Source organism: Neophocaena asiaeorientalis, unplaced genomic scaffold, assembly GCF_003031525.2.
Source record: "Neophocaena asiaeorientalis asiaeorientalis breed wild unplaced genomic scaffold, Neophocaena_asiaeorientalis_V1.1 scaffold169, whole genome shotgun sequence".
Classification (NCBI taxonomy): Eukaryota; Metazoa; Chordata; class Mammalia; order Artiodactyla; family Phocoenidae; genus Neophocaena; species Neophocaena asiaeorientalis.
The window spans coordinates 475127-547215 of record NW_020172187.1 but is presented as its reverse complement, the minus strand read 5'-3'; the positions used below and the strand labels follow the sequence as shown (position 1 = coordinate 547215).

At 34.5% G+C, this 72089-nt stretch overlaps 1 pseudogene; it reads right to left on the bottom strand.

The window, feature by feature from the left end:
* Positions 1 to 395: 395 nt before the first annotated feature.
* On the bottom strand, positions 396 to 1041 carry LOC112410808 (ras-related C3 botulinum toxin substrate 1 pseudogene; annotated as a pseudogene).
* Positions 1042 to 72089: the final 71048 nt, after the last annotated feature.

Genomic DNA, 72089 nt, shown 5'->3' with positions numbered 1-72089 from the left:
TGTCATGTTTGGTGTAATTTTTTTTTTCTTTCAATTTTGATTTCATTTGAGCCCTTTTTTTTCCCTTGGTGAGTCTCACTAAAGGTTTTTCCAATTTTGTTTGTCTTTCCAATGAACAAATTCTTAGACTCACTGATCTTTTCTATTGTTTTTCTTCAGTCTCTATCTCATTTATTTCTATTTTGATCTTTATTATTTCCTTCCTTCTACTAACTTTGGGCTTTATTTTTTGTTTGTTTGTTTTTTCTAATTCCTTTAGGTATAATGTTAGATTGCTTATTTGAGATTTGTCTTATTTCTTGAGGTAGGGCTGTACTACTATAAGCTTTCCTCTTAGAACTGCTTTTATTACATGCCATAGATTTTGGAATGTTTTGTTTCTATTTTCATTTGTCTCAAGGTATTTTACAACAGCAGGTTCTCTTTCTCTTCTTGATGGAAGGTGGGCACCAGACTGCTGGAAAAGCTTTATCTCACACTCTCTTGAGGACTCATTGTGTGAGGGCAGAGCACCCCAGATTTTACAAAAATGATCACCTGGCTATGGCTAAACCTGGGGGTCATCAAGGAAATCAGCTTCTTCTCCTTAGTTTCTCCATTGCATCTTTATCATCCCTAAGATCAAGCCCTGGATGATAGGAGTGTTGGTATCCTGGGGTTGCACTTCAGGATACCACTTTGCACAAATATCTGTAAATGATGCCAAACTCATAAGACAAAAGCAACTAAAAATACATTTGTTTACAGATAGGATAGGGGACATAATCTGTCATCATATTCTTGCCCAGCTAAATCCATAAACCCAGATTCACCAGTTTTCCATCTGCTATAACTTTTCCAGAATCATTGTCAAAAAGAGTGGGGATGTATTCTCCAGGAAATGCACTGGTTGTGTAACTGATCAGTATGCAAGTCTTACCTGCAGCTCCAGCCTCCGACCTCCACACACTTCACGGCCTCTCTCAGGGCTGTGGTGGCTGCTGCAGTGCTTGAATGCTGAGATGAGAAGCGGCAAGCCCTGATGCCAGGACCACTGTCCATGCCACCTCCTTCTCCAGCTAACATCAGAAAGCCTAATCTCAGTAGCCACCACCAGTCAAATATGGGTAGAACTGTTCTTTAACTGTGAACAGATAGGTTTCTTATTCAACTAAATAATGAGACTAGCTGTGATCATGGGAGTCACTTAACCTCCCTGACCCTATCTTTCTTCTTATTTAAATTCATGTATTTTGCTCTATCATTTTTATATTCTAAGATAAAAGCCATATGGTTAAGCAACAGAAGTAAATATAAAGTTCATAGGTTATTGTTCATTTAAATTCCTTATCTTTATGTAGTTTATGGATCTAATTATGACTTTCTAATCTACACTCTCAGAATATTTAGTCTTATTTTTGAAGCAAGGTTGTCTAGGAACTGTGTCTTTTCATTTTCTTAAAAATGGCAAATCTTGACTAGGTTATATATTATTCTGAATAACCACAGTAGACTAAAACACATCTTTTCACAATTCACCCAAACACCATATTCTTTGTACTGAGGATTGCTGGAGTGGCTTTTCCAAAGGTTTTAGAATTTTCCAGTCATTTCCATGACAGTATATTCAGTGAAGACAAACCACAGCCCAAAGATCAAATCCATTCAGCCATTAGTTTTTGTGAATTAAGTTTTATTGGAACTTACCCATGCCCATTAATTTGGGTAATGCCTATGGTTGCCCTACAGTGGCAGAGTTGACTAGTTAAGATGGAATCTATCTGATATGCCAAGACCAAAATATATGTAGCCTTCTACAGAAAAATTTTGCTAATACTGGAATTATCAATGTTCTCATAAACTGATCTGTCAAAAGGTAGTCAGGATTCTCAATCAAATTCTATTACAGTTAATAGTGCATTAAACTAAATAAAAATCAGGTACTTAAGAAAGGTGTCTGCAAAATGCAATATTTATGATACAATGTGTGAATACTCAGCATCATGTGATCTTCTTGGAACCTACTTAAAAAAGTAAATGTAATTTTATATGTTGAAATACCTAAATAATTAAAAAATGTAATTATCTTTGCTTATTCTTAAATGTTTTTGATTTTTAATTAGGATCCTTATTAAAAGATGTTGACTGATAATTTCAATGACAAAGTAAATAAGTTGAAAATTTTTAATTATTTGAAAAGTTAAGTGATTTTTATTGGTACTGGAGACATAAAAAGATCAAAATAGTTTCTCCTTTACAATAGTATTTAAATTTTTGAACATTTTATTAAATTTAACATGTATATAGAAAAGTGGATGAATCAATAAGGTGAATGAATTTTTACAAACTGAACACACCAATGTAACTAACATCCAGATTAAAAACAATTTTTTTTTGTTTCCCAGTGTATATAAAGTTATGTTTACTTTATACTATAGTGTATTAAGTGTGCAATAACATTGTGTCTAAAAAAATCCAATGTACATACCTTAACAAATTCTTTATTGCTAAGAAATAACCATCATCTGAGCATTCAGCAAGTTGTAATGATTTTGCTGGTGTAGCGTCTTGACTCCATGCCGAGGGTTGTTGATTGATTAGGGTGGTGATTGCTTCAGGTTGAGGTGGCTGTAGCAATTTGTTAAAATAAGACAACAAAGAAGTTTCCTGCATCAATTGACTCTTCACTTGAACACTTAGAGGCCATTGCAGAGTTATTAATTGGCCTGATTTCAATATTGCTCTGTCTCAAGGAATAGGAAGGCCTGAGGATAGAGAGAGAGATGGGGAACCACCAGTTGGTGGAGTAGTCAGAACACACAACATTTATCAATTTAAGTTCACCATTTTATATACGTGTGATTCATGACATTCCCAAACAATTGCAATAATCACATCAAGATCACTGAATCGCAGATCATCATAACAAATATAATAATAATGAAAAGTTTGTAATATTATGAGAATCACCAAAAGGTGACAGGGAGACAAGAAGTGAGCGAATCCTTTTGGATAAATGACCCTGATAGACTTGTTCAATGCAGAACTGCCATAAATCTTTAATTTTAGAAAAACACAATTCTGCAAAGAGTGACAAGGTACAAATTGCAAGATTTCACATTTATGTGAATGTTCACCCCAACCATTAGTCGACCATATAATCAATGTTTCCATCATGCATATGCAGTGATCTTTATTTTTCCACATAGGACAGAAATAAAAACTAAATTCCCACCAACACTGTAGGAGGGTTGCCTTTTCTCCACATCTTCTCCAGCACTTATTATTTATAGACTTTTTGATGATGAGCATTCTGACTGGTTGAGGTGATACCTCATTGTAGTTTTGATTTTCATTTCTCTAATAATTAGCAATGTGGAGCACCTTTTTTATGTGTCTGTTGGTCATCTGTATGTCTTATTTGGAGAAATGTCTATTTAAGTCCTCTGCCCCTTTTTATTGATTCGGTTGTTTGTTTTTTTTGATATTGAGCTGTATGAGCTGTTTGTATACTTTGGAGATTAATCTCTTGTTGCTCACATTGTTTGCAGGTATTTTCTCCCATTCTGTAGGTTGTCTTTTCATTTTGTTTATGGTTCTTTGCTGTGCAAAAGCTCTTAAGTTTAATTAGGTTGCATCAAATGGGAAGTTTTTTAAGAGTACCATTTCAGCATTTCTGAAATGATTGTAGGGAAGTAAACTAGATCTTTATAGTTACTAAAAGAAAGTTTAAATTTTTAAATGTTGCAGAATATTGACTTCCCCATTGCCATCTAATTTCTGGATAATTTGTAAACATTTCAAAACACTCAATCAATAGCATTCCAACTATTCACAGATTAAACATTTGAAAAATCAATATCCTCTGTTATGGTTTTTCAGTGACCATAATTAAATTGCTAGTTATGTACAAAAGGATGACAAAAGATTAGAAAAAACAAGAAATAAATATGACAATAGATTTTATGAAACATATAATGTAAAGCATATTTAAACTCAAACATATAAACAATAATCTCTTCATTTTTTGAAATTTTAGGTCATATTGATTCCCTAAAATCAGGGAAAGCACAACAATTGTGTTAAGTGAGATGGAGGAATAAACCCTTCTGGAGGCAACAATTCCCAATACTGGTTGAGTTTTTGTCTTGAGCTGAAGTCATCTTTCTACCTGCCATTCTCTTCAGAGTTCCATGAATTTCTGCTCATAGAAAGACCTGAAAAGGTCACTTTAAACAAGAAATAAAGTCAGACCCAGGGTGAATTTTCAAACTATATAAGAGCTTAATGTTTTTCCTGATAAAGATATTTTGAAACAATCAAAATCTTATTTAAGTATTTTTGAGGTTAAATATTAATTTCCATGGGTTTACTCAGCTATGGTAATTGAAAATATCAAAGCTTTTTAAATTAAGAGGTCCATGACCAAGAAAACTATATCTAGAAATTGTTTAAACAAGATAATATGAGATAACTAATAGATCTTGCAATCACTTTTATGAACTCAACTTGCAAAAATTGAACTAAAGAAGCACAAATTTAAAGAAACTGGAGAGGGGAGAAGACAAGAGTATTGCTTTATAAGAACTAAGGAGAAAACAAAGAAGCTGGCTGTTCACTACTCATTCAGATTCTCAAAGGATATTGCTGTCATCTGAGACAAAAGAGATAATTCACACCACACATACTTTTAGAGAACTTTCAACAAAATTCTGCATTGGAGTTACTATCTGGGTCACAGGAACAGGAAATAAATTGAAAGTTCAGAATATTAAGCTGAATGGAATAAAAAGGTTATCACAAATACATACTGAAAACAATGATGTCTCAACCTAGAAACTTTATTAAGAAAAAAATAACTACAGAAAATGTCTCCAGATAACTCTTTCCCTGTTTGTTAGCTTGGATCTCTGTGGTGTTACCCTGCCAGGAACTCTGTATTTGTGTGTGTGTGTGTGTGTGTGTGTGTGTGTGCATGTACATACACATGCGTGCATACACGTGTACCTGGGCACAGTACTAACTTATTACATTCATGTGCTAATGCAATTTCATATTATAGAAAATAATGTCTGCCTAAACAAGATCTTTCACACATTTCACTTTATATTTATTATTCTGATTTTTTTTCTTAAATATCTCAGGCCACCCCTTCCCACCCTCTGTGTGGTGAGTTCTTTACATTTTTCAGTATAACTGCTCTTCTGGTGCTGACACTTACTAAAGTACCTTAAAGAGACTAGTGAAAGAGACTAAAGTGACCCATAAAATGGGAATCTTTGATAGATTTAGCTCAAATCAACTTTGGCCTTTGAAATGTACCTTAGGATATGTCTGCTTATATGAATCTTATCTACAGCCAGCAGCTGAATGTCACCTCACTTGATCACACCAGACCAGAATAATCAGAGAGGGTCACATGGTTGCCATGTAAGGGTTCCTGACTTATCAAAATTTCTTTAGGCAGAAGTTCTCTCTTTTACCCCTCGATTTGTTGCAGGTAATATATGACAATATACCAAGTTCTCAAACAGCGCTTACAAACATCTGAAGTTGTATCAAGCCCTGAGTATACTAACACAATTTAAATCAACAAATTGTTTTGTTTTGGGAAAGAAAAAGTTTAATCTAATAATATATGAACCTCACTGGCTAGATGCAAATAAAAATCTCAACGTGTTTTTATGCACTGCTTCCTGCACATAACAAAAGCTAACATTAAATAATATTCTAAGATGAAAGTGCTTGGAAATATGTAAAACAATTAATTAATTGACAAGTAAAAACTATTTTTGAAGCTAAAAATGGTAACATAAACATCAGGTTAATTTGCTTAAATTTTCTATTTTAAGCATAATTTATTGTAATAGGGTGTCTGGTGTGTGATGCTGTTATATTATAATATTTGGTTCTGTACCATATTTTAGATTTTTTAATTAGTAGTCTTTATTTTTTAGAGAAGTTTTACATTTATGAAAAATTGAGCAGAGTACAGAAAGTTCCAATATAATTCCTGACCCTCACACACAGAGTTTCTCCTATTATTAACATTTTGTATTAGTGTAATATATCTGTTATAATTGGTGAGCTGATATTGATACAGTATTATTAACAAAAGTCCATAATTTGCATTAGCATTCACTCTTTGTGTTGTACATTCTACTAGTTATAACCAAAGTACAATCATATGTATTTATCATTACAGTATCATACAGAATAGTTTCACTGTCCTAAAAATACCCTGTATTCTGCCAATTCATCCCCACTTCCTTTTCCCCAAGCCCCTGGAAACTGCTGCCCTTTTTATTGTCTCTCTAGTTTTGCCTTTTCCAACATTCCATACAGTTGAATCAGGCAGCATGTATCCTTTGCAGATTGGCTTTTTTCCATTTAGCAATATGCATTTAAGTGTCCTTTGTGACTTTGTGTGGCTTGATACATGGCTCATTTCTTTCTGGTTGAATAATATTCCATTGTATGGATGTACATCAATTTGTCCACTCAACAATAAAGGACATCTCAGTTGCTTCCAAATTTTGGCAATTATAAATAAAACTGCTATAAACACTTGTGTACAGGTCTTTGTGTGGGCAGTTGCTTTCAATTCATTAAATACCTGAAGCACAGCTTCTGGATCATATAGGTTTAGTTTTTTAAGACTATGTAAGACTATTTTTAGTTTTGCAAGAAACTGCCAAAGTGCCTTACAAAGTGACCATCTCATTTTGCATTCCCAGCAGCAAAGAATGAGAGTTCCTATTGCTCCATATCCTTGTCAACATTTGGTATTGCTTATGTTTTGGATTTTAGCAACTGTAAAAAGTGTTATGGTATCTCCCTGTTTTAATTTACATTTCCTTAATGACATGTGATGTTGACCATCTTTTCATATGTGTCTCAACCATGTGTATATGTTCTTCGGTGAGATGTCTGTTGAGGTCTTGGCCCACTTTTTTTTGGTTGTTGTTGTACGCAGGACTCTCACAGCTGTGGCCTCTCCCGTTGCAGAGCACAGGCTCCGGACGCACAGGCTCGGCGGCTATGGCTCACAGGCCTAGCCGCTCTGCGCCATGTGGGATCTTCCCGGACTGGGGCACGAACCCGTGTCCCCTGCAGGCGGACTCTCAACAACTGCACCACCAGGGAAGCCCCCTTTGGCCCACTTTTAAATTCAGATGTTTGCTTTCTAATTGTTGAGTTTTAGGAGTTCTTTGTATATTTGGTTTCAGTCCTTTATCAGCTATGTATTTAGCAAATATTGTCTCAGTCTGTGGTCTCACCGTTTTGCATTCTTCTAACAGTGTTTTTACAGAGCAAAAGTTTTTAATTTTATTTAAGTCCAACTTACATTTTTTTTTTTTTCTTTCATGGGATGTACTTTTGGTGTTGTATCTAAGAAGACATTGCCAAACCCAAGGTCACCTAAATTTTCCACTATGTTATCTTCTAGGAGTTTTATAGTTTTGTGTTTTACATTTAGGTCTATGACACATTTTGAGTTGATTTTTGTGAAGGATGTAAGGTCTATGTTTAGATTCATTTTTACATGTGAATATCCACTTGTTCCAACACCGTTTGTTGAAAAGACTCTCCTTTCTTCATTGTGTTGCCTTTGTTCCTTGTCAAAGATCAGTTGACTATATTTATGTGGGTTGGTTTCTGGACTGCCTATTCTGTTCCATTGACTTGTAGCATATTTTAGTTGTTATTATTATTTTTTTAAATTTCTGGTTCATTGTATAACACTGTACTATGACAAGAAAAATTTTTATTTTAAAATTATTTAAAGAATATTATATGCATTCTTATATAATTAGTCAGAAATCAGGAACTTCATTTTATTCTTTTTTAATTAAAAACTAATGGGTTTCTTGGGAAAGTAATATTTGCTAAACACAAATTGGCTTTATACAAAATCTTGGAATTGTCTAATCCAAGGACATGTCTATAGATTAAGATATTTATTTGCAGGTACATAGACAGTACTATAAAATAATTCAGAATAATGAAAAAAGATTTTAATTAGTAGTAATAACAGTAAAGCTTTCAAAATATTATTAGGTAAACAAAATTTTTCTAAGATATTTCTTTTTTAATCCCTTAAGAATGATTTTTAGTCAATGGGTTTTCAACATTTAGAGTCACAGACATTTGATAATAAATTAAAAAAATCTCTCTTTATATGAAAACATTGAAATTCATTCAAATTCTCTATGAAATTTGAGGAGTTGATGTTTCTTTTGAAACACATCCATGGATCCTAGGATCAGAAAAAATCAGACCAAGCACTCATAAAATATATTCTCAGAATCCAACAAAATATTTGTAAGCATTAAGTGATTTTTCTGGTTTCTGTAGTCAAATTTTGAAAATTTCAAAATTAATAAAATTCAGCAAAGTTGAGGCTTTTCTAAGGTAGTACTTCTCAGATCCTTAAATATACTAAGGTATATCATGGCTATTCAAAGGGGACATAAAGTACATAGCACTTAAAATTAAATTGAAAATGGAATCATTTTTCTCCCTTTCTTTCTTTCCTCAGAGCATCTTGCAGGAATAGTGTCGCCGGGAATATTCTAGAAAGACTGAACTAGTCTAATGTTCTGTAACGTCTCTGACGAAAGCTTTGTGTAAAATTACATGATGTGCAACCATCCTATTTGTATTTCTTCTTCCTATAGTCCTTTAGCATTTCTAGAACTACTTTAAGTTCTAATGTATATTAGGGCAATGTGGCATTTGAATTTGATAACCAGTGTTCCAGTGTACAATGGAGCTGGTGATCCTGAGAGAGAAGATTCCAGTCCTAATGCAATACCACTGAGGTAGCCTAGAGTGTGCCCAATACCTCAAAACAATGACTTTTAGTATCCTTTCCTTACATTCTCAATTCTTACATATGAAAGATAAGCTATCTTATATATGAAATATTTTCCTGATTCCCAAACATGTACCTCTTCCAACAATCTTTGAATAATTGAGGGTGAATTCATTTTTTTCCTGTGCTCTATGGACTTCTGTCATTTCTCTCAAGTTGTCCCTTATGGCATATTTTTTCTGTTCTTCTCCATAATATCAATTTAGAGACAAAATTAAATTTTTATTCATTCAATTGTCCCTTGACCTTATTTCATTCAGCATCAGTGTTTCAGCTCTGAGATTTTGAGCTCCTAGTCAGAAAGTGTCATAACAATTTAGCTTGATTTTTAGAGCAGTCAATATTTCAACACACATATTTAAATAATTTATTATGCAAATTATTTTAAAAATCGATGATGCATGTCATGACATCCCCAAATATTACATGAGCTATTAAACTTATTTAGATATCTTTCAATCACTGTGGCTAGAAATTATGCTAAGATGATTTTTAAGTTCACAGCGTAGGCACTTGAGAAGTCTTATTTTAAGACCACTTTTTTGGGGGGGGTTACTTTTATATAGGAAATTATTTGGGAAGCTAAGAGGTGGGTCCAGCCTTTTACCTGGTGGTAAAATAAAGAGGTGGGAAGAAAAGTTTGTGAAAACAGTTTGAGAATATTAGGAGAAATAAAAACCCATTTATCCTTCCTACTCTGTATTACATCATCAGGAATACATCAATGTAGCTTAACATGTTTATCTTTTAAAATACACGTAATGCCTGAGAGAGAGAGATTTGTTTTTCATGTGTTTAATGTCTGTTCCTGTTGGTTTACCTGCTTATCTCATCCAATAATTGAACATTCCTTGATGTGTCTTTTGAATCTTTGACTATAAATAACTCAATGCATGCACTGAACACATGTTTCAGTGAATGAATGAATCCCTGCCAGCTAGTTGAAAGGAAAGTTATTTGAGGATATAAATATTGAGGAGTAGGATAATTTTGACTTGGTTGATATGTAGCAATGTGAAGTATGAAGGCACTGAAGCCCTCCCCTACCCCACAAAAAAAGCAAGCTATCGCCCTGTCACAGTGGCTTGGACTATTAGCCACTTTGTAAAGCTCAATAAATGTCTTTTAGACTCTGAGTAGACATGGAAATCTCAAGTTGCTCATATTAAGTTAATAAAGATAATTGCGGATAGAATAAAATGTAATAGATATGAGGGTCCAAAGGAAACAATGGAAAATTTGTGGGGAGAAAAATTTTAAAAACATAAATTGGTTTTGTTTTAAGAGCTTTTGGAGACTTCTGACAGACTATCATTATGTGAGGGGAGCAGGTGTTTTCGTTGTTTCTCTAGCTCTTGCCTTTAGTCATCTTTCAAACTTTAAAAGTGAATTACTTCACTTAAGGTGTGTAATAAAAACTCCCATTTGAATGACTAAATAATTAGAAAGAAATATATAATTGGGCAGATCTTGAAAGATACATTCTGAAATAGCTCTTAAATTGTACAAAATAATGTCTATAAATGATAAATGCTTTAAAAATGTCTTCAGTATATAAGCAAGTTTTTGGTGATTCCACTAAGGCATCTTGTCAGTCCTCTCAATTTGAACATATTCCAAAAAACAGTTGGGAAATTAAATCAGGTAGATGCAAAATCAGTATATGAACACAGATGTAAAGGAGTAAAGTGGTGTCTGTCCAAGAAGTTCATCACTCTAAAATTATTCCTTTGTTGAAATTACTCAGAACACTAAACCATGAGCTATTAAGTATATTCTTTGGGGTGCTATATAAAAGGCATTCTTATGGTAGGGATAATGCTACCCACAACATACCAGTCTATAAATTCCAACCAAGTTAGCAAACTATTATGTGGCTCGGGAAACATGAAGTCATGCTGCAATGAATGAGTTATCTCCTTTTTACACCCTTGCCTCGGAAAGAGTAAGTGTAATATTTGACCATAAGTAAGCAAGTTCAGGATGACGTCATTGAATGAGATGTGCCAGATTTTCTGAGGAATAGAAAGTAACAAGCCAATAAATTCCCTGTAGAGTTTTGTTACATTTTTGTTTTTATAATTTAAGGACAGTTATTTTAATTATTTAGACGTTTGTTGAACCTAGAGCTTTCATTGTGGTAATAATTTTTAAAGCATATAAAATAAGTTTATCGTACCTACATTCAAATGTACCTGGATATTTCTTATAAGCCCTTTTTCTCCTTGTAACATAAATTATAATGTTTTTCTGGTTTGACCACTGGTATTAAATTTAATTACATGGTAAAGATGTATAAAATGGATTCAGAATTAGCTGAGTAGACATGGAAAACATATCCTTGTCCCAGTGTTTAATTATTTCACAAATAATCGCTAGTATTTAGCCTTTTTTTGTACCTTTTTGAATAGACATTTTGTAAAGATTTTTTTCTTTTTAATTTTTCACTGAGCTACATTTTTGTTTTATTTCCTGATTTGGAAAAAAAAAATGTATTCTTGCAAAGCCTTAAAGCATGAGTTTCCAAAAAGAAAAGTCAATCAAAACCTTTGACCATAAGAATCATTAGTAAAAATGGTATAATTTTATATTTAACCCATTTGTAACCTGCTTTAAGCTTTAAAAAAGTAAAAAATAAAGACCCCCCCCCATTTTTTTCTTTTCTTGTTTGTATCTTCTGGCACACCATCTGCTCTTTCCAATATCCTAGCCACCGAAAATAGTCCGAGATTTTTTGTGTCACATATTCCACATCTATAACATCAGGCATATAGAAGAAATTTTTTTAACTGTAGTTGAAGGTCAAGAGAAGATTCATGTTCAGTACACCTATAATATAGTATCACTATACATATAAATGATGGTATCCAAAGGACAAAAGTTTGTCCTTCTCATTGTCACAAACCTGGGGCAATGTCCACTAATGTCAAGTATGCTGTGATGTCTCAAAATATCTAGAGACCTTCACCTATGGATTGGCTTCCACATCACATTAAAAACACAAGAAACAGAATCTTATCATTTTAAATATAATTTGTCTATAATATTATTATGTACTTTGACATCACCTCAATACAAGAATTACTTTTGAAAAATGTTTGCTTCGTGGCAAAAATTAAATCCAGCCCCAAAGAATGAAGTGTTTCTATCTAAAAGCAATTCAGATATATCTTAAACAAAAGCAGTATTAGTGTTTTAAGTAGCTACTTTGACTAATACCTTTTCTAATAAATAAATTCTAATTTGTTTAAAATAAGCCACCTTAAAGATCACTCTTAGAGATTATATTTTGGAATGTAAAATAAAACCAAAGAGAAAAAGACATAGGTTTGGGAAATAAAAAAGGAAGTCTCATAAATATGTGATCAAATAATTTACATAATTCTTTTGAAAAGTGATCTTTCATAAAGATCTTAGAAGCAACAGAGTCCAGTGGCTGGGAGAGCAGAGTGAGGCCAGGCTACCTGTGTTTAAATGTGGGCTCTGATAGTAACTCTATGACCTTGGACAAGTTACCCAAACTATGTGCCTCAGTTTCCTGATCTGTTGTACAATGGATGTACTGATAGAACTTATTTTGTTGTCAGAAAGATTAAATAAGTTAATAATTAAAGCATTTATATATACTCATATAAGAGCAATTCCTAGCATAAGAGTAGTTCTTCCTTTTTCTTTTCCATTATAGTTTATTATAAGATATTGAATATAGTTCCCTGTGCTATACAGCAAATTTTTGTTCTTTATATATTTTATATATAGTAGTGTGCATCTGTTAATCCCATACTCCCAATTTATCTCTCCCACCCACTTCTCCTTTGGTTACCATAAGTTTGTTTCCTATGTCTATGAGTCTGTTTCTGTTTTGTAAATAAGTTCTTTTGTACTATTTTTTAGATTCCATATATAACTTATATAATAATATTTGTCCTTCTCTGACTTACTTCACTTAGTATTATAATCTCTAGGTCCATCATAAGGGCAATTCTTAGCATGTATTAAGTACTTGATAAATAAACAAAATAGACTTGAACTCTTGCTCAGATGGTGATTCTCATAGCCAGATACATAATTTCTCCATCAGTTTGCATGCCTGTTATATGAGGAGATATAATTTGTTGAATCCTATTCCAATTAACCATCTTAAGATTCTTAAAATGTTCATTGAAATGAGATTAGAAAGCAAGGAGTCAGGACACAGAAAATAAGGACTGCTTTTTATATGCAAGAACTTCAGAAAGAGAATGAAGCCCATTATTCAAGGAAAAGATATTTCTTACTATGCCTGAGTAAATACAGGAGAACAACCCCTAAAAAGAGAAAATAGATTAGAGCTTTATTTTTTATTTTTTATTTTTTTACGGTACGCGGGCCTCTCACTGTTGTGGCCTCTCCGGTTGCGGAGCACAGGCTCCGGACGCACAGGCCCAGCGGCCACGGCTCACGGGCCCAGCCACTCCGCAGCACGCGGGATCCTCCCGGACCGGGGCACGAACCCGTGTCCCCTGCATCGGCAGACGGACTCTCAACCACTGCGCCACCAGGGAAGCCCCTAGAGCTTTATTTTTAAATTACCAAATGAGAACTATAGCAAGCTCATAGGAAGAAAACTGTATGAATTAACATGAGTTAATGTACACTACCATCCTTTCTGCTAAGCTACACATGTTGAATTTCTAGGTATAACTACATTCAGGAAAATGATCCTTAATATAAATACCTAAGTTACAGCACTGTGTATTTTTTTTTCCTATTAAGACCATTAGGAATTGAGGTAATGATGTCATTTATATTTCTTATTATAACTCTTTTATTTATTATTGGCAATAAACACTAGACACCTGATTTATTATCTCTTATATTAATCCACATATTTGGTTGCAAAATATAAAAGCTAACCCTGGTTAACATAAGCAGAAGAGAAATTCAAAGAATGTATGCTGAGTAACCCATCAAAGTGATGGGGAAGTGAGTAGAGAACAGCTTAGACAACCAGACACTGAAAAATCAGAGTAACAAAGGGTGGTGGAGAAGCAGAATCCTGGATACTCACTGCCCCTGCTACTCAGGTGTCACCATAGACCTTCAGACTCTGGATGGCAGTGCTTGCCACTGCCACAGAGGTAAACTCTGCCTTGCTTCTTGGGATATTTAGAGAAGGTTAGAAGCTGATGGGCCAAATCTAGGTCATGGACCCTGATCTTGTTGTCAAGGGTTATGGAGAACAAGTATCTGAACTTTCCAGCATCCACTGTGCAAGGCAGAACAATACTGTTATTGTATTCCAGAAACATATGTTTAAATGCAGGGTGACTAAAACCAGTAAATATCCACTACACCGGTCATGTTGAGTTGGACAAAAGAGCATGTATTCTGAAATAGACAGGCTGGGTTTGCATTCCAAATGGGAAATTGCTACCTGTGAGGTAGTCCACAGAGTACTAACATCTTAGGGCTGTTATTTTTGCCACATATAGACTCCCATGTAAACAATATCACACACCATATGAAAGTTTGTTGTGAGAATTAAATGAGATAATTTATCTAAAGGTGAAAGATTCAAAGAAATTATGTAATGTGTACTATTTAACACCCCCAATCCACTTCCTTTTGTTTTTACCAGAAAAAAAAAAAAAAGGTCTTGATATTGAGAACTCTACACCTGCAACTGTTGTGGAAACTTTCTGTTTTACATAAAGCACATCAAGCTTGTGTGGGTGGATATTCCTTCCTGTTGGATAGAGAACAAAACCTTCAACAGGAAGCAGCTGCAAACACTGGAGAGAGGAAAAGCAGAAAGTGTGGCAAGGCTTAATCATTTAAATCACAGATTAAGTCAACATAATAGCAGAGAAAATGCAGAGTTTTAAAATGTGTGACTACAGTGGCAAAAGCTCATGGGGTCTTTTCATCGGCATCAACAGAGGAAATGAACTAAATGAACACAATTTCATATCTCCTGAGAAAAAATAAAGAAAAGGATTCATAAGTAAGTGGTTTATTTTACACATAAATTTATTAAAATTTTCTTTATGTGCAAACCCTTATACAACAGAATACAAGCATTAACTGCATGAAAAACCAATAATAAGTAATAAAAGCTATTAACTACTAAACTTTCTTGAGATCTCACCATGTACACATCCAAATTAATCCAATTTATAAAAGACACTTTTCCCCCCATCATTGAAAAACTAAAGTAGAAAACAAAAGCTAAAAGCTTTAAGGAAGGTGATATTTTCCTCAAAGGATACAATAGTGGGCAAGAAAGCAAGGACCATCATACATCACTTTATATAACTGGGAAGTGGATTGAAGACAATCTTTTGAAACTGAGTTTTTCAAATGCCACCGATTCTGATGTACCAAAAATATAGTAAGTTTACTTCTCAGATGGTGCTACCACAGGCTAATACTACTTTAAAGTTTTCAAGTTAATGGTTCAAAGGATCACAAGCTCTCCATCTGTCAACATGAAGTCAAGCTGCATACGGTGATGAATATCTGATACCTTGCTGATATAAAAGTTTCATCTGAGACTCTTTCTCTCTGGTTAATTAATGTGGTAGGGAATGAAGAGGGCTCTGGAGAGAAACCTTCGCTGTGCATTACAGGAGGGGGTCATCTCTACTTCAAATGAATCAATCCCTCAGTATTTTTAAAATTTTATTTATGAATGTATGAATTTATGTATGCATTAATTCTTTATTTCCTCCTTTTTTCTAGGAATGATATACTACCCTTGCTTACAGGCAATGTAATTGAGGGTTTCAGGGAAGACAGTCCATTCTGCCACTGTGAAGATATTTTTAAGAGTGAATAGTTATCATTTTCATGCCTGCTATAAGCCAAGAGTAATGGAAGTTCCAAGTGATAGATCATTTTATTTTTCAACTTAAGACAAGGATAGAATGGAGGTTGTTTTTGTTTATGTTGTTTCACAGCTTCAACTTAGGCAAAACTTCAAAATGCTTAGGCTCCTAGAAGATCTGAATTTGTGGCATATTTGGAACACCAGGAGTAATCTTCCTGACAGCATCATCAACCCCACTATTTGGTTTGAATGGAGACATACAGTACATGTTAAAGGAGAAGTTAAGTGTGCAGTTTTGTCTGTGCCTCTTGGACTCCAAAGTTCTGAGCAGAATGCTCAATAAATAGTGCCCAGGACAGGTCTGTAGATTACTTTATCCTTGAACTAAAACCTCAAAACCAGAGACCTAATGACTCTCAATTTACATTCCAGACTTCATTTTCCTGTATCTGGAAGTCAATGACATGGTTCACCTGACTTTCTACTTCTTTTCTCGACTGCAGCCTCAGGCTGTCCAAATAGATTGGAAGAAGACAAACACATGCATCTTGGGCACAGTGTTGGATGTATTTATCACTTCTTAGATACTTAACATATTGAGCAGATATTAACTGAAAATTTATCAGCTAAAATCTTATGTATCTGGAGTGGATAAATCATGGAGTAATTTAAAAAAGGTAACATTTATTAACAACATTTTCTATAAACTTTCTATAAACTCTCGCCTTTATTGAAGTTAAACTTCAGAAGGAACAATACTTTCAGTATCATTTTATGAAGCACTATTAACATCAAAGACAAACATCGTAATAGCTGTACTCCAAAAATAATGCAAACAAATCTCACGTATGAAAATAACACATCGTGATCCAGATTTATTCTATGAAGCCACATGCAGTTGAATATTAAAAAAATCAATTATTGTAATGTATCATATTAATAGACCTGAGGAAAAAATTACACAATCATATCCAAAATTACTCAGAAACTTTTTGAAAAAAAATTATCAAAACCTTGATTCAAAATTAAATATACATTTATGGTTATTAAAATAACATGCAAGATATGTATATGTGCTTGTGTACTTAGTCCTAATTTCAGCATATTATATAAGAGAACTTTTTCCTTTCTTTTTTTATTTGCAGTACGTGGTCCTCTCACTGCTGTGGCCTCTCCCGTTGCGGAGCACAGGCTCCGGACACACAGACTCAGCGGCCATGGCTCACGGGCCTAGCCACTCCACGGCATGTGAGATCTTCCCGGACTGGGACACAAACCCATGTCCCCTGCATCAGCAGGTGGATTCTCAACCATTGCGCCACCAGGGAAGCCCTAAGATAACTTTTAAACTCATTTCCACCAATGCCAGGAAAAAGACAAGCTTGACCACTATAGCTAGCATTGTATTGGACATATCTGCAAATGTAATTAAATAAAGCAAATAGAATCATAAAAATTAGAAAAGAAGTAAGATTATTTCTAGGAAAAAAATGTAAGACAGACTTTAAAAATAACAATAAGATAATTTAAAAATAATAGGATATAAAATATTAATAGTTGTCATAAGAACAAATAATAACCAGCTAGATCATATCGTGGATAAAAAGATACCATCTAAATAACACAAAATATTAAAAAAATTCTAACACATAAACCTAAAAAGAAATGTAATTACTGAAAAACAACAACAAAAGGTAGATTTGAACAAATTGAAAGACATACCAACCTCATGGATAAAGCATAATTAAGCATCCAAAAGCTGCCAATGCTTTCTAAGTTAATTAGAAATTCAATACAATTGCTGTACAAACAAAAGTAAAGTCCTTTACTCAGTAAGTATAAAATGTTATTTAAAAGTTTCTATGGAATAAAAGAATAAAAAAACAAAAATATTCTCAATAAACATTGATCTAAGAAAAACAAAATGTGTGTGTGTGTTTGAGTGGGTGATAAGGAGGTGACAGTGGAGCTAGTGTGCCAGATATTTAAGCATATTAAGTCTCCATAATTAAATGAACATCGTATTGATACATGAATGTGTGCACTGAGCAATAAAACTGAATAGAAATTACAGAGATAAATCCATGTATATAATGAAATTCAGTATATGATGAAAATGACGTCTCAAAACTATAGAGGAAAGATACACTTGCTAACAAATTAGATACTTGAAGAAAAAAGATAAAATTAGATTTGTACTTATGGAATATATTCTATATATCCCAATGTAAAAATATTAGTACTCTAAATAGTAAATAAAAATAAGAAAATAAATAATCTATAAGAGCATTATAGGGCTTCCCTGGTGGTACAGTTGTTGAGAGTCCGCCTGCCCATGCAGGGAACACGGGTTCATGCCCTGGTCCGGGAAGATCCCACATGCCGTGGAGTGGCTGGGCCCGTGAGCCATGGCCACTGACCCTGAGCGTCCAGAGCCTGTGCTCTGCAACGGGAGAAGCCACAACAGTGACAGGCCCATGTACCAAAAAAAAAAAAAAAAAAAAGAATTACTCTAAATAGTAAAGAAAAGTAAGAAAATAAATAATCTATAAGAACATTATAGTGTTAATAAATAATAGAGGAAAGTTTGTTTAAAACCTGAGAGTAGGGAGAACATTCCTTTAATAGTTTTCAGTTTTGTAAGATTGCTGGAACAACCTTATCACAAACTGGGTAGCTTAAAAAATGGAAGTGTATTATCTTTCATTTCTTTCATTTCTGGAGGCTAGAAGTCCAAAATCAAGGTGTTGGAAAGACTGGTTCCTTCTCAGGGCTGCGAGGAACCACCGGCTCTAGGCATCTCTCCTTTGATGGCCATCTTCTCCCTGTGTCTCTTCCCATCACCTTCTCTCTAGGTGTGTGTCTGTGCTGAAATTTCCTCTTTTGATACAGGCACCAATCATACTGGAGTAGGGCCCATCCTAATGACCTCATTTCAACTTGATTACTTCCATAAAGCCTGTCTCCAAACAGGGTCACATTCTGGGGTCCTGTGGCTTCCTACTCTAACATATCTTATTTGGGGGAGTCAATTAAATCTAAAACAATTCCTAAGAGTAACTCAGAAATCCAAAACCATAAAAGAAATACACAATAAAGACTACATAAAACTATAAAAATTCCATGTTTAAATGGTTGTAAAACAGAGAAGAAATTCCATAGCAAATGACACATGGCAATCAGGAAAATAATCACTAATAAAGAAAATGGTCCTTAAGAAATGAAAAGAAAAAATATAACATTGGAAAAATAGCCAAGAATATGGTGAGACAGATTACAGAAGAAAAAAAAAAAGCTCTTAAGAATATGAGAAGTTAATAATAACTTTTAAAATGTTCTATCATTTCTCACTTATTAAATTTGTCAAAAGTTTGACAGCGTTCTTCATGGATGAGGTTGTGGAGGGAAAGTTAACTTTTTACCTTGAATGAGCAAAATGAAACAGTCAAAGGGATATGGCAAAATAGATAACCACTCTGTATATCCATTTATCCATTGAGCCAGCAACCCCACTTCTAGAAATCTACCATTGAGCCAGCAATCCCACTTCTAGAAATCTAGCCCCAAAACACAGGGAAAAATATGAAAATCTTTATGCACAAGATTGTTAATTGTCACATTATTTGTTAGCAAAAGAATGGAAAGAACCCTAATATCCATCAGAAATATATTATAAAAACAAATTTAATTAGAAGAAAATTGTGAATTCTACTGAGTAGACTTATTGGTGAAAATATGGCAAGAAGCTTCACCCCAGCTGCCAGCCTCCTGCCTCAAGTGTAAGTCCACACCTTAGGTCTTCTCCTAAGCAGAATGACTACAAAACCAGCACATCACACTGTCTGGAAGCAATCGTGTGAGTGTTAAAATCACCAGAAGCAAGCCTCAACTGGAACCCATATCAGGAACCCATGGATAAATGCCTCAGTGACTCCATATTTTAATATCATATTGAGTGAATTCTGTATACTTTTCAGGTGTCCTGCAGAATCCAGCTCCTTTCACCACTGCAGCAACGCTGATGATGACCCTTATTTTGGCTTTTCTTCCTTGCTTATCTCATATTCCCTTTTCCCTCACTCCTGTTCCCTTAGATCACCTCCCAAATAAACTACCAGAACCCAAGTCATTGTCTCAGATTCTGAACTGGAGCTAACCCAAACTAAGGTAATAGGAAAATTTACAATGGAGGGATCAGGCTACGACCAGCTGAATATACTTACCGTATTTACCGTCACTAAATATGAGATGGTCAAATACCAAATATGTGTGATACAATATTCATTTCACAGCAATATCAGTAAGGATTCCTGTCCAATCCACCCCTCCCAAACAATTACACTTAAGCCTGTAGAACCGCACTCTGCAACCTTTTTGGCACCAGGGACTGGTTTCATGGAAGACAGTTTTTCCACAGATGGTGGGGGGGGAATGTGAGAGATGGGAAGCAGAGCAATGGGGAGTGGCAGATGAAGCTTCTCTCGCTTGCGTGCTGCTCACCTCCTGCTGAGTGGTCCTGCTCCTAACACGGACAGGTACCAGTCTGTGGCCTGGGGGTTGGGGACTCCTGTGTTAGAGCTTATTTGCATATTAGAATAATACAAACAAGACCACAGTGCAAGAAGCCAACAGCTTAATAAGGTGAGACATTCTATAAGACAGCTGGCCTGACTTCTTCAATGTCATGAAAAAAAGTGAAGACAGATTGCCCTAGATCGAAACAAATTTTAGAGATAACAAAATTCAATGAGTGAATCATTTCGATTCTCATTCAAACAGCCTACAATAAAAAGACATTTTTGAAATAAAGGATGTTTTAGTCTGTTCGAAATGCTATAACAAAATACCACGGACTGGCTAGTTTATAAACAACAGAAACTTATTTCTCACAGTTCTAACAATACAAACAATGGTTCTCTCTTCAAAGAACTTGTATGTGACCAAAATAATAAGAATTTCAAGGAACTATAAGGGTCAATAAATAAATTAAATAAGAAACATTATAAAGAGTAAATAGGTGGAGCGGGCAGCTGGTAGATTTCATCCAGGCCGACCAAGCAAAGGTACTTGGAGGAGTTATAATTTTTATGAGATATGAGAGGTGATAAAACAATCAGGAGAAAATTTGGTGAGAGAGTATTCAGAAGAGACAACAACTAAAAAGAAAAAGAAAAGTTTCTGAAATGGAAGTAAGTTTAGTCTGTTCTAGAAATATGTTGTCCACTAGAAATAATAGAATATGCAAAATAATAGAAATAATGTGACACATAATTTTAAATTTCCTAGAAGCCACATTTAAAAAGTAAAACTAAAGTGTTAATTACATTATTTAATTTTGCTTTAGTTTATCTACTATATCCAAAATAATAGCATCATGAATATTAGCAATGACAAAATTAATGAGATATTTTACATTAATTTTTATGCTGCCTTTGAAATATGTTATGTATTTTACACTTACAGAACAAATGCATTTAGATTAGAATGTGGTAAATATGGTATCATATTTTAAGTGGTCAGTAATCATGTGTCACTGGTAGCTACCATACTGGACAATGCAGCTCTAGAGACTGAAGGTTGACCACCATCTCTGAAGGTGCCTAAGGAAGAGAATGGATCAAGGTGAATTTGCAGAGAGAGATAATATACAGATCAAATAGTGCTTTCTAGACAGTGGCAGGAAATTTGGACCATATCCCAACTACAGTAGGAGTCACTGGGGGGTTTTCAGCAGATTGAGATGATGTGATCACTGCTTGTTCTAGTCCAGCTGGGCTGTTATATCAAAACATCATAGAGTGGGTGGCTTATAAACAACAGTAATTTATCCCCACAGTCTGAAGCTGAAGCCCATGATCATGGTGCCAGCGTGGTCAGTTGAGGGCTCTCTTCCCAGTCACAGGCCTCTCATTGTATCCTCACGTGAGGGAAGAGGGTAGGGAGTTCTGTGGGATCACTTGTTAGAAAAACACTAATCCCATCTGGAGGGCTCCACCCTCAAGACCTAGTGACTTCCCAAAGGCCCCACCTACTACAATCAATTTTGAAGGTTAGCATTTTAACATGAATTTTGGAAGGACACAAACATTCAGACCACAGCAGAGAGAAAATTTGAATAATATCTAGACCAGCATTGTGGTTATATAAGAAAACGTTCATGGGCTTTGAAGACACTGAAATGTCCATATGTCTCAAAGATGTATACTGAAGTGCATAGGGTATAGTTCTGTGTCTTGGATTTGTTTCAAAATACCTCAACAAGGTTAAAAACAAACAAGCTAGTAATGAAAGGGTGAGATAGATAAATCAAATATGGCAAAATATTGATCTATCCTGGAACTTGGGTTATGAGGATAAGGAGTTATATTGTTCTCCTTAATTTTACATTCATTTGAAATTTTTTCATAATAAGGTAAATAAATAAATGACGCGCTTGCTTCTGAGAAAGAATAGCCAAGCAGAGATGGGCAGACAACACGAATGGAAAGAAGTCCTACACACCAAGAAGGAAGACCTGCCTTTTCACGTGTATAAGACATGCTAAGAGTGAAGAATAAAAGGAAACTACAGGACTGGTCCAGCAGGAGGGCACCAATACACTGTGAGTCCTCCTAATGGAGGGCCAGAGGTGAAAGCTGTGCTGCAGGGGATTGAAGCTGACTATGTAGAGGAAAAGCAATTTAGAAAATAATAATTCTAATAAATTAGAATGAGAATGCAGTAGGCTGGTTGGTAGCCGGAGTGACAGGAAAGGACCAAAGAAACGTCTTTTAAAAAATGATAATAATACCCATTTCATAGTATTTGAAACATTAAGGACTATATTTACCTTTTAAAAATTCCATAAAATATACTAAAATATCTCTATTTTATATATCTGAATATCTACACTCTATATATTTATATCTATATACTAGCATGTATTTATATACATATATGTATGATTCTATATATCGTATATGTCTAGGCTATAAATACTCTGAGACAAATTTATTTATCTTACCCCTAAATCATTTAACATGTTTTCCATAAAGCAGAGACACATATATGCCTTAGTGAGAAGCACCAGGCTGTGAGCTATGAACACTGGAGGTTTAAATCAACCAAGAGACCTTAGGCAAATTAATCTTTTTGAGCAGTTATCTTTTTCACTTATAAAATGGACTGGTAGGTATAGGCAAGATATAGATGTAAAGATGTTTTGTCAATTGTACAGAAATTTCCCTGAAATACAGAAAGTATACAAACAACACATAGCATCTAAACTTCATCATTACATTATGGATCAGGTAAGGGTAATAAGAATAATAATAAAAGTAGTGGTAACAGGTACAATATTCTGAGTTACTTTACATAGATATTTTTATTTGCTATCTAATATACTTTATAACAGCTTGATAAGATGGTACTAAGCTACCGACGGACATTAGTACATTATCATGCTCATAGCATAGCTACTTATGAAATAACTTACCAAATAACCTTGGTACAGCATCTTGCACAGATGAGTTTTGGCCATCACTTTATTGGTGAACGTAGAGAACTTAAGCTGCATTCACTGAAAGCTGTGCTGAAGATGGTCAGGGTATTGTTCAGGGAAAGCATGTAAATATGTAGGTCTGTATACCTTCAAGGAAACTAGGTCAGACTATTGAGTAATTCTTCCTTTTGAATTTATGATCACCCTATTGAGTTTGAGAATTGTAGATAAGCACTTTAGGAGATATTGTTATCACTTATTTATTTTACAAAAACGCAGAACAAAATGTTAATTTCTGAAATGTCACAGTGATGAAATTAACTCAAAATTCTGCTTCTAAGAATTTATTATAGGCAAATAATCATGCTTATACAAACACATAGATGCAAGACAGTGAATGGCTGCATTCTTTACATTGGGGGAAATGTGCAAACATATAAATATCTATTATTAATAAATAATAAGGAACACAAGTTTAAAGATTAGTCCACTTGGGTTCAACTATTGGCTCTGACAATTGCTAGCTAAATGACTTTTGACAATATATGTGATATTTCTGTGCCTCAGAATCCTTATTATAAAATGGGAAATGTGTTCTTTATATCATAGGGTTGTTTTGAGTATTTGAAAAGTGTTTGGATAATAGAAAGTATTCAGTAAAGGCAGTCTCTCATTATTGTTCCTTACCACAGAGAGCCGCGACATGGAAATAATGAAGACATTAAAAATAAGCTTGTACATGACAACCAAATGCAAGGTGGAACTTCAGATTTGACTTTGGAATGGAAAAAGAGTGTTAGTGAGAAAAACTAATAAAATCTAGAAAAAGCCTGTTGTTTAGTTAATGGTATTGGTCAACATTAATTCATTAGTATCAATAATTTTACTGTAGCTATACATGATGTTAACATTGAGGAAGTATATGTGGGAATTTTCTGTACTACTTTTGCAAATTTTCAGTAAGACAAATATTAGTTAAAAATAAAAATTTCTTAAAATCTTATAGAAAAATATATAATGGTATGGAAATATGCTCATGATATAGATTTTTAAATTAATTGTGCAGGTTATAGAATATATGTATGATTATGCTGTATTTGTTTAAAAAATAAATCTATGTTTTAAAAAGCCAGAAATAAACAGAACAATAGGTTCACAATAGTTCTCTTGATAGCATGGGAGTGTGACTGCGCCACCAGGGAAGCCCTGATTTTTTTTTTTTAATGCCTCATTTTGTCTGTATTTTCTAAGTATTCTACAATATTTTTTCTTTATAATAAGTAAAAAGTGGTGACTAAAAGTAATTATTTTAACTGATGTGATATCCCTTTCATGAATTTAGTAGAATTATTTGGTTTCAAGTTTGTTCCATTCAGATTGCATTTGTTTATATACATAATATTTATTTTTAATATTTTTACTGGAGTAAAATTGCTTTACAGTGGTGAGTTAGTTTCTGCTTTATAACAAAGTGAATCAGCTATACATATACATATGTCCCAATACCTTTTCCCTCTTGCATCTCCATCCCTCCTACTCTCTCTATCCAACCCCTCTAGGTGGTCACAAAGCACTGAGCTGATCTCCCTGTGCTGTGCGGCTGCTTCCCACTAACTATCGATTTTACGTTTGGTAGTGTATACATCATGCCACTCTCTCACTTTGTGTATGCTGACCCTTCCTCCTCCACATATACTCAACTCCATTCTCTAATAGGTCTGCATCTTTATTCCGATCTTACCCCTAGGATCTTCATGACCCTTTTTTTGTTTTTTTTAGATTCCATATATATGTGTTAGTATACGGTATATGTTTTTCTCTTTCTGACTTACTTCACTCTGTATGAAAGTTTCTAGTTCCATCCACCTCACTACAAAAAACTCAGTTTTGTTCCTTTTTATGGCTGAGAAATATTCCATTGTATATATGTGCCACATCTTCTTTATCCATTCATCTGTTGATGGACACTTCAGTTGCTTCCATGACCTGGATATTGTAAATAGAGCTGCAATGAACATTTTGGTACACGACTCTTTTTGAATTATGGTTTTCTCAGGGTATATGCCCAGTAGTGGGATTGTTAGGTCGTATGATAGTTCTATTTGTTGTTTTTTAAGGAAGTCACTACTGTTCTCCATAGTGGATGTGTCAATCTTCATTCCCACCAACAATGCAAGAGGGTTCCCTTTTCTCCACACCCTCTCAAGCATTTATTGTTTGTAGATTTTTGGATGATGGCCATTATGACTGATATGAGATGATATTTCATTGCAGTTTTGATTTGATTTCTCTAATGATTAATGATGTTGAGCATTCTTTCATGTGTTTGTTGGCAATCTTCTTTGGAGAAATGTCTATTTAGGTCTTCTGCTCATTTTTTGATTGGGTTGTTTGTTTGTTTAATATTGAGCTGCATGAGCTGCTTGTAATCTTTGGAGATTAATCCTTTGTCAGTTGCTTCATTTTCAAATATTTTCTCCCATTCTGAGGGTTTTCTTTTTGTGTTAATTATGCTTTCCTTTGCTGTGCAAAAGCTTTTAAGTTTTGTTAGGTCTCATTTGTTTATTTTTGTTTTTATTTCCATTTCTCTAGCAGGTGGGTCAAAAAGGATCTTGCTGTGATTTGTGTCAAAGTGTTCTGTCTATATTTTCCGCTAAGAGTTTGATGGTGTCTGGCCTTACATTTAGGTCTTAAATACATTTTGAGTTTATTTTTGTATATGGTGCTAGGGAGTGTTCTAATTTCATTTTTTTTAACCTGTAGCTGCCCAGTTTTCCCAGCACCACTTATTGCAAAGGCTGTCATTTCTCCACTGTATATTCTTGCCATCTTTATCAAAGACAAGGTGACCATATGTGCGTGGGTTTATCTCTGGGTTCTCTATCCTGTTCCATTGATCTATATTTCTGTTTCTGTGCCAGTATCATGCTGTCTTGATTACTGTAGCTTGGTAGTATAGTCTGAAGTCAGGGAACCTGATTCCTCCAGCTCCGTTTTTCTTCCTCAAGACTGCTTTGGCTACTCAGCGTCTTTTGTGTTTCCATACAAATTGTGAAATCTTTTCTTCTAGTTCTATGAAAAATGCCAGTTTTAGTTTCATAGGGATTGCATTGATCTGTAGATTGCTTTGAGTAATAGAGGCATTTTCACAATGTTGATTCTTCCAATCCTATAACATGGTATATCTCTCCATCTGTTTGTACCATCTTTAATTTCTTTCATCAGTGTCTTATAATTTTCTGCATATAGGTCTTTTGACTTCTTAGGTAGATTTATTCCAAGACATTTTATTCATTTTGCTACAGTGGTAAATGGCAGTGTTTTCTTAATTTCACTTTCAGATTTTCCATCATTAGAGTATAGGAATGCAAGAGATTTCTGTGCATTAATTTTGTATCCTGCTACTTTGCCAAATTCATTTTTTAGCTCTAGTAGTTTTCTGGTAGCATCTTAGGATTCTCTATATTTAATATCATGTCATCTGCAAACAGTGACAGCTTTACTTCTTATCTGATTTGGATTCCTTTTATTTCTTTTTCTTCTCTGATTGCTGTGGCTAAAACTTCCAAACTATGTTGAATAATAGTGGTGAGAGTGGGCAACCTTGTCTTGTTCCTGATCTTAGTGGAAATGCTTTCAGTTTTTCACCATTGAGGATGATGTTTGCTGTGGGCTTGTCATATATGGCCTTTATTATGTTGATGAAAGTTCCCTCTATGCCTACATTCTGGAGTGTTTTTATCATAAATGGGTGTTGAATTTTGTCGAAAGCTTTCTCTGCATCTATTGAGATGATCACATGTTTTTTCTCCTTCAATTTGTTAATATGGTGTATCATGGTGATTGTTTTGCATATAATGAAGAAGTCTTGCATTCCTGGGATAAACCCCGCTTGATCATAATGTATGATCCTTTTAATGTGCTGGTGGATTCTGTTTGTTAGTATTTTGTTGAGGATTTTTGCATCTATGTTCATCAGAGATATTGGCCTGTAGTTTTCTTTCTTTGTGACATCTTTGTCTGCTTTTGGTATCAGAGTGGTGATGGCCTCATACAATGAGTTTGGGAGTGTTCCTCCCTCTGCTATATCTTGTAAGATTTTGAGCAGGATAGGTGATAGCTCTTCTCTAAATGTTTGAGAGAATTCGCCTGTGAAGCCATCTGGTCCTGGGCTTTTGTTTGCTGGAAGATTTTAAATCGCAGTTTCAGTTTCAGTGCTTGTGACTGGTCTGTTCATATTTTCTATTTCTTCCTTGTTCAGTCTCAGAAGATTGTGCATTTCTAAGAATTTGTAAATTTCTTCCAGGTTGTCCATTTAATTGACATAGAGTTGCTTGTAGTAATCTCTCATGACCTTTTGTATTTCTGCAGTGTTAGTTGTTACTTTTCCTTTTTCATTTCTAATTCTATTGATTTGAGTCTTCTCCCTTTTTTTCTTGATGAGTCTGGCTACTGGTTTATCAATTTTGTTTATCATCTCAAAGAACCAGCTTTTAGTTTTATTGATCTTTGCTATCATTTCCTTCATTTCTTTTTCATTTATTTCTCTTCTGATCTTTATGATTTTTTTCCTTCTGCTAACTTTGGGGTTTTTTATTCTTCTTTTTCTAATTACTTTAGGTATAAGGTTAGGTTGTTTATTTGAGATGCTTCTTGTTTCTTAAGGTAGGATTGTATTGCTAAAATCTTCCCTCTTAGAACTGCTTTTGCTGCATCCCATAGGTTTTGGGTCGTCGTGTCTCCATTGTCATTTGTTTCTAGGTATTTTTTAATTTCCTCTTTGATTTTTTCAGTGATCACTTCGTTATTAAGTAGTGTATTGTTTAGCCTCCATGTGCTTGTATTTTTTACAGATCTTTTCCTGTAATTGATATCTAGTCTCATAGCGTTGTGGTCAGAAAAGATACTTGATACAATTTCAATTCTCTTAAATTTACCAAGGCTTGATTTGTGACCCAAGATATGATGTATCCTGAAGAATGTTCCATAAGCACGTGAGAAGAATATGTATTCTGTTGTTTTTGGATGGAATGTCCTATAAATATCAATTAAGCCCATCTTCTATATTGTATCATTTAAAGCTTGTTTTTCCTTATTTATTTTCATTTTGGATGATCTGTCTATCCAAAATGAGTCAGATGAGTGAGTGAGGCGTTAAAGTCCCCTACTATGAATGTGTTACTGTCGATTTCCCCTTTTATGGCTGTTGGTATTTGCCTTATGTATTGAGGGGCTCCAATGTTGGGTGCATAAATATTTACAATTATTATATCTTCTTATTGGATTGATCACCTGTCATTATGTAGTATCTTTCTTTGTTACTTATAATAGTCTTTGTTTTAAAGTCTATTTTGTCTGATATGAGAATTGCTACTCCAGCTTTCTTTTGATTTCCCTTTGCATGGAATATCTTTTTCCATCACCTCACTTTCATTGTGTATGTGTCCCTATGTCTGAAGTGAGTCTCTTGTAGACAGCATATATACAGGTCTTGTTTTTGTATCCATTCAGCCAATCTATATCTTTTGGTTGGAGCATTTAATACATTTACATTTAAGGTAATTATCGATATGTATGTTCCTATTCCCATTTTCTTGATTGTTTTGGGTTTATTTTGTAGGTCATTTCCTTCTCTTGTGTTTCCTGACTAGAGAAGTTCCTTTAGCATTTGAGGTAAAGCTGGTTTTGTGGTGCTGAATTCTCTTAGCGTTTGCTTCTCTGTAAAGGTTTTAATTTCTGTATCAAATCTGAATGAGATCCCTGCTGGGTAGAGTAATCTTGGTGGTAGATTTTTCTCCTTCATCACTTTAAATATGTCCTGCCATTCCTTTCTGGCTTGCAGAGTTTCTGCTGAAAGATCAGTTGTTAACCTTACGGGGATTCCCTTATGTGTTATTTTTCCCTTGCTGCTTTTAATATTTCTTCTTTGTATTTAATTTTTGATAGTTTGATCAATATGTGTCTTGGCGTGTTTCTCCTTGGATTTATCCTGTATGGGACTCTCTGTGCTTCCTGGACTTGATTAACTATTTCCTTTCCCATATTAGGGAAGTTTTCAGCTATAATCTCTTCAAATATTTTCTCAGTCCCTTTCTTTTTCTCTTCTTCTTCTGGGACCCCTGTAATTCGAATGTTGGTGCATTTAATGTTGTCCCAGAGGTCTCTGAGACAGTCCTCAATTCTTTTCATTCTTTTTTCTTTATTCTGCTTTGCAGTATCTATTTCCACTATTTTATCTTCCAGGTCACTTATCCGTTCTTCTGCCTCAGTTATTCTGCTATTGATCCCTTCTACAGAATTTTTAATTTCATTCATTCTGTTGTTCATCACTGTTTCTTTGCTCTTTAGTTCGTCTAGGTCCTTGTTAAATGTTTCTTTTATTTTCTCCATTCTATTTCCAAGATTTGGGATCATCTTTACTCCCATTATTCTGAATTCTTTTTCAGGTAGACTATTTCCTCTTCATTTGCTAGTTCTGGTGGGTTTTTACCTTGCTCCTTCATCTGCTGTGCGTTTCTCTGTCTTCTTATTTTGGTTAACTTACTGTGCTTGGGTCACTTTTTTTCAGGCTGCAGGTTCATAGTTCCCATATTTTTTGGTGTCTGCCTCCAGTGGCTAAGGTTGGTTCAGTGGGTTGTGTAGGCTTCTTGGTGGAGGGGACTAGTGCCTGTGTTCTGGTGGGTGAGGCTGGTTCTTGTCTTTCTGGTGGGCAGGTCCACGTCTGGTGGTGTGTTTTTGGGTGTCTGTGGTCTTATCATATTTTAGGTAGCCTCTCTGCTAATGGGTGAGGTTTTGCTCCTGTCTTGCTAGTTGTTTCGCATAGAGTGTCCAGCACTGTAGCTTTCTGGTTGTTGAGTGGAGCTGGGTCTTGGTGTTGAGATGGAGATCTCTGGGAGATTTTTGCCATTTGATATTACATGGAGCTGGAGATCTCTTGTAGACCAGTATCCTTAACTTGGCTATCCCATTTCAGTGGTACAGCACTGATGCCTGGCTGGAAGACCAAGATCCTGTTCTCCACACAGCCCAGAATAAAAGGGAGGAAAAAGAGAAAGAAAGAAAGAAGAAGATAAAATAAAATAAGGTAAAATAAAGTTATTAAAATAAAAATAATTATTAAGATAAAAATTTAAGTAATGAAAAATGGCTGCTGGGAGAGATTTCCCTTTCTCTTCTTTGTTCTCACAGCTCCCAGGGGCTCATCTTTGGATTTGGCCCTGCCTCTGTGTGTAGATCGCCTGAGGGCATCTGTTCTTTGCTCAGACAGGACGGGGTTAAAGGAGCCGCTGATGTGGGGGCTCTGACTCACTCAGGCCTGGTGGAGGGAGAGGTACGGATGCAGGGCGAGCCTGCAGTGGCAGAGGCTGGCGTGACGTTGCACCAGCCTGAGGCACGCAGTGCGTTCTCCCCGTGATGTTGTCCCTGGAACACGGGACCCTGGCAGTGGCAGGCTGCACAGGCTCCCTGGAAGGGGGGTGTGGATAGTGACCTGTGCTCGCACACAGGCTTCTCAGTGGCAGCAGCAGCAGCCTTAGCGTCTCATGGCCGTCTCTGTGGTCCGCGCTAATTGCAGCTCGCTCCCATCTCTGGAGCTCCTTTACGCAGTGCTCTTAATCCTGTCTCCTCATACACCAGGAAGTAAAGAGGGAAGAAAAAGTTTCTTCCCTCTTCGACAGGTCCAGACTTTTTCCAGGACTCCCTCCCGGCTAGCTGTGGCTCACTAGCCCCTTCAGGCTGTGTTCACGCTGCCAACCCCAGTCCTCTCCCTGCACTCTGACCGAATCCCAAACCTTAGCTCCCAGCCCCGCCCACCCTGGCAGGTGAGCAGACAAGCCTCTTGGGCTGGTGAGTGCCGGTCGGCACCAATCCTCTGTGAGGGAATCTCTCCGCTTTGCCCTCTGCACCCCTGTGGCTGTGCTCTCCTCCGTGGCTCTGAAGCTTTCCCCCTCCGCCACCAGCAGTCTCTGCCCATGAACGGGCTACTAGTGTGTGGAAACCTTTCTTCCTTCATGGCTTCCTCCCACTGGTTCAGCTCCCATCCCTATTGTTTTGTCTCTGTTTTTTTCTTTTGCCCTACCCAGTTACTTTTCTTTTGTCCTACCTAGAAGTCTGAGGTCTTCTGCCAGCATTCAGGAGGTGTTCTGTAGGAGTTATTCCACATGTAGATGTATTTATGATTTATTTATGGGGAGGAAGGTGATCTCTCCGTGTCTTACTCTTCCACCGTCCTGAAGTTCCTCTCTATGCATAATATTTTGAACTAAAACTAAAAATTACTGACTATAGTTTTGTCATTTTATTTCAACTCGCATGTTTTATTTTTTTTAAATTGAGTTATTGCTTAAAATGCTTAAAAATTTAAAAACATATGAATGTCTAAACTACATACATGTTTCAGTGTTCGTTAATGTCTAAGAAATAGAGATCAAGATTCAAGTTATTATTTTAAAATATTGAATATAATTATATAGTTGATTTTGCTCTAAAGTTGAAAGTCTAAATAAGTCCCTTAGTAAAAACAATATACTTTGAAACAGTGATAAGCAATAACATTTTTGTTTTTTTAATATTTTATGATTATTTATTTTGTCTGTGCTGGGTCTTTGTTGCTGCCCACGGGCTTTCTCTCTTTGCAGTAAGCGGGGGCTACTCTTTGTTGCGTACGGGCTTCTCGTTGTGGGTTATCTTGTTATGGAGCATGAGCTCTAGGCTTCAGGAGTTTCAGAAAGTGGGCTCAGTTATTGCAGCCTGCGGGCTGTAGCGTGCGGGTTAATTGTTGTGTTCACGGGCTTAGTTGCCCGTTGCATGTGGGATCTTCCCAGACCAGGGATTGAACCCGTGTCCCCTGCATTGGCAGGTGGATTCTTAACCACTGGACCACCAGGGATGTCCAGCAATAACATTTTTATACTACATTTTCTCCTAGAAGAAATTATTCAAAAATTAATAAAATTGATTCCTACTCACAAAGAACTCTAATAAAATATATTTCCATGTAAATGAAGAATTAGAAAAGAGGCAAGTGGTGGTAGGAAATGATTCATTTTCCCAGTGTTGTAGGGTGATCAGAAAGAATTTCACAAGGCTCTTGACAACGAGTTGAATTTTAAAGTATAGATGAAATTTCTTAAGGAAGACAAATAGAATTGCGTTCTAGGCAGAGAGCATTACACCCATAAATTCACAGACACAATGGTGCATGAATAAGTTAGGAGTCCTTTCAGCTACAAATAACAGAAAGTCTGACTAACAGAAATTTAAATCATGTCGTAGTTCATTGTTTGCATAAAGAAATATAAGCAGTTATACAGTTGGTTCAGCAACTCCACAAATTTATGGTGTTGGATTAGTATATTTATTGTTGTTTTTGTGTTCCTCTCTTCGTTGTAAGATGGCTACCATAGCCCCAGACACCATATCCAATTCTTCCCATGAACCTTTGCCTCTTACTAGGAAATATACATCTTTCACATAAGTCTCAGTAAAGTTTCAATTAAGAGTGTAAGATGCATCAGGAGGATATTGTTATTTTTAAGTTCAAAGGAATTTAGGAATAAAAATAACTTTTTTTCAGCCTCTAACTAATGATAGGGGGAAAGAGAAAGATGTTTGTATTATTTCAGAGAGTCTCCCAACAGTGCATTAAGGAAAATTAAATAAATCAGTACTGCTGGACAATAAACTATGAAGTACAAAGTATCAGAGGGTGATGTTGGAGGGCTCAATGAATTTCAGTGTTTGAACTTTTCCCAAATGGGGATATCCAAGAAGGAGAACTTAAAATTATATCATCATATATAAATTTTCAGAGGCACACTGAGATATTAGTGTGAAGAATTAAAACAGAGAAATCAAAGATATTTTAAATAAATGGAGAGCTATTCCATGTTCATGGATAGGAAGACTTAACAATATCATTAACACATCATTCTTCCTAACTTGATCTATAGATTCAATGCAACCTCAATCAAAATCTCAGCAAATTACTGTCGATACAGTTTATATGGAAAGGCAAAAGATCCAAAATAGCCAACATTATACTAAAGAAGAACAGTCAGAGGACTGACACTACCTGATTCCAAGGCTTACTATAAAGCTACAGTAATTCAGACAGTCAGTGTAGTTACTGGTGAAAGAATAGATCTATGGAACAGAATAGAGAACACAAAAATAGACCTACACAAATATCTCCAACTGATTTTTGATAAGGAAAGGCAATAAAATGGAAAATGATACTGTTCAAAAAATGTTGCTGGAAAAATTGGGCATCCACATGCAAAAATATCTAGACACTGACCATAAGCCTTTCATGATAATTAACTACAAATGGATCATAAAATTTGCTGTAAAATGCAAAACTATGAAACGTCTAGAATATAACGGTTTGGCAACATTGTGTTTGACAATTTTTTTTTTAAACACACCAATAGCAAGATCCATATAAGAAACAATTGATAAATGGAACTTCGCTAAGCTGAAAAACTCTGTTCTATAAAAGACACTGTTGGGCTTCCCTGGTGGCACAGTGGTTGGGAGTCCGCCTGCCAATGCAGGGGACGCGGGTTCGTGCCCCGGTCCGGGAGGATCCCACATGCTGCGGAGCGGCTGGGCCTGTGGGCCATGGCTGCTGTGCCTGCGCGTTCGGAGCCTGTGCTCCACAATAGGGAGAGGCCACAGCAGTGAGAGGCCCGCGTACTGCCAAAAAAAAGACACTGTTAAGGGAATGAAAAGACCAGTCACAAACTTTGAATAAATATTTGGAATATTTGGTATATGTGATAAAGGGCTTGTATCCAAAATATATAAAGAACACTTAAAACTCAAAATAAGGAAACAAACAAAAAGTGGATAGAAGTCTTAACAAATCTCACCAAAGAAGGTATACAGATAGTCGGTGAACATATGAAATGATACTCAATGTCATATCTCATTAGGGAATCGAAAATTAAAACAACAAGGAGATGCTAATACACTGTAATGGCTAATATCCAAAACACTGACAACGTGAAATGCTGATGAGGATGTAGTATATTCATTGTTGGTGGGAGTGCAAAATTGGACAGCCAATTTGGAAGACAGCTTGGCAGTTTCTTAACAAACTCAACTTACTATTACCACAGGATCTAACAATCACACTCTAGGTATTTACACTAACTAGCTGAAAACTTACATTCAGGTAAAGCCTGCACTCAAGCATTTATAGCAGCTTCAATCATAATACCCAAAACTTGGAAGCAACCAACATGTTCTTCATTGATGGATGGACAAATAAATAATGGTACATCTGTACAATGGAATATTATTCAGTGCTATAAAGAAAGAAGCTACCAAGTCACAAAAATACATGGAGGAACCTTAAAATGCACAATTGATGAGTCAAAGAAGCCAATCTGAAAAAGCTACATACTGTATGATTTCAACTATATAACATTGTAGAAAAAGAAAAACTATAAAGATAGTAAAAACATCAGTGGTTGCCAGGGGCTGGGAAGGGAGAGAGGGAGGGATGAATAAATAGAGCACAGAGGATTTTTAGGGCAGTGAAAATACTCATTAGGATACTGTAATGGAGGATACATGACATTATACATTTGTCAAAACCCAAAAAACTTTTCAACACAAAGAGTGAGCACTAATGTAAACTATGGGGTTTAGTTAATAATAATATGTCAGTATTGGTGCATCAATTGTATCAAATATGACACAGTAATGCAAGATGTAACCAACAGAGGAAACAGGCCTGGGAGGAGTATACGAGAACTCTGTACTTATTGCTCAATTTTTTGTGTGTGTGTGTGAATCTAAACCTCAAAAAACAAAGTTTATTAGTTGAAAAAAACTAGAATGTTGGCAAGATTGAAGGAAACGATAGCAGTTGGAAGTACTAATGTAAATCAATAATAAAATGCAAACTAGGACAAAGGTAATGAAAATGGAAAAAGGGGAATGACTTGAAAGATACTTAAAGGTAGAGTCAATGTCACTTAGGGTTAGATTGGATCATAGGGTTTGGGGACAATGAGGGAAAGAGAAGAAACTAGACTAACTTTCACAAGTTTGAGTTGGGTGCCTAGGTGATGTCAATCATGGTCTGGAATAGCAGATTATTGTGGAGATCAAGTCCTGATTTTATCTTTGACTTCTAGAGTTTTACATGATAGTGGCAAATAATAAAGGAGTTGTCCTATAAAAAATAATACGACTGAAAATTTAAAACTTAAAGATGCTGTCTTGTCAAAGATTTGGAGGTGCTGTGTTTTTAGAATAGACTTTCTCTATTTACTAATGTCTATACTCTGTAAGCCAGTTTTAGAATGGAATGAGAAAAGAAGAATTTAAAACCTGCTTAGACCATGATAATGAGCACAAAAGTTAACGGCGGCTGAATAGAAAGAGTCAGATACTGTGAAAGAGCAAGTACTAAGAATTATTTCCAAATTATTAGGCAATCCATTTTTGCATGACATCTACTGTGGAGGGAAGCTGACTTAGATATGAAAACACTACAAACCCCTTAGCATGAGAGGCTTCAACTGTGTCTCTTAAAATGTTTTGATTTCTTTGTGTAAGTGCTTCTGCATATCATTGCCTCTAACTACACCCTTACTTTGAAAACTGAGCTGGTAATTTAGATAGCATATCACAAGTGTGGCAAAGCAGGAGAATATTAAATGGATATGCAAATTGACTCATGAATATGAATAGCATCTGAAGTGATAAAGACTGTCATAGAATCATAAAATTAAAAATAGGATTTGATTATAAAGACTCAGGTTCTGTAGAATAAATTACAAGTGCCTCACTTTCCTTAGGATTCTTAGTTTCTTGAATGGCAGACAGCATTCTCCTACGCCATTTTTTTTTTTTTTTGTAAATAAGAAAATGAAGAGTATGCTAAATGCTGATAGAGCTGTCTGAGGTAGAATAGAGTACTTACTTGGTTTGTAATATCTAATATTAGTGTTAATATCTTTATTAGTAATAATATCAAATATTTTTGATAATCTATGTTTTTTCTCCAAGAACTTTCATAGAAATGTGTCATGGGCTACTTGCATTGTAAGTAGAGCAACTAGTAATCTGTTTATAGGAAGTAAACTGTGGCTCTGAGAATTTAAGAAAGTTGTTCCAGTCAAAAGCTACATTGAATTCCAAGTCTGGGGACCAAAATCCAGGACATTTTATATCAGATGAGTTTCTTAGAGTCTGCCAGAGTTGAAACACTTGGTTGTTATTTTGGTTTTGTCTATTTTTGTTTCACTGTATGTGAGGAAATCTCTCTCGTGATCTGGAAGAGGGCAAACCACTTTGGTGTCTTTGCAGTCCCTTCTTTCTGAAGGGGAAGTGTAGGCATCCTTGCGGTATTGAGGAGAGCTGCCTAAGGAGAAGTGAGTAGATCTGAAATCATGGGTTTCAATACTTTTTGGGTGCAGAACATGTCAAAGGAGAAGCAGGTACAGTTTCTAGTACATGCTATGAGTGAACTCAGTGCCAGCCTCAGCAGAGCATGCTGGAGGTAGTCCATACCAAGCAGGATTTACACAAATAAGTGAAAAGTTTTGTTCTTATGGAAATGTTTAGTGGCATTAACCTAGGACATCCCTGTCCCTTCATAAAAACAGAATTTACAGCCAGCAAGTGATCGAAGGATCATACCATTCCCTAACTCATTTGAGTTATTTAAAATGATTCATGATTATTTTATGAATTTATGTTATTTCATTATTAAGAAAATTATTTATCCATAATCGCATGTAATTCTAATGTAAATATATGTGAATTCACATATTCTATTTGTTTCTTTTATGCCAGAGTAAACTTAGATTTCTTTCTCAATTTTTAGCCATAGAAATGGGTAAGATTTATCTCAGGTAGTTTTTGAAATTGTTTTCAATTATCTCAATAAGTTTGTTTCACCAGCCAGCTAAGAATTTGACTTCCTGGAGGCTTCTATTTGAGATGAATTGGCTTACCAATGCCTAAGCCTGAAAGATAATACATCAAACCAGACATTTTTTCAAGTTAATGTGGGAAAAAATGACTGCTTCAGCAACGGCAGACAATCAACTTGACAACTGGCAAACTCCTTTATTCCATGGTACAAATTCAATAAATGTTTACTGAATAAAAAAGGGCCAAGCCCAGGCAGGTAGGTCATAGCAATACAAGGATTCCTGACGTAGTATCTGAACACCAATGAAAATACTGACATTTTCTTCAGCAAGTACAAAATTCTTTATTCCAAGTCTCACGGAGAGGACCCATTGATTTATACGGTTGAGTTGAGATACAACTAAACATGAAGAAGATTTGAACATATCCTGTGGCTAAGAGATACTGTAATTATAACAAAAGCAATAAACTCTATTACAGTTGGCCCTAATGATGTCACTGAAACACCTTTTGCTATTCGTGTTATTAAAGGTAATGCATAGTATTATTCTCTTATTGTGTTAGATCTCCTTGCAGTGTGTAATGTGTTTACCACCTTATCTACCTCAAAACACACTTTAGCTTTCACACACACTGCCTCCATTTACATTTCTCATTGTCTCCTCACAGCCTAACTTAGAGGCCTCCCTTCTAATAATAGAGCAGCATATAGTTGTGTGTTGTGGAGTCCAGAATTCAACAGCTTAGGCCTTACACTTCTAGAGTTGTACCCCTTACCACAAGGCAAGGAAAGGCAGGAGGGTGAGGGTGGAGTGGGAGGATGAAGAAATAAGAAAGACCACCAGGAGCCCATGGCCTCCTTCTAAAACAAATCCCCATAAAGACTCTAGGCAAAACCAATGGATTTCAGGGACTGCCCATGTATGGGTTATGCTGATGTGGTTCTGAGAGGTGGCCAAGGAACAGCTGTTTGGGTTAAAGGGAGATGAACAGACCACATCATTGCAGTCACAGGTGACATCAACACAAAGCAGGGGTAGGAAGGATGTAGAAAGAAGTAGAGAACAGATGGGCCATGGGCTTTCTCTCCATCCATACTCTTACCTCTGGAATGCACAAGAAACTGGTGAAAGTGGATGCTTCTGAGGAGCTAAATTTATTCACACACACAAGAAGTAAAACAGACAGACAAAGGTCCAGATGATTTCAATAGCAAATTGTACCAAAATTTCAAGAAAAACATAAACACTGTCTTATGACTTTCCCAGAAAATAAGAAAGAGCAGATCATTTATTACTTATTGATTGACTTATTAAACCAATTAATCTATTAGGGCTATTTTACCTTGATATTAAACCAAACAATTGAAGGTGTAGAAAAATATTATACGCCATTTTCTTTGTGACAAAAGCAACTAAAAGTAAACTTGAATCAGCTCTATTTTTTAAATTACCACAACCTGATCAAATAGGCAGGTTTCCAAAATTGTAATAATTGTTACTATTTGCAAGTCTAGTAAAAGAATAAAGAAAAAAGAGTGAGCATCCATAAATAGAAGGAAGATGAGACATGCAGGAAAAAATGACTGGAGAGGCTTTGTTTTTTTAGATGAGAGTCAATCAAGGGATGTGGAAATCCATGAAGAATTATATAATGCCAAATTTTATTACATACACTTTATTTTAACTGAGGTGTAACACATAAAATCTTTGAGAAGATTCTTACTATTACTACTACTAATGCACACACACACACACACACACACACACACACACACACACAATCAACTTGTGTAATTTTACATTAAACATTTAATAAGCAAAAAGAATTGAAAAAAAAGAAAGGCAGAAAGGAAGAAAGGGAGGAAGAAGCAAAAGAGGGAAAAAGAGAAAAAAGTGAGGCAGATTGGAAGGAAAGACAAAGTAAAAATGATAGAGACTCAAAGGAAAACATTTTGAATGAGTTAATAAAATAGTTTAGCAAGATTGTTGATATATATTAGTATTCAACAGTCAATAGAATCCCTATACAGCAGGAACAATATTTTTGAAAATAAAATTTTAAATTATTTTATTCCCATCCCGTCAAAGTAGCAAAAGTTATATCCAATATAAGAAAGGCAAGACTGTTAAGAAAAAAAATTATATTTTGAACAAAATTAATGAGGACACCAATAAAAAACAAAGTAAACATTATAATTAACGGGGAAATGTCCCATGATTTATACAAAACTTCAATGAAATTACAACCAAAATTCCACCTAAGCCTTCAAATAATTTGATAAGTTAATTCTCAATTCATAAGAAAATATAAGAATGAAGAAGAATCCAGATAATTATGAAGAAAAACACCAGGGGGAATTTAACCTACAAAATACTAAGTCCTGCAGTCAGGCTACATTCAGTTAAACATTATTCACTAAAACAAACAATCATGGAACTGAAAAGAGGAACATGAATCCAACTCATGTGTATTTAGGAATCTTGGTGTGTAACATTTTTGGGGTTCTTCTGATTGTGTACTCATGCAGCGTTTACACGTGCTTCTCTGTCCTTTGTATATGACAGCTTGATACAGAGGCTTGAAGGAACTCAGGTTCAACCCCTTCTACAAGACTTCAGGCAGCTTTATGTTCATTTATCAGGAGACATTTATAATATCTGGTTTTATTCATTTTTGGAGAACAACAAGAGATGCTCAATGTCTGTCTATTCATTGTGGAGAGGGGAGGCAAAATGGTAATATTCTAGCTGTATCTTTTTGCTTTCATTTATTGGTTAGAATAATTTTATGGCATGTTCCTTTTCATCTATATTTCTATAAGATTTAGTTCATATAGGGAAGGTAAGATAAATGCTTAATTCTATTCTTTGACTTTCAATATGATGAATGAGTTCCCTCTCATCTCTCAAAGTAACCAATTAATAATTATGAACCCATAGATTTAAATATATTTGTTACCTTTAATCTATACTAGAGAATTTTTTATCCATTTTGAAGCTTAAAAGGCCACATCATTGGCAAGCGGGAACCCCTTCAAGTTGACTCCTGTGTCCTTTACTCATGATCCTGTTTACTGTAATAGCTTTATTTTTCTATCTAATATGTCAGGAAGTTTCTGGCTTATCTTGTACATTTCTGCAACAGACCTGAGTCAACAATTCCTCTGAAAAGACCTAATAATATATTTTGATAGGAAATGATATTGTATGACCACAATTTGTGCTCTATGAAAGTTCATTGCCCTGGTACTCATTAGTTCTAGAACTTTTCAGTAGACAAATCTGAGGAGATTATATACATATAAAATATATAGATTATAACATATAAAACTCACGTATATATATATATATTTTTTTTTCTAATGAGTTTTAGGCTGATGTTCAAATCCAGGAACATGTAGGTTTTACTTAACCTCTTCTATAATGTACCTCTATCTCCTCTCTGCCACAAAGATTTCCACAGAAAATACCACAGAATTTCCAATGATAGAAGGAATAATGAAAAAAAGAATATCTCTGACTATGCACTTGTTTAATCAGAATTTTTATTTTTTTTATTCCAAGACCATATCTTGGAACAAAAATAAAATACTAGTAACACCACCACCAGTTGCAAAAAATCTTTAAATTTTTTGCATGGGCTGCATTTATTCTATCCCCTTAATTTTTATGTATGTTTGTATACATTACAATAAAGACTATATCTATATTTTTGGATCATATATCTTTCTCACAATTTCATAACATTATCTCCTCTTTTTACAAACCATTTTACTTACATATTCCATGAGTCTTTACCATATATTTAATGTTCAACACTAGTCCTTATGTTTGTGTCTCTCTGCTCATTTTGGTCATCTGAAATTTTCTCTGTAGTAAATTTTTAGAATGATCTCATTGGAACGATATTGCCTGATAATACACAGGGAATATGTTTGACAACAGTTTGTACCATTAGTAACTGAATGTTGATTCCAGTTCATTTGCTGCGTAGAAGATAGATAGATGATAGATAGGTAGATAACAGATAGATGATAGATAGATAAAACAAGACAAACTTTCATTATACAATATCTTTCTGATATGTGATAGAAATTTACATTATTTATTCCATATTCTATTTTGAAATTTTAAAATGCTTGTGAAATTAACTAAATTGATTTCACTATCTACTACTGGGTTAGATTCTGAAAAACACCACATCAAGAAATGAGGTAAATAGGATAACCTTTCTGGACCTGAGAAATCAGGCATACCATGGCAACAAATACTGGGACCCTATCTCTCATCCAATCTACTCCTCTCCCACTGTTCTCTTCCATTCCTACTTCCCTATTCCTATTGCCACTCCTAGGTTCCTTCTCCCACTCTGCCAGCACACACACCACTTCCTTGCATTCCCACATGTTGTTCCATGAAAAATAATGTGTTAGGAGACTTAACTTACAGTAAGTACACCCATATCTTCGCTTATGACTACAGCAGGCACTTTTCAGGGAAATACTGGAAGACAGCCAGAGAGGGCACAGAGCCTCAAATCTGCTGCTCCAGAATGACCTAAAGCTTCTGTGACTCAGCCTCACATCCTATTTTCAGGTTAAGTGAATATCATATGAACATTATATAAACCGTTACAGGATTTCTAAGGTTAAGTTCAGTGTGTAGATAATTATTTAATATAATCAAAGTAATTAGAGTTTGCTTATATTCAAAACGGGTTTCAAAATGCATCCTAGGAGACAGAATTAACAATGAGAACCTAAAATTTTCATCTCTTAACTTTCAAGGATTTAAAGTATCAAGGTTAATATCGCATTTTAAAAGGTTTTGCATTTATACATGGTAGAATGCCAAAATATATAACCTGTTAACACAGCAATCAGTGTACCTCCTTAAACATGTCATTAGGCCACTGAAGCCATTAAAATGTGTAGACTAAGTACTAAAGCTAAAGCCGCTCTTGGTCCTTTTCATGATCTCACTGGATTTCTATGTACCATTTACTTGCATTTTAGAAGCATCTAACCTTGTTCTAAAAGAGTAATTTTAAACTTTTTCACCTCAGATTTTCACATGTTCTCTGCAAGTTGTCATTAATACAAATTTGCATTTTCATTTCACATACTTCATAGTGTAACTTCTAGGAGTTAATAACCTTTATGCCCTATAACTGAAAACTTTCTGATAAAAGACATCAGCATGTTGGGGACTTCCCTGGTGGTCTGGTGGTTAGGATTCCACACTTCTACTGCAGGAGGCACAGGTTTGATCCTTGGTAGGGGAACTATGATCCCACATGCTGCGAGGCAGGGCCAAAAAAAAAAAATTGACATGAGCTTGTTCATACTGTCCCCAAAATACATCCCAGTAATCATCCCTATGACATACAATCAGGAAAAATCAAAAGAACAGTTTTCTTCAGGCAGTGGACAGAGAGGAAAAGATCTCAAAATCACTATGAAATAGTCAAGGGTCACTTACTTGCACTGACCTAGTCTAGCTGCTTCTGTTGTTTCAATGATAAGATGATAAAGATTTTTGGTTTATAAGAAAAACATCTTATACAAAAATATACCTATTTTTTTTAGAAAAGGGTTGAAAAACATGCATTACATAAAATATGCACATAAGAAAACATTATGTTTATATTCATATCAGAAATATTAGGCATCAAGAAAAGAGTAATATCAAAAATAAAAAGGACATTTCATAATTATGCAATACTTTAACAAGAAGCTGTAGCTAAAGAAGTTGTAAAATGGAAATTTATCCCATTTTTTATGTTATATTAGGAAAAGTAAAAGGTGTAAAATCAACGACATTTTCCTACATGAAAGTGTAAGAAAAACAAAAAGAAAATTAAAACCAACAGAAGTAGAAGACAGGAAATGTAAAAATAAAAACTAATCTATTTGAAATAGTATTGTAAATGGGCAAACAGTAGAGAATATCAACAAAATTAAAAACTAGCTTTCAAAAGTATTGATGAAATTGATAAACACATAAGAAAATGAATCAAGAAAAAAGGGAGACTCATAAATTACCAGTATTAAGAATAGCAAAGGAGATTTTGCTACATAACCTATAGATACTAAATTAATAATAGCAGCATATAATTAATATGGTAGCCAACTTGAAACTTGGATGAAATAGAATATTTATGACACAAGATTTAAAAAATAACAACAAAAAATTAAAAACTTGAAAAATCCCTAAATTTATTAAATATAATAAAATTTATTAAAAATCTTAACCCCACACACACATAACACATGCCCCCTACTCACACAAACACACACTTTCACTCACTCCAGACCCAGATAACTTGCTGGTAATTATTTCAATCATTTATTGAAGAAATAATGTCAATATTTTTCAACCTGTTTCAAAAAAAAGAATAGTAAACAATTCTAACTCATTTTATGAGGTCAGCAGAGCCCTGATACCAAACCAGAAAAACACATCACTCTCACTCAAAAAAAAGTTAACATGCCTATAAAGTAAGTGCAAAATATTTAAGCAATATTAGCAAATTGAATTCCCCAACACTTTGAAGAAATAATGCTTCATGACCAAGTACAATAAACTTCATCAAAGTTAAAAACTATGCTGAACATCATTATTAAGATAATGAATAGAGAAGCCACAGTCTAGAAGAATATATTTGTAATAATAGAACTGACAAGGATACTTTACCCCTTAAAATCTGAATATTTAAACCTATCTATGTATCTATCCTCTTCAGCTTTTCAATACTAAAAGACAAGAAAACATACAAAAATCTGGGCAAAACACTTGCACAGACATTTCACAAAGAATGATATTCAAATGGCCAATAAGCACATGAAAAGATGAAACAAACCTAAATCTATTATTTCGTGCCAACCAATGGTGTAAGAAAAAAAAAGTGTATTTCCTTTTGCTAGGATCATTCTTCTAGTGAGGTCATATAATAATATCAAATCATATTATATATAAGAGCATATGATTAACTCATATTAGTTATCACACAAATGAAAATAAACCCCACAAAATATCACTATTTCTCTCAGAAAGACTTGAAAAAATCTAACAACCAAAAGGTTGCCAAGGAAATGTTGTAGACTTCAAAAAATTGTTTAGTGGTTTCTTTTAAATTAAGCACATACGTACTATTGACCCCCCAAAATGTAATCCTACTTATTTATCCAGAGAAATAAACATAAAAACCTGTATCCATGAAAAAGAGAATCAAACAAGCAAACAAAACATATACCATGAATAATCACAGAAGCTTTATGCATTGTAGCTCGAAACTGAAAACAACCCAAATTTACATCAATAGGTAAATGATCAAACAGATTTTGGTAATCATTGGAATACTATACAACAAAGGAAAGAACTAATAATGCTACAACATGTAAGAATCTCAAAAATATTTTGTTGAGTAAAGTCACAAAAGAGTATATATTGTGTGACAGTTTTTGTGTAAATGTCCACCTTAAGCAATGATACAAATGATATCAGAAATCAAAACAGTAAGTGGTTGACTGGGGTTAAGGTACTGCTCAAGAGTTGACAGGGAAAGGGCACTAGAAAAGTATTTGGAGGGCTTCCCTGGTGGCGCAGTGGTTGAGAGTCTGCCTGCCGATGCAGGGGACATGGGTTCGTGCCCCAGTCCGGGAAGATCCCACATGCCGCAGAGCGGCTGGGCCCGTGAGCCATGGCAGCTAAGCCTGCGCGTCCGGAGCCTGTGCTCCGCAACGGGAGAGGCCACAACAGTGAGAGGCCCGCGTACCAAAAAAAACAAAAAAAAACAAAACAAACAAACAAACAAAAAAAACAGAAAAGTATTTGGAGCAATGGGAATATTCTACAATGTGACAAGGATGTGGGTCACCTGCCTGTATACATTTTTTTTAAAACTCATTTGATTTATATTTAAGCTCTGAACATACATTTATACAAATTATGTCTCAAAAATGGAAATATGCAAATATTATTTATTTATCTTTTTTACTGTACGAGCATTGTTTACTGCATAACTATTTGTCTACTTCATTCTACCGCACTGAGAAGACTCGATGATGATGATTTTGGCCTCCTCATTTATCCCTGCCTAGAACTACTATCAGTACATGTCACTAAATCAATCCTCTCTCTCTCTTATTTTTATTTTTTTCATATCGTCCAGCCCTTGCCCTACAATATGAGCTATATTGTCACTTTATCTTAACTCTTATGCTTTAAATTACTATGCTGACAATTATATTTTCAATTCATAGCATATTTTATATCATTTTCTTTTTATAGTAACATTCTTATCTTGTGGTTGAAAAATCTTCTTGAATTTCTCTGTGAACAATTATAGTAAATCTTTTGGCTTCCTACTGACCCACTGTTCTTGTTATTTTGTTTGTTTTGTTTAACTTGATTGTTCTCTTTCATGCTAGTTTTCCTTATATATCTGTAGCTCTTGAGGCTCTTTTCATACTAATGAAAGAAGGACTACATGGCTTTTTCTCATTTCTTGATTAAGAGTCTGCTGCTATTGCTCTGATTTACTTTTGAATTTCCAGCTGAAAAGAAATGGTGACTGGAATTCTGAGTGGAATTGGTAAGTTTACCAGATTTGTCACATTGTAAACTTCACTTTATCATCACTGTTCGGAAAAGGCCCATCTGACTTGAAGTCAACAAAATGTCAGAATAAGGGGAGCCAGAGTTCCATTAAATAACATGGTTAATGAAAGAACTCCAAGTAATTTTGATTTTGTTTTATTCTTGGTTATAAGTGTCACATTGCTTAGCTCTCTTGGAGGGATGAGAGACAACTGGAAAAACTTCTCTGGAGATAAATTTTCAGTAACTTTATTCCTTTTCTCATGCTTTTCACCAGTTCTTAAACTGTCCCCTTCCCTGATTTCCATCAGGAAGATCAGCTCCAAATTTGCAGCCCCTCCTCTTCACAATGCAAGCTACACGTTTATCTGCTCTACGTATCTGTGTATCTGTAGATTTATTTCCCATTACTTTCTCACTACTAGAAAACTGCCAACATAGATTTATCTCTTGTGATTCACCACACTATCATCCCAGTGAAGGATGTTGAGAAAAACATATGTGTTCTGCCCACAGTTTTCAAGAAAAAATAAAAAGCCTAGCCTACAAGATTTAACAAACTGTGTAATTTTACTTACTATCATCAGAGTTCATGTCACTGCAATAGTGAAAACAATTTTTCTATAATAAAATTGCATCAAAATTTACTGAAATTACACTTTTAGATAAATTATTTCATTTATCTCAGCCAATTTTCGTATCTCCTAAAGTAGGTAGAAACCATAGTACTTACTTCATAGAGAGGTTGATAAGATTAAATTAAATGAGACATATGAAGAAACTTAGCATTCTGCCTGGCACTTACTAAGATTTCAATAAGTTTTAAGCATAAATGTTATTAGCCCTTACCTCCCTCATCCCTTTGCACATTCTGTGGGATGCAGCACGCTTTGAAATGTACACTTGGTCTATTCCTCAATGACTTCCTTGTCCGAATGTATGCATGTGGGCAATAATTAATTGATAATCATGTTATTACTCGTTCATCTATTCTAAACTTGAAGTCAATTATCCACTTTAAGGATAGTACCAATTTAGCAGTGATTCGCTGTTTTGTACTGCTCAGCTACTTTGTAATGATTTATCTAATTTGCTATTTCTCGCTTCCAACTGAATTTCAAAAATTGAAGTGAAACATCTTATTATATAACATTGAATTCTCCAAGTACCTCCCATTTGTCCCATCCTAAATACACCCCAAACTTCCTGCTACATAATAAGAATAACATCCCATGTCATATGCATCATAAGAATAATTTAGTCAATGGTGATTGACTCTCAATTGACAGTCATACTTAAGCTATAATTGAAAACATTCTCCACACTACAATTTGGTTAATTTGTTTGTTCCTGAGTATAATTTATAATTCCTGCTGTATTCTGCTCTTGAAGTATAATCAAGAGGAAAATCTGTTTCCAGTTACTGTAACAAATAGAAGGAATTAAATCAATGTTAAATGGCAAGGATTATGCTAGGTTTTGTGATGAAAATAGTTCTAATATCTGAAATACAAATGTCATGTCTTCAGTATTTCATAACCTAAACACTGAGCTACTCAAACTACTGCCATCTGAGAACTAGCATAAGGCTTGAACTAAAAAATACCCTAGAGATTTTCTAACGGGATTTCATTTTTCTTTTTGAATATAATATATGCTTGTTAAATATAAAGTTGAAAAACAAAATAAAATCACTTGTAATTCGTTATTGAAGGCAAAAAATTCAAAAGAATCAAGTGAATAAGAGAATAAACAATAAAGCTCAATGTAGCATTCCTACTATAACAAATTAGAGACAGACTAGACAAAAAGATTCAATTCATAATAGATAGAAAACCATAAAGAATCTAGCCACAAGAGTATAAATATATAGGACCTTCGCGAAGAGAAATAATAATGATTTAATGCATTGAAAGTCATTACAACTTGCTGAATAGAGAATCTTGCCACTCACTTTCATGTATTTTTATTCTGGCAAAGTGTCAGGAAAAGTTTAAATAATGGTGGTAGTAGTCACCCACATTTTGTTTTGATTTCAATAAGAGTTCATCTAAAATTTCTTGTTTTATATTTGATAAATTTTTGCATAAAAAAACATTTTAACTAATGTTAAGGGACTTATGAGTTTTTTTCTTTTTAAAAAAAATATTTGCTGGTGTTCTTGTTGGTTTGCTTTTATTTTGGAAATAGTGTGGTAGATTGTATTATGGTTCCCAGGTATATTCTCTACTTCCTATTGGAGGATCTGTCCCAGCTCCCCACCACATGATATTCAGTACTCTTGTGAGAAGGGTACAATGTCCCGTTAATGATACTCATGGATTTGTGATGTACCAGATCAATGGTATCTGAGAAAACATGGTGAATGCTACTTATGGGCAAAGCTTTTAAAAATATCACAAATTTCCATCAGTTCTTTCTCTGTCTCTCTTCCCCCCTGGCTTCTTCTCCAGCCTGGGTTCTGGGAAAGGGAGACCCAAGGAGCATATCTGAGCAACCTCTAGTTGTTGACATAAAACATGAAAAGGACAGAGATATTTGTTGTCAGCCCCTAAGATTTTGGAGTGGTTAGTCATCACAGCAGTATGGTATTCATCTTAAGCCTCTTACCATCAATGAAGATAAAAAGAAACTTGTATCTTTACTGAACAATGATCAGCGTGATAGTCATCATTTCCTAAATCAAACCACCTTCACATTCCAAGGTTAAATGATAATTTGGCATAATAAAATATTCTTATACATCAACATTGTTGGCTTCAATTTGTTAGTAGTGAGTTTTATTTAGACCCTCCTCACCCCCATAGGTTTTTAATCTGGGTCTATTAGTTTTTTTTTTTTTAATAATTATTTATGCTTACAATTAATTGCCAGAATTTCCATATTCTTCTCTGTTCCAAGGGAGTTTATACATCCTAATATTGTGCGTTAATTAAAGTTTAAAAGAGGTATCCTTGAAAATTATCTTTGCCTTCACTATATTTAATTTTTCTTAAACTGTTGATAATTCAAAAGTTTGTATTAGTGATTTTTAAAACTCTTTATAAAAATATTCTTTCTAATTTTTAGTGTAGTAGCCTCATAAAATTGTAATCCTATACTCACCTTATGGTGCAAAACTACACTTCTCATTGGCATCCTCCTCTACAGGTCCTTGTCATTTAACTTTCGTTGCCTACCATTTCCTTCAGGTGCTTCTCATGGCATAAAAATCTGTTCATATCCCCTATCTGCCATTGTCCCTTCTCTAATTCTCCTTATTTACTTTTGTTAGGGGTGGTATATATTTCATCCATTCTTTTCTTATAATTTTACCAAGTATATAAATGGGATTAAAAATGTTTACACATGTATTCAATTTGCCACATTTACTAACGTTCCTTTCATAAGTTTATACTCCTCCCTTTCAAAGCTCAGCTTAAATGACACATTTTCTGTGTCAGATCCCTTGAAATTCCAAAGTAGAACAATTACTCCTCCCTCTGTGCTCTTCTAGAACTTTGCTTATCATGTTAATATAGCAATAGTTATATTATATTTCAGCTACATTTGGACATATTTACCCTTTTTATAAACTGTTTTACTTTGTAACATTTTATTCATTACAGAAAACCATCTGGCATATGACGGATGCTCAGTCAATTTTTGTTGAATTTAATTGAAATTCAAGAAATTGGCATCCATAATATTCATCCTCCCTAAATTACTAGGTATGAGTTGGCTTCGTTTGAAACTCACATGAGTAGAGAGGGTAGGAGAACTTTTGTCGAATTTCCAAGAGTTATTTGTTTTCTTTTCACTGAAGTGAAGATATGAATTAATATTTAAGAGAAATGTTTCCCTCTGCTTGGATTTCTGGTTATATAAATGTAAAACAGATGTCCTATACCAGAATGCAAACTATTAAATAAAGAAAAGTTCTCTGTTTTAAATAATAAAATAGTTCTGCCTACAGTCTTAAGAGTGTTTACATTGCAAAGGACTTACATTTCTGAGAACATGATTCCAATATGTGAAGGTGGAGGAAGAATTGGAGAATCCCAGACCTTATCCAGGTCCTTTTCCTGGGGTGAAGATAAGAGAGAGGTGAGCAAGTTGTCCTTGGTAACAAGTCTCCAGGCTTAATTAGGAAGGGTTACTGCAAAGGACCTTACACTATATACTTTTGGGGTGGTCATATATATTATGCCTTTTCTTCTTTCTGCATTGTTTTTCCCTACTGTTAACCCCATGCCACCTGTAAAGCTTGGTTAAATGTCACTTGGCTTGGGAAATGAAAGTATACAGTAAGACCCCAGGGGAATAGGGACAGTGGCAGCCATGTGCAGATGATTGTAAGATATCATTCATTAAATCAATCAATCAAAAATATTTACCTGGCACCTAATATGAGCCAGGCAATGGAGATAAGGCAGTGAACCAGACAGACATGATTCCTATTTACAATATACTGCAACAAATATAAATTAAACATGTAGGGTCAATATCTAATATTTTTTCCAATTTCTAAGGTTTTCTTTTACTAACTCAACTCATGAGTCAGTATGCTGCTGCTATTGGGATTGCTATAACTTTAGTACGGAAATTGTCATAAAATACAGAATTGAATTCTAAAATAAGATACCTTGCCAAACTCCTGTAACCCTAGATTTATGCAACACTTAAAATAAATACCTATCAATGAAATTAATCATTTTACTTCCTTTTGAGACCAACATCTATATTGGAGGTATTCTCTTGACGGTTATGGCACACACCTTCTGACTTTACACTTTACTATGATCACTTGCCCAAGCCCTGAATGTGTCTCAGTGAGAGCCCTTCAAAAATTTTGGAGCTAGCCACTTACCAACACTCAGCAAATATTAAAACTAGCACTTGAAATGGGTGAGAGAATGCAATATAAAAGACAAATTTCTGAGAAGATAAGTAAGTAATTGCCAAGAGGTTTATCATACAAAGAAGGAGAAAGAGACAGGGAAAAAGGACAGAAGAGGGAGGTATGAGCAATATTAAATACAACTACAAATGTATAACTTGGAATCTAAGGAAACCACTGCAAATCAAAATAAAGGGAAAATTATGTTTGCTGTTGTTTGTTTTACATTTTTCATGTATAAAACTTCCAAATGTGAAAGCTGACATTATTAGTTTACCAAAAATGTACTAACATCACACTTATGACTGCTCCTCTATTCCATGGACAAGTACACATGTAGTTTAATGGAATTACTCACTGTTATGTTTTTAATCTTAATCCCTGATAAAATATTTATTTTTTGAGCTTCATGTTTACCACTGTCTGACTCATCACCATGTTGAAACTTCAAGTTCTTTCCAACTTAATTAAAATGAAAACAGTGGGAAAATTTTTATAACTCCATGAGATTACTGATTCAACACCTGGTATTTTGCCCTAGGTAACAGAGACTACAAATGGAGATTATCCAGAGGGAAAGAATGACTCAGGAGAGTACCTCTCATTTCTGTGTCAGTAGTTAAAATCCAGTGCAAAGCTGTAGTGACTAAAGCTGCTTCCACCTGGGTGCCCACAGAAGCCAGTAAGAAAATGAGGGAAAGGGCTTCTCAAGGTTTGATAACACTTGCTGACTGGTAAGTTCCCCTGGCAGTCCCTGACAGGACGATTGATGCAGGAGCTACACAGGGGAGACTGATGAGGCGAGACTAGCCTTCCTCCATGTGACTCTTCCTTCCAGATGTGGAGAAATCATTTCCATGTTTTCAATACCTGATATAAGAATTGTCTCAACGTTATTTGGCAAGATTAAAAATTGTTTTGTACTTTCAAAAAGAGAAAGTATTTTAGAATCTCCTTCAGATATAGTTCAAATGATGAGAGTCAAGAAAAGCCCAGTGGATGTTAGTTGGGTTTACATTGTCCACAGTCTATAAAACACAGATAACAATGAAGGAAGTTGTTTAGCTTCTTCTATTTGGAAGTCAATGCATGAATCCATTCTGTACATCTGAAATATATTTATAAATATGACATCTCTTATTATTTAAAATTAAATGGATAATTCAGAACTGTTATCTTACATTTATATTCTTAAGTAAAAGGTAATCCACTAAACCAGTATTTTTTTAAATAAAGGACATGAGATACAGGGAATAAAAAGGGTTTTACCTAGTTATATTTTACTTGAATTTTATAACCTTTGTATTTTAAAATTTTAATGTATTTTCTACAAAATCTTATTATAGAAATTCAAGTGGGAGAACATGACACACTCCTGTGATCATTGCCACTTCAACTATATGTATATATAACATACACATATACATACATACATGCATTAAATAGTGAATGTAAATAAATAAATGCAGTTTTCTAGGCCATATTTCTGACCCAGCCCTTTAAGCAATCAGCATCTCCAATTATTGTTGATTCTTAATAATCTGCCTTTTAAATAAGCACTCTTAGAGAATGTGAGAGAAGTAAGAAATAACCAAGATCACCTCAGTTTTCAAATGAGAAAATTAAATGTCAGATGGCTTCAGTGAAGTTCTCAAAAGCAGATAGGTGGGTAGATAGCTGACAGAAGATAAATGATAGATAGATAGATAGATAGATGATAGATAGATAGATAGATAGATATAGATGATAGATAGATAAATAGATAGATAGATAGATAGATAAGTCAATAGATGTAGAGATATTTCTTCTGACTCCAACTTATGTGTATTTTTGCCACACAGCGTTGTGTGGTTGTGTTTGTTAAGGTTCTTCTAGTTGACACTCACTCTAGAAGGCATAAGCAAAATAAACTTATTGAAAATTTCCTTGGGAAACCCGGTGAAAGAAGCAAAGTGAAACATGTAGTTCTTAGTCAAGACAAGAGCCAGAGCAGGACTGAGACCTCAGCCGCAAGAGTTTACAGGAATTATCTCTAAGGTGTCAACTTATCTCTAAGGTCTTAGATCCTAGGAGTCCCAATCTTTCCATTGCTGGTCAAGTTTCAAATTCTGGAAAAGAAAATCTGATTTTCCTAAACTGGATCGGGTTATATTCCCTTGGTTGGAAACCATGGCCAAGGCAATAGGTCTAAGAGCATAGCTATAGCCCCTGGAGAAACGTATGTGTATTGAAACCTTTTCCAACAAAAGAGGAATTATTTTGAGTGGTGACACCCAATGTTAATATTATGGGCAGAATTTTGGATATTCAAGGACAGTTGGAATAGAATATCCCACCTTAGGAGGCTAATACAGAACAATCCAATAATGAGATTAAGTCAGAAATATTTAGAGAACAGATATGATATAGCTGAACAGAAAGAACCAAATCCAAAATTGTTTGTACAAGAACAAAGGATAGAGGTGAGGTCAAATGTGCCACAAATTCAAGGTTCAGGATCTGAACTAAAATGGAAGGGCAGTGAGACATGATATAGGATAGAGGATATGGGATGATTGCTGTAGGTGGAATGAAAGTATCTTAGGTTTGATTTATTGGATGTAACTGCCCTATGCCTGAATGGATCCTGCTGGTTTAAGTGTGTTTGCAGAACAAGATTTCTTAACAACTTAGATTGTAAGAAAGTTGTTAGCCCCAGTGATGACTAGAGTTTTTATCCCAGAGAATATGCATGATGAATATCAAAAAAAATCTTGCAGTCTCACTTCCTGCTAAAGCTTCAGATTTTCATTTCCCTTTGTTTTCTCATGACAGTACTGATTCTATTAAGCCAGGAACTAAATTATTTTCTCCAAAATATTCTCTTTTCCTTCTCACATTCATAGTTCATTAATAGCATCACATTATTTGTCACGTAGGGGTTCAAATATATATCAAATTGATTGTATCAGAAATGCTTCTACATGCAAGTTCATCTCACCAGCATCCTACACAGGTAATCTGGGGCTTTTCTTTACAGTTTATCATTGTAATTCAGACAGTCTTGTTCTTAGTCTTTGTCTTGATTACTAAACTTTATAGAAATAGTCAAGTTCTCACTACAGTTAATATTTCATCTGGCCTGTTGCCCAGCTCACTTCTTTGACTGTTGCATGTGCCTTAGAGCTTGCATTTTATATGCTCCACTCTGAGGAATCTCTCTTATATTTTATACCAAACAAACCCTGTGCTCTCTCCCTCTCTTTGATCATGTACAACTGTGTACTCTCAGAGAGTATGTGACAAATTAAATCTACTTAAAAATATTTTTGCTTTAGGATAGATATTAATTCTTCCCCAAAGATCCAAGTTCCATTAAATTGTGCAGGCAATAAGACTATTTTTAAACTTGTTTCTGGTCTTTGGATGAAAAATATCAAGAGACAGAATTATAGCAGTGGAATGCCTTTTATAGATTATTTACCATTTATTTTTTCAAATAAGAAAGCAAAACCTAGGGCAGTCATTTGATTTTCCCAAAGACACACTATTAGCTGATACCAGAACTGGAATGTTTTTCCTCAGGCTTCCAGTGTATTGTTGTTTTTGTTGTTATTTTTTACTACATTGCAACTCACATCAATCTGTGCAACCTTACTAAGTGCTTAATTTAATTTTTAATAGTTGCTCATATTATCACATACTTTGCACATATAATGGATTAATGAGGCCTGATAGCAATTGATCAATCTGTCCTTTAAAATAAAAGTAGATTGTGCAAAAGTCTTAGTCTGAAAATTATTTTCTTAGGCTATATTTGGAAATGAAGTAGAAAAGTCAAACAATTTTAACACCTTAAGAAACTTTGTTCATATTACCCACTTTCTTTCTAATACAGTATCAAAGTACTCTTGCATAATAATTTGCTTAGAGAGATATTCTTACCAAACCATGGTCAACACTGAGTATTATTTTTTTTAATCTTTGCTAATTTTATGAGAGAACAATGAGGTATTATTTCAATAAAATAATATAATTTCCTAATAATATCAATAAATACCCTAAGATTGTGCTGAACAATATGGTAACCACTAGCCATAAGACCTTATAAATTTAAATGGAATGAAGTTAAGAATTCAGTTCTTCAGTAGCACTAGTCACACCTAAAGTATTCAATAATCACATCTGCATACTGGCTACTGTATCAGACAGGGCTGATACAGAATATTTCCAACATCACAGAAAGATGTATTGAGCAATGACATTCTATGGTATTATTAACCCTAATTTACAGAGGAAGAAACTGGGGCTAAGCCACACATCCATCCTCCTATCTAATTCTGTATAACTTTTGTGTTTAATATATTTACTCTTGAAGAATATATATTTTTTTACTACTAGTGAAGGTAAACATAGACTTTTATTCAGCCATTCATATTTCCTGTGTTTTAAATTGTTCATTTGCATGCAATAGTCTACTGAGTAAATGAACACCCCTTAAAATTTCTTTCATCAATTTAGTAGTCTTTGTATTTTGTTTTTAGACTAATTTTACATTATTTCAAAGCAAATACAATATCATATAAAATTGGATAAAATTATATTAACATTGTCCCTACTGTTTTCTCTTCCATTATCCACTAAGGAGGATTTCGTGTTGACCCATTCATTTCTTCTCTCCTGTAATTTTCTTCCCTGCCAAACCAGTCTTTGATCTTCTGGGAAAAAAAATAAAAATAAAAAGATAATAGAGAAGTAATATGAGAGATGATAATGAAAAGAAGACATCAGAGGTGTTTGTTCCAAAGTTCACCATAAAATGTTCACAGGCTCAGCAGAAGAGCTGCAGTGTTTAAAGATACTTGAAGACGGATTAAATTTGAAGGGTTTAAAAGAATTGTTGTAGCTTAGGTTTACCTTCACATTGTCCTTTAAAATAGATGGTGAAAAATTGAGTGACACTGAATGTCAGTTTTGGGGTTTTGGGTGTTAAATTGTGCTTGACTAGTTTGAGACTGGTTACTTTGGTTAATGGTGTTTTAAGTTCTAAGCATGGTGATATACTTTGACAATGGAAAATTTACAAAAAATACTATACTGCCACATATATGCCATACTTAACTGAAAGAGCAAGGAAGTATGATGTGAAATACTTTATTCCATTAGTGTTAGTGTCTTAGTGTTTTTATTGACAGGAGCATTTTTTTTTTAATTTTTTGATCACACTGTACAGCATGTGGGATCTTAATTCCCTGACTAGAGATGGAACCTGTATCCCCTGCATTGGAAGAATGGAGTCTTAACTACTGGACTTCCAGGAAAGTCCAACAGGAGCATTTTTTTTTCTTTTTCATTTCTAAGAAATCCATGTATCTGAGGTAGTTAGGACTCCACAGAGTCATATTTTTCTTTTTAGAAAACCACAAATATTGTTAGTGATTAATAATATTTGTGCAATAAAAGATATTTCTAGATAGATAGATAAATAGGTAGAACCATTAGGAATTTGTCAAAAGAATGGTAGATTAGAACTCTCTGATTAAGAATACATATCATATGTATATGTATAGCTGATTCACTTTGTTATAAAGCAGAAACTAACACACCATTGTAAAGCAATTATACCCCAATAAAGATGTTTAAAAAAAAAAAAAAAAAAAAGAATACATATGTGTGCTTATGTAAAGATACTCTCCTTCTAACTTAACTGAATTATTTCACATTATAACAGTGACAGCAAATACAAGCAAGTTTCTTAAATAAAACTTTATTATAATTAAAATTTTAAAGTCCCATTTTGGGACTTCCCTCGTGGCACAGTGGTTAAGAATCCTCCTGCCAATGCAGGGGACACATGTTCCATCCCTGGTCTGGGAAGATCCCACATGTCACGGAGCAACAAAGCCCGAACGCCACAACCACCAAAGCCTGTGCTCTAGACCCTGCGAACCACAACTACTGAGCCCGTGTGCCACAACTACTGAAGCCTGCATGCCTAGAGCCTGTGCTCTGCAGCACTGCAATGAAGAGCATCCTCCTGCTCACCACAACTAGAGAAAAGCCTGCGTACAGCAACAAAACCCAATGCATTAAAAAAAAAAAAAAAAGAAGTCCCATTTTAAAATACAAATTCCCGGTGACTACTTTCACGAGATACATTATGCCCTTTTGCTTCCTTTCCCATATTTTAGTTGGTTGTGTTTCGAGCTCTATGGTAGCCATGGCAAGATAATTATCCAGGGAGTAACTTCTAAATGTCATTAATTATATTAAAATGACACAACGAAAGGTTGTTAAACATCAAAAGGTTCTTGGCGTCTTGCTGCTTCTGATTAATACTTACTTCTTAACAAATGGAAATAGAGTCTTTTTATCTCATAAAGTTCCATTCTTTTCCCACATGCCTCTTTCCCAGCACAGATTTTATATTTAAATTCATTAAAACAGAATTTATAGGAATTTGAAAAGTTAGAAGAAACTCAAGGTAAAGTTGCCGGAAATGTTGTTGTTAATTTAGTCCTGAAGCAAGGCTGTGTTGCACCTGTGTATTTCTGTACCCTGTAAAAACCTATGGTTTTGTTTGAACAGAAGAGTAGATACACAAAAGTGTACAATCCTCCTTTGCAGACAATCTACTGAAAATCTCTTTTGACTTGCATAGTTGATGCATACTTAGGGCAGGTATACTTCCAAGTTTAAATCCTCCAGAGATTAACAGTAACAACTGCATCGAGGTGTTCCTGGTTCCATTTCACCACTTCGCCATCTGGGTAGACATATGAGGATCAGTTCAACAGATTTTGGAAACGATTATCATGGAATTTATTCTTTTTAGCAGATAATTTTTTGTTTTGACGCTCCCACACAAATGTAAAACAGGAACTATGTTCTCAGCAGAGACAAATATGAAGCATGCACATTTCAAGTTTCCTCTCCATCAGATAAAACCACTGCAAACTGAGCTTGACAATGTCCAGCTGCCTTTCCAGGGTAAATTTGAAATTGAGTGTGCATTAATGTGATATATTGTTCTTTTTGCCCCCCAAATAAATTACCTTCTTTCAAGGTAAATGTAAATATGAGAACAAGCTGTAATGTGACTTGATAATTTAATTCTCCTTCAATGTATCCTTGAAACTTGTAACAAAGCAGTACAATGTTTCAGAAGGAATTAAAGCATAAAGTATCTAAGTACTCCAAGATTCCAATAGGTTTTCAAAATTAGACAAGCATTCATTCTAATATATTTTTAAGTTAATGTTCATTGTTAACATTTCCTATGTGCATGGAAGTAACACTATGCAATGTGCAAATGTCTCTAGCCTTTAAAATTCTAATACAGAGTGTGAACATTATTATTATATAGCTTATACCCTTCTTTGCAGATTATTAATCACTACACAATTATTGCAGACTTCTCATGCATTTAAGTAGAATTTTCAAAGTATAAGAATATGGTAATTGCTTTGATCTTATCCTTCTATACAAATTTTATTAAATAAATCATCATACTTCTCAAGTTGGACTTTGGCCATAGAAGAAAAAATATATTTAAACAATATAGCAAAATATAAAATTGAAATTATATTACATGTTTACAAAAGATCTGTGTATGCCAAATCAGAGTTTCCACAAGTTTCTTTTATTGGATTATTTCCTCTAAGCAGTGATTCTTAACTGGAGGTATTTTATCCCCCATGAAACATTTGGCAATGTCTGTGGAAGTATTTAGTTTTCACAACTAGGAGGTTGGCTACAACTGGTATCTATGGGTAGAGTCCAGGATGTGGCTAAACATCCCCAAAACAAAGATTTATGTAGTCCATAATATTGAGAACCTTGCTCCAAAGCATAGGTAAAAGTCTATATACTACCAAAATTTGACAAGTGAATGCGATAAATTATGTACAGATAAATATTGTAGAATCTCAAAATCTTAGGAAAATGGGCCATCTGCTATGACTGGTTTGCACACACACACACACACACACACAAACATGACATGCATACATTGTATATATGTATCATATGTATTTATATACATGTGTGTATATATATATATTATATACATAGTCAAACACACATATGTCAACTGGTGCTTAAATTATGTTTGTCTCTGAATAATGCTTTGGGACAAATGCTCTTTTCCTTAGTTACTAAGTTACTATCCAGTCTAGATTCTTTATATATCAAGTGATCAAAGACACAATTTTGAGTAGGCATAGACTTTCTCCTCCTGGTTTTTATTGCAGCTATATAGGAGCAGAGCTTTTTACTGTGGGGCTCATATTTTGAAAACCATCTCTTTTTGTGTCTGTCCAACCTCTGGTTTGTTGATGTTCAGCCTCTCTGACGGATTCATCTTCTAAATTAGACATTTTTCATCTTCAAGATGAAATGTTTTGTTCAATTACTTACTAAAATATAATTGTTGCTCTTGATATAACTCAATATACATGCAATCTGATGATCTAAACTGTGACTAAGAGACTGAGCTATCATGATTTTGGAGAAGGAAGAGAATTATGGTCCCTGTCTCTTCTTCACTCCAATTCCTGCCTCTACATAGAAAAGAGGCAAAACTCCATAGCTCAGTTCCTGCATTTGGAAGGAAGCAAATGTACCCTGAACACAAGTCAGCCAATCAAACAAAATTTCCTAACTGAAGACTGAAAATAATTCAATTCTATCTTGAAGATGCTCTGAAAATTCTCACTAGTGGGTAGCACCTAGACACCTAGAGGCAAATAAAGGAGATTCCTCTCCCATTTATATAATGCAAAGTAGGTTACATTTAGCTGCTGAAGAACTCCTGCAATATATGAAGTACAAAAAGGTATGTAGAGAGTACATCATTTAGAGAACCTGACATTTATGTTACAGAATGTGTGTGTGTGTGTGTGTGTTGTTAATCTTGTCTAAAGTGTGGACCATATCCATTATGTAATACACTATCAGTGTAATCTATTTCAACAACTGTGAAGCAAGTCTCCACTCAGCATAAAGTTATATATCTGTCACATGGAGTACACTCACCCTCCCATGTTTGTTTATTTCTTAGTTCCTTGTCATTAGTTTGAGACTACTTTTCTATTTCTTTATATGATGTTTAAGCAAAGTCTCAATGATACAGTAATTTAAGACACTAGAATTTATGCTACATAAACATATTTAAATTGTGAACTGTCTCTGAAAAAAAATCATATCTTTGCCATATAAAATAACAAAACTAGAGTATAGAAGCAGGGATAAAAACACTACTATTATTTTATTTTCAAAGAAACCAACAAGGGTCATACCTGTTAAAAGTATGGGAGGACAATTAATATAAAATGGGCAAATACAGACACCAGAATTCTGTGACAATACTCGATTATAACATGATTATCTTTGATAATATTTTATAGTATTTTCCTTGTCATTAAGATAGAAAGAAAAACTAAAAAAATATATTATAAAGAATTCTCAGAACTCACACGCTTTGATACAGGCAACATTTAGAGAAGCACTATGTTGGAAGAAGAAGGATTATAATTGGCAAAAGTGATCTCAAATCTGGGTGTTTCAGGCAAAAGTACATGTACGGTTAATGGTGTAGTGGTGAAGAAAACCAACTTCATCTTTGGAGGGGTTACCAGGAGATTAGGTTTAGACAAGAACTTGCAAGAATTGGGAGTACTTTGGATGCTGAGAGGTTACTATATATACAATTAACCATGTTTTGATATGGAAACATTGTTTTTGTTAATTAGGAAATAAGATTTTAAAAGATGGCTTTTAGGAAAGTATATCAGACAGTAGTTCTTTTAGGTTCCTAAACCCAATTCCAGCATGTTTCTGTAGAGGCTTCCCCACTCCAATAAGAAATTATGGGACCCCAGTATGGTGTCTGAGAACTCAACTCAATTCTGACACTAATTGGAAATAGCATTAGATGCCACAGGTGAAGGGCTCAGTCCGCCAAAAACTACCCTTCATTCAGATGCCAAGCACTAGTCCAGGTTGTTACTTCTGACAGACTGGTTATAATCAGAGGCTTCCATAATCCTTTCCTTGGGTTTGATTAATTTGCTAGATTGGCTACAGAATTTAGGAAACCTGTTGACTCACTACACTACCAGTTTATTACAAAGGATATTAAGGGATACAAATCAGCACCCAGATGAAGAGGGTGAGATCCGGAACAAAGTAGCTGCCGTCCTTGTGGAAGTTAGTGACCAGCACAGTGTCCATGGAAGCATTCTATATTCCCATTCCAGAACCTCTCCAAACCTCCTCCTTTTGGGTTTTTATGGAGACTTCATTACATAGGCATGATTGATTAAATCATTGGCCATTGGTGATTGATTCAACATTTAAACCCCTTGCCCCCCTGGATATCAGGAGGTGGGACTGAAAGTTCCAACCCTTCATGCATGGTTGGTTCCCCTGGCAGCAGCTCCCATCCTTAGGTACTTTCCAAAATTACTGTCATTAACTTAAACCTAGTTGTGGTGGAAAGGGGCTTGTTATGAATAACAAGACACCAATTTCACCTTTGGCTCTGAAGCCATTTCAGGAACTGAGGACAAGTAACCAAATATTATAACAAAAGATACCCCCGTTGCTCTTTTCACTCAGGAAATTCAAAGGGCTTCGGGACCTGTGAGCCAGGAACTTCAGATAAAGACCAAATGTATATGAGAAATATATTTTGGTTATCTAAATTACCAAATACGTATAGTTCATATAAATCACAGTATCACAGTAGTATAACAAATGTTTAAGGAGGTATATATTGAATTCTAATATGCATAAGTACATGTATAAAAATATCTCCTGAAAATAAAAACATTCTTTCATTATGATGATGACATTATGATGATGATGATAATGATGATGTTCGCATAACTTTTATGAAAATAGGCCTGGGCATTGAAGGGAAGCAGAATTTGCCACCTCAAAATATGTCGGCTAAGGGTTACTTTGAGCTAGTTATTTCAAAGAAAGTGCAGACACAGAAGAAGCTTTGAAAACTAAGGAGAAGTTACCTTTTTTTAAGAAACATTTATATTTATAAGGAAAATCTCCATTTGTAATGATGTCTCCTCTGTACCAGGAAGAGAAGAATGACTTTAAATCTCTAGAAATTCTTATCAATGAAGAAGGCAAGGACCTAAATCTGCATAAGAACCTCACCCTGGTCTACAGTGCTTTTCCTGTTAACCTCCAGTAACTGCCCCTTGCTCCCACATACACATACCTGTACCAAACACTTTCCTTTGTCTTTATCTGGAGTTGTTATTTAAGGTGGTGGCTTGGGCCATTTCTCGGAGTTACTCAGCTTTCCTGGGCATTTCATATGTATACATGAGGTTTACATGCCATTAAATTTCTGTTCATTTTTTTTCCTGTTAATCTGCCTTTTTATTACACGGGTGTCTCATCCAAGAACCTAAACTGGTTAAGGAAAAAAATATCTTTCCTCCTTCACAATATTAACAAAAAACAATCTTAACAAGTTGAAATTTTTAGAATGTTTGAAAGCTGAATGCTTGTAAACCATGAAATTAAATGTATTCAATAAAATTAAAAATAACTAAAAAGTAGATGAAAGTAAGTTTTTTAACTATAAGGGAATTATGAAATAAATTACTAAACATCTATGCATCAAAGATAAAATATAAAATAAAAGTACCATCTACTTAGAAAACAATGAAAAGAAGAATATTCTAAATAAAAACCAATGGGACACAGATAACTGTATTTTCAAATATCTTAATTGCCTTCAACATTAAAAAATTAAACATGGAAAGTAAAGGACACATTATTTATTAAGAGATGAAATAATGAGCATAAAAATCAATCATAAAACACATGAAGAAAAAAACAATAAAACCTGAAATTTCAGACATTTTTAGTGTAGAAACTATTAATAAATCTAAAATCTAATTCTTTTTTTTTTTTTTGTGGGAAACAGTCATACCTTTTCTTTTTTAACATATTTATTGGAGTATAATTGCTTTACAATGTTGTGTTAGTTTCTGCTGTATAACAAAGTGAATCAGCTATACATATACATATATCTCCATATATCCTCCCTCTTGTGTCTCCCTCCTACCCTCCCTAAGATCTAATTATTTTAAAATATGAATTGGTGATTTCCTCAGAATTAAGATGTTTTAAAATGGAGAAGATTAACTCTATAAAATTCGAACTAAAAAAGAAAACTCAGTAAGAGATAGAAAAATGTAAAATAATCATAGGAGTAAGTTAAATGTAAATCTATGGCAACAAATCTTAAAGTACCATTTAATATAAATATATAGCTAAATATAAATTACAAAAACTGATCAAAAAATAGAATAGAGAAGCTCTGTAAAGATTGTCAAATTATGAACATTCCAAAATACTTTTTAGAAATATACTTTGCAATTCAAGTTAAATTAATCCAGATGAAAGAATATGAATTTAGCACAACTTGTTTCAAATAAACAATGCAAAAAGTAAGGTCATAGAAACATTTTATTCATGAATGTGGAAATAAGCTTTTTTTTTTTTTTAAGTTTTAGAAAATCAAATCCAGCTGAATATCAAAAAAGATTGAATATAGAATATTCTGGAAATACAAAGGGGAGAAGAATTGTTTAAACTAAAATATGCCTTGGAACTTCCCTGGTGGAGCAGTGGTTAAGAATCCGCCTGTCAATGCAGGGGACACGGGTTCGAACCCCGGTCCGAGAAGATCCCACATGCCCCAGAGCAACTAAGCCCATGTGCCACAATTACTGAGCCTGCACTCTAGAACTCACGAGCCACAACTACTGAGCCCATGTGCCACAACTACTGAAGCCCGCGTGCTTAGAGCCCATGCTCTGCAACAAGAGCAGCCACCGTCATGAGAAGCCCATGCATCGCAATGAAGAGTGGCCCCCGCTTGCCGCAACTAGAGAAAGCGTGCACTCAGCATCCAAAAATAAATACATATATTTTAAAATAAATAACTTTTACCTTTTGGCATAAGGATTATTTTAGGCTTATTATTTTTAAAAATAGCAGACATGAGAGAAGTTCTGAAAGCCAAGTTGAAGTTACCTTTTTATTAAAAAAAAATTGCACTTGTAAGAAAAATCTCCATTTTTAAGGATATCTCCCTCTCTGTACCAGGAAGTGAAGGATGACTCTAAAGCTCTAGAAACTCTTATCAATGGAGAAGACAGTGACAAATCTGCATAACGACCTCACCCTTGTCTACCCTTTTGCATTTCCTGGCAACCTCCAGTAACTGCCTCCCCACCCTCCTATGTACACTTCCAGATAAAAATAACAACAGGAGCAGGGTAAACAGCTGGACTTTGCCTTCAGTGGACACTTTAAGATAACAGTAATGGCAGAGAGGAGCTGAGCCCTGCTCAGACAAAAGATAAAGAGACCACACTTTCCTCATTCTCAAGGTCAAGGAGACCCCCCTGACTACACATGTGCAGAAAGGCTCCTTGGCAGTCAAAAGGGAGGGGACACCACTCCATAGTAGATGATGTCAACCTACCTTTAGGCCGATTTGCTAGGATACATCTTGGCTAAGAGATGCATGCATACACAAGGGAGGACCCTGAGTAATCCAAATACGGACTCAGAACCAGGCAAAGCAAGATGATTGGCCAAAGGAAACCTGGAAGAAATGACCCATAAATGTGATTCAAACAACCACAAGGGCACGACTCTCTCCCTCAGTCCACCTATGTGTCTATCCACACGTACTCTCTTTTCCTACTAACAAACACTTTAGTTGTTTCACTACTTTCTTTCTTTTTGTGGAAATTCATTTCTCCAAAGCTAATGCGCCAGGGCCTTGTCACTGGCCACTGGTCTAGCGGCTAAGATTCAGTGCTCACATTGCTGTGGCCTGACTTCAGTCTCTGACCAGGGAACCCAAATCCTGCTTCAAGCCGCTGCAGGCTGAAGCCATCCGAGAGCAGTAGTCTGGGCCATTTTGGGGAGATACTCAGTTTTCCTGGGTCTCTCCCATGTATACAGGAGGTATACATGCTATTAAACTTGTTTGTTTTTCTCCTGTTAATCTTTCTTCTTTATTATAGGAGTGTCTCAGCTAAGAACCCAAAAAAGATGAAGGTGTAAAAAATTTAATAAACAAATCTCAATTAGACTTGGGAAACCAGAAGGGAGAGCTCTCACACCCTCTGATGATATAAGAGCCCAACAGGAAGGAGAAAGACTCCTATTCTTTCATGGTAAGGCCTCAGCCAAGGAAAAGCCATGGACTCCTTCCTCACTAAAGGCCTCCCTACTCCCAACTTCCTCTTCCCCTCTATAAGGGTGTTCTTCTTCCTTTGTCATGTGAGAACTTGCACATGCTCACCATGATGGTAGACCCCAAATTTCAATTTCTGAATAAACTCATCTTTGCTGGGGAAATATCTGACAGTGTATTTGTTTTAGGTCAACATTTTGGTGGTCTGTGTGGAGACCAGAGAGGTCCTGGAAGGCTCTGGGGCTGGTGAACAAACAGGTGCTGCACCCAAAATTGAGCCCATTGTCACTCACTTGAATTACGACAATAAAATATTATTGAATCATATAAAATTAGATCTGAAAAAATTTAAAAACATGACCTATTCCTGGAATGTAACACTCTCAAAATTAATATATAAATTTGATTAAATTTTAATGAGCTGTCCAGGGTGATGAAGATAAAATCATAGCAAAGTTCATATGGATATACAAAACACTGACAATAGCCAATAAAATTTGGAGCATTACAAAAGAAAAAAAAAATGGGAAGGAGAATTTGTCAGCCAGATAATAAAATACATTATAAAGCCTCTTTAATTAAATGATTAAAACACAACCCTAGAAAGAGAAAATATACCAATGAATATTGAATTCCAAACTATGTTTTAGTACATATGTAAATGTAGTATACTGTAACAGAGTCATTTTATTCAATTTGGGAAAGGGTAGTTAATTTAATAGATAATGCCAGCACAAATAACTTGCCAATGAGGAATGAAATGAGGCCAGAACCCTACATTCACTGTATATAAAAATAAATTTCAAGTAGATTAAATGTTTAAATATAAGTGTTGCTGTTGATAACTCAATATGTATTAAATCTGATTGACATATCTGATAAAAAATACATTTAAAATGTATAATATAATTTTGGGAACCACATGTACACTCTTAAGATTCACATGCATCAGTTTTCGTAAAGGGAAATTGAAGATACCATTATGGGGAAGATTGGCAGAGCTGACTCTGTAAAAATGAAAACTTCTCAGTCAAGATATCAGTAAGTCAAGAGAATACATTAAATCTACATATATATTTATATATATAAATGACAAACTGTAAAAACTAAAATAAATACAGAATTTCTTTAGAAAGATGATAAAATATATTATTGGATATTTAAAAAATATATCTACATCTTTTAGTATCCAATAATATAATTAGGAAGAGAAAACAAAATAAAAATCAATAGGCCTAATCAGCATTTTTAAAAAATGGATTGTGGAATTGGGCAAAAGATGTAACTAAAAAGGCAGCTAAATGAGATTTGCATGGGCATGTATGAAGAACAGTATTTTCTCAAAGTCACGTGTACGTGTTGAAGAGAAGGTAAAATCACAGAACTTTTTGAATAGCAAGGGAAGTAGGAAAGCAATGATTCTTAAGATTTACTGTGCATCAGACTCCCCTCGAGGTTGTACAGGAAAATAGAGATTGCTGGGCCCTATCCCCAAAGTTTCAGATTCAGGGGGTCTGGGATGGGCCTATGTGTATCTCTAAACTGACCTTCAATACTGCTGCATACTAGAGTCATATGAGGAGATTTTTAAGAATACTAATGCCTGGCCACTCTGTCAGACCCATCTCCACAGATAAACTAGAGTTGGGATGTTTTTCAATCTTCCCATGTCATTCTAATGAGCACACAAAGTTGAGAACTATTGCAGTAAAGAAAACCTCAGTGGAATGGCACTGGTCATTCAATAAGGACTATATGAAGATATCTACTGGGGGAAAAGGGGCCTTGAGGTCACACTGAAGTTGTTTAACATTTCAGCATGACTTGAGACTCCTACTAAATTTTGCAATCTTATGTATAGGATTGGTTCTTTAGAATAGCTAGAGTCCAATAGAAATTTCTGCATTGATGAAAATCTTCCACATTTGTGCTGTCCAGTGCAATAGCCACTAGTCACACGAACCTCTTGAGCACTTGAAATGTGGCTAGTGCAAGTGAGGAAATTAATTTTTAATTTTACTTCATTTTAATTAATTGAAATAGCCACACATAACTAGTAACTCTATATTGGACTGTGCAGCTTTAAAATTTCAGCAAATACTGAGCTGATCTCCCTGTTCTATGTGACTGCTTCCCATCAGCATGGTGCTTTGTGACCACCTAGAGGGGTGGGATAGGGAGGGTGGGAGGGAGATGCAAGAGGGAGGAGATATGGGGATATATGTATATTTATAGCTGATTCACTTTGTTATAAAGCAGAAACCAACACACCATTTTAAAGCAATTATACTGCAATAAAGATGTTAAAAAAAATTTCAGCAAATAACTTAGCCATAAACTATCTTCCAAGGGAAGTAATTGAAAACAACACAGAAGCCTAGTTATCCTGAGGTACTGCTGCCTAGACAGACAAAACACAGAAGATTGGTTCCACTGCAAATTAAGATCCAGAACAGAGACTGAATACTTCTCTCTGACCTGAAGGATTTGGTTGTCCTGACATGCCTGCACAGTGCAATTGTGGCTTCTTTGTTTTTCCTAGATTGGCATTTTTCCTCAACTAATTCTGAAAGAGAACTCTCCTTCCTCCAGCATGTTTCCTAAGACACAAGAAGTTTTTCTAATCCAGTTCCTTTCTCTAACCAAATCTGAAACTGTGTACCCTTCAGGCTTAACTGACTGAGATATTGCTGTTCTCAAATTTTATTTTGTCCAACTAGATTTGAAGGAGTGCACATTTCTTAACTTTTTATATAACTTAAGTTCTTATACAACTGAAACAAACTCCTAAGTAATTTTTCCCTTGAATTTGAACCAGCATCTTTCATAAATTTCTTTGCTTAATTCCCATTAGAGCAATACTTAGGTCCATATTTCTCTACAACTAGTATTCTTACAGAGATACAACCAGTATCTCTAGAATTATAGAATATAATTGGTATTCTAAATTAATTTTTGAATAATATATTCAAATGTCTCAAAAATTAGAAATTATGAAAAGAAATGATAGTACAATGTTCCACTCCCATTGCTATATCCTATACAACTAGTACAACTCAACAGGTATGAGTTTTATTTATATCATTCTTGTTTTAAATATGTTTAATATTTAAATATAAATAGACACAGAGAAAAATGTATATGCACATTGTATTTTACACTTAACCGGATATAATGGAAAATCTTTCAAATTAGCAATAAAATTTCAGTTGGAATTGTATCGGCTATCTAGATAAACTTGGGGAAAGTTGGCATCTTAATACTATTGAAACTTCCAACATATGTGTAGCATCTTTCTTCATTTCTTAAGGTCTTATTTTAATTTCCCTTAGCTATCTTTTGTAGTTTCCATTGTAGAGGCTTTCCACCTCTTTTGTTCAATGTTTTTCTAAGTAATTGATTGTTTTCACACGATCATATGTTCTTTATTTTTATTGTGATCAATAATTATACATCATAAAATCCACCCTTTGAAAAATTGTTAGTGTGAAGTACAGTATTGTTAATTGTACCTGCATTGTTGCCCAGCAGATCTCTAGAAATTTTTCATCTTGCCTGAGTGAAAGCCTATGCCCACTTGCACAGCAGCCTTCTGTTGCCCCCTCCCCACAAGCCCTAGCAACCACCTTTCTACTTTCCACTTCTGTAATTTTGGCTACTTTAGATATCTCATATAAGTGGTGTCATGAAATATTTGTCCTTCTGTAACTAGCTTATTTTACTTAGTATAATGTCCTCAAGACTCATCCATGTAGTAGCGTATGGCCGGACTTCCTTCTTTTTTAAAAACAAATAATATTCCATTTTATGTGTATTTTATGTGTATAACACATTTTCTTTATTCATTCACCTGTTGATGGACATAAAGATTGTTTCTAACTCTTGGCTCTTGTGAACAATGATGCAATAAACATGGGAATTGAAATATCTCCTATTATTTTAGATAAATACTCAGAAGTGGGATTGCTGACTCTTTTGATAGTTTTATTTATAATTTTGGTGGGAATCTCCATACTGTTCTCCACAGCAGCTTCACAAATTTACATTCCCACCAACAGTGCACAAGTGTTCCAATTTCTCCACATCTTCACCAACACGTTATCTCTTGTCTTTTTGATGATAGCTATCATAACAGGTGTGCAGTTATATTTCACCATGGTTTTCATTTGCATTTGGGGATGCTTAGTGATGCTGAGCATCCTTTCATAGGCCTGTTGTCCAATTGTCATTTGTGTATCTTCTTTGGAGAGAGGTCTACTCAAGTCCTTAGCTCATTTTTAAACCAGGTTATATGTTGCCATTGTTGTTGTTTGTTATTGAGTTGTTAGAATTCCTTATATATTTTGAATATTAGCCCCTTATAAGAATTATGATATGCAAACATTCTCTACTATTCCATAGGTTGCCTTTTCACTCTGTTCATTTTTTCTTTCCTGCATAAAGCTTGTATTTGATGCAGTTCCATGTTTCTAATTTTGCTTTAGTTGATGGTATGTTTGATGTCATATCCAAGAAATAATTGCCAAAACAAATATCCTGAAGAAATTCCTCTTTTTCTTCTAAGAGTTTTATAGCTCCAGGTCTTATGTTTAAGTTTTTAATCCACTTGTGTTGATTTTTGTGTGTGGTATAAGATAACGACCCAATGTAATTCTTTTGCATTTGAATATCTAGTTTTACCAACACATTTGTTGAAGGAACAATCTTTTCACCTTTGTGTGGTCTTGGCACCCTTGTAAAGATCATTTGACCATATATGGGAGGATTTATTTCTGGGCTTTATCACTGTTCCATTGGACTATGTGCTTGTCTTTATTGCGGAACCATACTGTTTTGATTACTGTAGTGTGGTGATATGTCTTCAAGTCAAGAAGTGTGAGGTCGTGCTTTGTTCTTTCTCGAGATTGTCTTGGTTATTTGGGGTCCTTTATTTATTCCATATAAATATTAGATATTTTTCTATTTCTGCAAAAATTATCATTAAATTTTGACACGTATTGCATTGAATCTGAAGATTACTTTGGGTAATATAGATGTCTTAATAATATTAAGTTTTCTAATTCAGGGACATGAGATATCTTGTCATGTATTTATGTCTTCTTTCTTTTCTTTCAGCAATGTTTTGTAGTTTTCAGTGTATAAATCTTTCATCATCTTGGTTAAGTTTATCCCCTAGTATTTTTTTTTTTTCTTTTTTGATGCTATTGTAACTGGGATAGTTTTCCTAATGTCTTTTTCAGATTGTTTGTTGTTATTGTATAGAAAAGCAACTGATATATTTACGCTGATTTTGTGTCCATCTTTGCTGAATTTGTTTATTAGTTCTAAAAGTCATGTATGCATGTGTTTGTGTGTGTGCATGTGTGCGTGTATAATATTTTGGGATTTCTATGTATAAGATTATGTCATCCTCCACAAACAGAGATAATTTCACATCTTCCTTTCCAGTTTGGGTGCCTTCTTTTTCTCTTTTTTGTTTTTTTGCCTGATTGCTAAGCTAGGACTTTCAGTACCATGTTGACTAGAAGTGGCAAGAGAGAACATCCATGCCTTGTTCCAGGTGTTAGTGGAAAAGCTTTCAGTTTTTCACCATTGAGGATGCAGAGAGCTGTGAGCTTTTTATATATGAACTTTATTATGAGTGGGTCTCTTTTAGATGATATATAGTTGGATATTGTTTATTGATCCATTCAGTCATTTTATGTCCTTCAATTAGAGAGTTTAATCCATTTACCTCCAAAGTAATTACCAATAGGTAAAGACATACTATTGCCATTTTCTTCATTATTTTTCCAGCTTATAGCTTTTTGTCTTTCTTTTCCATTCTTGCTATCTTTCTTTTTGTTGTATTGTTTTTGTTTTGTTTTGCTTTATTTTTTTAATGACTTGCTTTAATTCCTTTCTCTTTTATTCTATGTGTATCTTCTATAGGTATTTTCTTTATTGTTACCACATGGATTACTTAAAATTTATTATATTTATAACATTCTATTTTTAATTGATAACTTTATTTCATTTGGACACAAAAATCTACTTTTGATACTCCTTGCACACATATTTTATATTATTGATGTGAAAAATTACATCATTTTATATTTACATATCTTTAATATTTATATTATAATAATTTATACTTATAGTTATTTTTAATACTTCTGTCTTTTAAATTCTATATTAGAGTTAAAGTGATTTATGTACCACCATTACAGTGTTACACTATTCTGTATTTGTCTATACATTTACATATATCAGTCAACTTTATACTTTCATATGGTTTTGTTTTGCTATCTAGTGTCCTTTTATTTCAACTTGAAGGACTCACTTTCACATTTCTTCTAAGGCAGGTCTAATGGTGATGAACTCCATGAGCTTTTGTTCATCTAGGAAAGTCTTCTTCTCCTTCATTTTGAAGGACATTTTTGCTTGATATAGTATTCTTCATTAGCAGTATTGTTTGTTTGTTTGTTTTTTCTTTCAGCACAGGTGTTTTATTTGTGGTTGCTATAAGGCCTCTATAAAACATCTTATAAATATTACATTCTATTTTAAGCTATTAACAACTTAACTTGAATTGCATACAAACACTCTACACATTAACTTCTCCTCTCCACACATTTTTGTTATATGGGTTATGTCACAATTTATATCTTTTATATATGTTGTATCTATTAACACATTGTAGCTATAGTTATTTTAATACTTCTGTCTTTTAACTTTTATTCCAGAGTTAAAAGTGATTTACATGCCATAATTAAAGTATTCTGAATTTGACAATATTCTCACCTTTACAGTGAGTTTTATACTTTTATAAGTTTTCAAATTATTTCAACTTGAAGAACTATCTTTTGCATTTCTTGTAAGGCATGTCTAATGGTTACAAACTCCCATTGCTTTTTTTTTTTTTTCCCCCTCAGAAAAGTGTTAATCTCTTCATTTCTGAAGAACATCCTTGTGGGGAAAATTATTACTGGTTCGCAGAATTGGGTTTTTTGTTTTCCCCAGCATTTTGAATATATCAAATATATTATCTTACTCTTTCCTTCCCTGTAAGAATTTTGCTGAGAAATCTGTTGATAAACTTATGGGGTTCCCTTTTATGTGAGGAATTATTTTATCTTGCTGCTTTTAAATATTTATTTTTGTCTGTGATTTTAGACAGTTTTAAAGCAGCATGAAGAGGATCTTTTTAGATCGAATATTTTGGGAGATATATGAGCTTCATGAACTTAAATTTCTAGATCTTTTCTTATATTTAGGAAGTTCTTAACCATTATTTATTTAAATAAGCTTTCTGCCCCTCTTTCCCTCTCTTTTCCTCTGGGGGTTCCAATAATAC